General features: G+C 44.4%; 4 protein-coding genes across 4 annotated transcripts; 1 reads left to right on the forward strand and 3 right to left on the reverse strand.

Annotated features, from left to right (window-relative positions):
• The first annotated feature begins 22,024 nt into the window (after positions 1–22,024).
• Positions 22,025–23,023, forward strand: LOC128830277 (olfactory receptor 52E4-like). The gene has a single exon (XM_054016072.1). It carries the CDS (start codon positions 22,025–22,027, stop codon positions 23,021–23,023), a length of 999 nt encoding a protein of 332 aa, XP_053872047.1.
• A 10,280-nt stretch (positions 23,024–33,303) lies between these two features.
• LOC128833590 (olfactory receptor 52R1-like) lies at positions 33,304–34,257 on the reverse strand. The gene has a single exon (XM_054021571.1). The coding sequence runs from the start codon at positions 34,249–34,251 to the stop codon at positions 33,304–33,306; it is 948 nt and encodes a 315-aa protein (XP_053877546.1). The 5' UTR covers positions 34,252–34,257.
• A 6,625-nt stretch (positions 34,258–40,882) lies between these two features.
• Positions 40,883–41,830, reverse strand: LOC128834820 (olfactory receptor 52M1-like). Its single transcript, XM_054023943.1, has one exon. It carries the CDS (start codon positions 41,828–41,830, stop codon positions 40,883–40,885), a length of 948 nt encoding a protein of 315 aa, XP_053879918.1.
• Positions 41,831–59,203: 17,373 nt separating this feature from the next.
• On the reverse strand, positions 59,204–60,151 carry LOC128833598 (olfactory receptor 52R1-like). Its single transcript, XM_054021579.1, has one exon. It carries the CDS (start codon positions 60,149–60,151, stop codon positions 59,204–59,206), a length of 948 nt encoding a protein of 315 aa, XP_053877554.1.
• Between the last annotated feature and the right edge of the window lie 11,938 nt (positions 60,152–72,089).

Raw genomic sequence — 72,089 nt, forward strand, 5'->3', positions numbered from 1 at the left:
AGTTCTTTCAGTCTTCCTTCATAGGTCATGTTTTCTAGACCTTTAATCATTTTTATTGCTCTTCTCTGGACTTTCTCCTATTTCTCCACACCTTATCTGAAATGTGGCTCACAAAACTGGACACAATACTCCAGTTGAGGCCTAATCAGCATGGCGTCAAGCGGAAAAATTACTTCTGTTGTCTTGCTTACAATGCTCCTGCTAATACATCCCAGAATGATGTTTGCTTTTTTTGCAATAGCGTTACATTCTTGACTCATATTTAGCTAATCGTCCACTATGACCCCTAGATCCCTTTCTGCAGTCCTCCTTCCTAGGCAGTCATTTCCCATTTTGTATGTGTGCAACTCATTGCTCCTTCCTAAGTGGAGCACTTTGCATTAGTCCTTCTTGATTTTCATCCTATTAATTTCAGTCCCTTTCTCCAGTTTGTCCAGATCATTTTGAATTTTCATCCTATCCTCCAAAGCACTTGCAACCCCTCCCAGCTTGGTATCATCCACAAATTGATAGGGGATTAGTTGAAACAAAAGTCTAAGGATATAATTAATGCCAGTCAACAAAACAGTTTATGAAAAGCTATTCTTGTCAAAGAAACCCAATTTCATCCTTTAATGAGAGTGTACGTTCAGTCTCTCTGAGGCATTTGATTTAGTGAGGAAAACAGTCAAATCAAAAATGAACACTATACAATATCAGTAGAGTACACGTTAAATGGACTAAAAAATGGTTAACTGACAGATCTCAGAAAGCCGCTGTCAATGGGCCATTGTCAGCCAATGGAGGTTTTTGTAGTGGTGTTCTGCAGGGACCATTTCTACACTGAATCCTATTCAATAGTTACATCAATAATTTGGAAGCAAATAGAAAATCACTGTAGGTAAAATTTATGGATGACAGAAAGATTGGCAGAGTGGTTACAATGAGGAGGCCAGGGCAGTCATACCAACTGATCTGGAACATTTGGTGAGCTGAGCCCATGGGAAAAAAATGTTTTAATGCTGTCAAATGCACAGTTATCCTCTAAGAACAGGGAAAGCAGGCCTGACCCATAGACTAGACCATTGTATTATGGACCTGCAAAAGGATTTAGGGGTCCCTGTGGAAAACCAACTCATTGTGAGCTCCCAATGTGAGCCTGTGACCAAAAGGGCTGATGCGATCCTTAGATACATAAACACAGAAGTGATGACGTGGAGTAGGCTGCCATAAAAAAGATGGAGAAAGGTTATTCTTTCTTTCCACAGCTGGCGGGACAACGGGGCACAAGTCAATGTGTTCAAACTGCAGTTTAGCAGATTTAGATGATATCTCAGAAAAAACTTCCTAACTGTATGAACTATAAGAACAGTAGGACAACAGAACAGATGCCTTGGGAGGTAATGGAAGCACCTGCAATGGAGGTTTTCCAAAGGAGGCTGGATAGTCATCTGTCTGGGATGGTTTAGACACAATATATCCTGCATCTCAGCAGGGCGTTAGACTGGATAACCCTTGTACTCCCTTTTAACCCTGTGGCTCTATGATTCTATGATCTAAAATCCTAGTATAAACCATGTTTGAGTCAAATACAAGGCATTGGTCTCAACACAGGGGTAACTGGGTGAGATTTAATCACCTGTGTTATACACGAGCTCAGAATGGATGACCTAATGCTCTCTTCTGACCTTAAACCCTAGGAACGTCACTGATAAAAGAAAATAGTTTGCATAATCCATAATTGGCCTATGCAACTCCTTGCTACTGACGTTACCGTAGCAAAGCGCGTAGCTAAATGGGATTCACAAATGGATTAGCCATTGTAGGTGGTGATAGTGTCACCACTTTTAATTAAGGCTGTCTGACACCTTCAATTAGGAGACCTCATTTTCAGTTACTGATAAGTTTGCCAAACATTAACAGTGTGGACTGAAATTTCCCACGCTGGGTGTCAGCTTCCGGCTGAAAGAGTCCTGAAATGGAGGAGGAGGATGTGACAGTGTCTCTGCATTAACACAGCCGGCTCCTCAGGTCTTAGTTTTAACTCCAAGAGAGTTTTGCCTCAGTGGGGCCCGAGCAAAGTATAGACCACAGCCTCCGAATTTGGTCTTCAATTGTAAATCTACTAACACCTTTCCTGTTAAAGGATCCACTGTACCACTGAAACGCAGCCACTTTTGGGCTGGAGGCCATCAGCCAGGGCACTCATCCCATATGGCAAGGGTCCTGGGATGTTTAATGGTTGTGCAGAGGGGAAGGGACCACAGACTTACTCTCTATCCCACCAAACCCATGTACTAGGTTTGTTGAGCAGGTGACTCCTCTGGAAGAGATGGGTACCTCTGAATACTGAGACGGAAGTGTCTTCCCTGGGAATCCCCCTCAGGTAGCCGTGTCCCACACCTCTCTCACCAGAGCATCTACAGCAGCATCCCACACTGAGAGCCAACACTGGGGTGTGCACTGTTTATAATATATGTCTGTGCAAACCCAGCGGGGTTCACTCTGCCTCTAGGGGAGAAGCAGCATCTGGATGTAAACAGGCTGGAGACAAGCCTGTCTCCACTTCTGTGCTCTTCAGCCAGCTTTATGAGTAAACAGTAATTAAGGGACCTTCCCAAAGGGAGATGAGAACTCTTGGGCTCTGTGCTGAGTCACAGAGGAATTGGCTGTTCTGTGTATTTGTGTATACTTAACAATTATAGTAGATGAGGAAGAAAACTAGCGACAATGCCTAGTTCTCTATAGGGTTTGTAAAAGCCCAGGATAGCTGGGTAGAAAGTACACAGAGAAATATGGGAACCCATGACTGAGAGGAGACACAAACACTTTCTGCAGGCCCACAGGGCACCCACTTAGAGAGCAGAGAGCAGTAATTCTCATCAGTAACTATCATCATCCTGTGCAGCACCTTTTAGGATCTTAAAAACACCTTGCAAACAAAAGCCATTCTGAACCTATCCCCATTATACAGATAGGTAAACTGAGGCACAGGGAGAAATGAATTGCCCACAGTCACACAGAGAATGAGTGGCAGGATGACAGACAGAACCCAGGAGTCCTGACTTCCTTTCCGTAACTTTGGTCTCTCCACCACACCAAGAGGGAAATAGGCTCCCGCTCTGCCAGGGACTGTTCATTGGTGGGATGCAGAGGAAAGGCTGGAAGAGGGAGCCTGAGCCTTCGCCAATCTCTCAAGGTGAATCGGAGGTTTCCAGAACTATCTGGAGTTTGCGAGCTCCCTGCTCCTCGGACTCCACTACTGGTTCCACTCAGAAACCTGCCAATGGATCACAGTCACTGAGATCACTTTGGGGGAACAGAGTCAGTAAAAGCAACACCAATAGAATGTTCCCATGGATAGAGGGCAGCCAGTGGCCTTTCCTGAGGACAGAGGCCTCCCCCACAGCTGCCCTGGAACAAGGAGGGCCCCGCAGGCAGGATAGAGACTGGATTAATGTTTGCATTGGATTTGTTCTCTCCCTCTCAGTTCATTTCCTCCCAGTCTCTCCCAGGTGTAATTGAAATCTATTGTTCCAGGCTGAATCAGACTTTCCAGGACTGCCCTATCTGCAGGACGTTTACATTTCCATAGCTGAACCCTCTGCCTCCTCCTCTGGCTCATTGGGGGTATTTCTCTACTGCGGAGCACGTAGGTTTTTGAGCACTGCAATGAGACTGAATGAATTTGCCTGTCTGAGCCCAACAGGGGCACCGTGTTCACCTGTATTCAAGTTGCTAACACTTTGTAGTTCAGAGCCAGCCCTAGACATTGTGGTGCCCTATGCAGCCCCCCCAGTGGGGGGGTTGCTGGACCCCGGCCTCCGTGGGGGGCAACCCCAGGCCTCCGTGAGGAGGAGGGGCTACTCCCAAGGTCTGTGGGGAGCAGGGGCAGGTTTGGGGGGCAGGGGGAAAATTGCCCCCCAGCACTCACCAGCAGAGCGGAGCGGGTTTGGCCGGGTCGCACCACTTCCTGCCGCCCAGTGAGTGCAGGGCAGGCCTCAACTGTCTGCCATGACATGATGTAATTGGATGAGAATTTTTTTCATTTGACTGTTTCTCATCAGATCCTATCTATATTTTACCATCTTCCATTCTCTCTTACTCACTAGGATATAGAGAATCTCCATTAATAGATGCTCTCCGAAGGGATGTCTTGGTCCAAATCACGAGTTCCTCTGCACCTTTAGGCTTTCTCCCAACCCGTAGTTTTAAAAGTGCTCTATGACCTTCGTAATTTTAAGTGCCAGCAATCTGGTTCCATTCTGGTTTAGGTGGAGCCCATCCTTCCTGTATAGACTCCTTCTATGGCAGATTTGTCAAATATGAGCCCTATCTGGTAAACTGCTAAGAGTAAATGCTGTCTGGAAAGCCGGTAGCAGAAGGCACATAACAGGAAGCCCTGTTACCAAAGCTTTCAGGTGAAATGGCTAAATGCTCAAGTCTGCCTGGTAAGGGCCAGCAGACACAAGAACGGAAAGTCTCATGACACACACAGAAGCTACCTGTCAGCAATAACTAAGTGCTCAATAGCCCTTATAAGGCACCAGTGGACATAAGCAAAGGTAAATATAAATAGGGGCAGAGAATTCAGCGGATAATTAAATAACATTTATTGGGACAAGACCAAGACCAGTACTGCCCACCTGGGTAGGAGGAGGGTAAATGCTTACAATAAAGGGGAAATACGAATAAACATCTGGGCTCGCTCTTCAGGGTTAGGAAGGAGGGGAACAGGCAGTACAGCTTGCAAGTTTGTAACACCATTGATGCAATAAACGGTGGTACCTAGACTGAACCATCCAGCATCCAGAGTCGATCTGTCCCTCTCTCTAAATTCTACGCCCAACACCTTCTTTCCCAGAAGTTTCCCGGGTTCCTAAAAAACCCTCTTCCCTACACCATCGTCTCCGCCACACATTGAGACACTGCAGTTCTGCCTGTCCAACTGGCCCTGCACATGGAACTGGTAGCATTTCAGAGAATACTACCATGTTGGTCCCAATAACTGGAGTTCCCTCCCCCAGAGAGGTGTCCTCAGTATGAGAGGATACCACAACATCATCTGGAAGGAGGGTCCCTTTGCTCCAGTTGGATGTTCTTTCCCTGAGCCTTTCGTCCTCCTCAATAGCACAGAGGCTATCAGGGCGGGGGGGGGGGGGGGGGGGGCGGAACCTGTTCTACTATGCCCCAAAAAATCTCATCTGCTTACCTTTCTGTCTCCCTTAGCTCTTCCAGTTCAGACACTCTGGTCTCCAAAGCCCGTGTATGGTCTCTGAGGGCTAGGAGGTCCTTGCACCAAATGCATACATATGCTACCTGTCCATAGGGCAGGTAAGCATATATGATGCATTGGGTGCAATAAACTGGATAGCCCCCAATCTGTTGCTGGATTTCTGCATCAATTATCTTTTTACTCCTGAAGCCTGTTCCATTCTTTTTGTTTTGTTTTTATCATGGGGTGTTTTTGGCTTTAAGGGTAAGGCATGTTAGGTGTATCTGCCCCCCCCCACATACTCCTCCCCTAAACTCCCTTCCAGAACTCCCGTTAGCTGTTTCTGTTCACTTGATTGTCTAGTTGCTTAGGAATGGGCTTTTTAAAGCCCTGGTCTTCCTGAGTAGCTCTTGGTTAAGAGTTAATGGGTGCTAAAGGGCTTAGGGATCAAAGCATCATTAAGATCTTCACAGCTCTCAGCCTTGCCTAACAGGCATCTAGATTCAGCACACATCTAAGAGTTGTGGATCGCTGCTGGCTGTCAGGCCTCTGCATCATGAAGTATTGGTAGTCTTTCAGCGGGAGCCTGCAGCACCCCTTGATCATGTAAGCCATATTACTTAGTCCAAGCCCTCTCTGAAGGCTTCTAAATTTGACCCTGTAAGTGTCAGGTGTAACTTGAAATAGTTTTAAAACCAAATCCTTAAATTTACCATAGTCAGAAGCCTCCCCAATAGGCATCTTGTTGAATACGTCCAGAGCTCTTCCAGTAAATTTTGCTATCAATGTGGTCATTTTTTGATCTTCAGGAATGGTATGGAGGGTGCACAGTCTCTCAAAGGTGATGAAATATTCAGCAATATCACTGGATTCAGTATACTGTGGACATAGTCGCTCCCACCCGTGGACTTTTGGTAGAGGATGGTTAGGATTAGGTGTTGTATTTGCCTGAATCTTTGCTAACTTCAGTGCTTGCTGTCTTTTTTTCTTCTTTTTTCTCCATCTCTTTTTGTTTCTCCTCCATAGCTGTTTTGTGGGCATCCTCTTTGGCTTTTTCTTCTTTTTTCCCTCTCCTCCATAGCTCTTTTGTATGCAGCCTCTGCCCTGGCCATCTGTCTGTTATGTTCCCTTTTGTTCTCCTCAGCCTGGAATTTGGCTAATTCTAGGTCCTGTTGCATAGGTTTTTTCCTTTGCCTGACATTTCCCCCAGGTCTACTTTAGCTATCGGGGGGGGGGGGGGGGGAGGGGGAAGGGGACAGCTTGGAATCTTTGGTTACTGTAATGTGACTCTCAGGTTTTTGTGACTTGTCTTGGCAATATGTTAATGACCCTCCAGTGATCACAGCTGGAGCTTCCCTTCTAACAAAAAGCCCTATGTTAGAAGCTCTTATCTGTTTGCCTTCAAGGTATCTCTCTTCCACTGCTTCCCCAGCATCTTAAAGGAGGGGAAAAAATCTGGCCTTTGGTTCCTAAAAAATCCCACCTTTGCCACCATGTCAAGGTTCCTTCTCCACTCTGAACTTTAGGGTACAGATGTGGGGGACCTGCATGAGAAGCTCTAAGCTCAATTAACAGCTTAGTTCTGGTCTGGCTGCCACCACTCCCAAGCACTAATTCCCTTCCCTGGGTAGCCTTGAGAGACTCTTCACCAATTCCCTGGTGAACACAGATCCAACTCCTTGGATCTTAAAACAGGGAGGAATTAAACATCCCCCTCCTTTCTCCCACCAACTCCTGGTGGATCCAGATCCAACCCTCTTGGATCTAAAACCAAGGAAAAATCAATCCAGTTATTAAAAAGGCTTTTAATTAAAGAAAAGAAAGGTAAAAGAAAACTCTCTGCGAGAGCTTAGTATACCAGCTACTCTCACAGACAACAGATTCCAAACACAGAGGATGTTCCCCTGGGCAAAAACTTAGTTACACAAAAAATACCCAAATACCCAATTTGATTATTCCTCTAATTGCACAAGACAGGAGGCATTGGGAGGGAGGGAGGGAGAAGAGTTGATTAGCATGGCTTGCGGAACCTATGGAGTACCCTCAGTAACCACTAGGTGTCCGCAGACCCCTGTTTGACAAATGGTGCTCTAGCCTATCTAACATGGAATGTCCTTAATTGCCCTTTAGATACTTTTCTAACATGTCTATAAAGGTTGAATCTGGGTCAAATAGCCTGCAAATTGCATAACCCTTTGTGGGTGTTTCACACAACCCCTTTTGCAAAAGCTGGGGCTGCTTGCTTTCATGATCGTGTTCCCCAAAAGAGGGAAATTGGAAACAGAGTGCACTGAAGGGGAGCTCTGGGAAGGGTGTGTTGAAACAATTGGAGAGTCTGGGGGAGCCGAGCCAAACTAGCGTAAGGTTCTTGGTATGCAGGTCTCCATTCCCAGCAGGAGGTGCTAGAATGGAAGCTGCACCCCGAGAATGACCCTAGATACCCAGAGGGTATCTGAATGCTGCTCTCCCTCCAGGCTCCCCTGAAGGAACTATTTCCTGAACCAGGCAGTGCTGCTTTGGTGTCAGGGAGAGGATTTGCCTCCCCTTGGAAACTTTCCCCAGAATGGAAGAGGCAAGGATTCCCTGTTCTAGTGGGGTTCATGCCATTTGTCTCTGTCTCTGTCTCTGTTTCTCTCTCCATACATTTGGGTACATCTCTCCCCTTTTGTAACTTATCCCCACACATACATACACACCTCCTTCTCTCTGCAACTTCTAATGTGCATCCTATCTTAGCTGCCATTACAAACACTCAAGGGGCTGCTATTCCACGAACTTCAGTGGCAATTGCAGGTGTAGCGCTGAGAATCTCTGCATCTGAGAGCTGATCTGGTTGGGCAAGAAGCTGTGTGCATTAATCTGGTTATTAATCCAGGTAAAATGAAGGCTTTGGCCATTTTAGCAGTGTGCAGATGCAAACTGAAACCAGCTCTGTATTAACCTGTCTGGAGGGATTGCTGGGCAGGTGGCAGCTTCATAGGCAGGACTGGAGGCTGCTCAAAAGATATGGGCACTTGTACAGCAACAGCTGCTGCCATGTTCCCTTCTGCAGCCCCTATGGTGATGCCGTGGCATCAGACTTGCTACAAAGCTGCAGATCTATAGAAGAATGCGTACCCCAGCTCCAGTGAATGGGAGCAATGTGGGGAGTGTTGAGGAAGGATGAGGAACTTTGGGCTGACATTTTCCGTGCCCCAGTCTCCAGCAGCTGTTCCATATCAGGTGGCAGCACAAGATCAGGAATGAGGATATCTGAAGCTGAACCCAGCAACTGCCCCCTTCAGCACTGTGTCAGTTTTGGCAGCTTTCTTGCTGGGGACACATTACTAGAGTGAAAGACAATAAATTCTGAAGTGAGCATACAAAGGAGTGGCACTACATAGCTTGCTATTAGGTGGGTGTCAAAAACTTAGGTAGCATGAGAAGAATACCAGGGATGAGTATAAACCAAATATACAACCTGACCCCTTAAAGCACCTTCCCAGAGATTGATCCAGGCAGCACTTGGTTTGCAAGGAGGCTATGTTCCTGTGGGATTTACCATGAAGATGATGTCTGACGGGATGAATGGCTCCCCAAACACTGTTGCAACAGGTCTCTTAGGCCTGGTCCACACTAAGCCCCCAGTTCGAACTAAGATACGCAACTTCGGCTACGTGAATAACATAGCTGAAGTCGAAGTATCTTAGTTCGAACTTAAAGGTACTTACCGCGGGTCCACACGCAGCAGGCAGGCTCCCCCGTCGACTCTAACACGGCTACCCCTCTGATACTTGCAACAGGTCTGTTTATCCTGGAATGTGTATGACACTGAGGTCTGAGAAACAGAAAGTGCAGGTGACACTCAAAAAGTAAACAGTCAGGGACATTTTCAGGGGGTCATGTATTGGAAGTGTGATGGGGTAACGGGGAAAACACTTTCATTTTCCTTTCATCTGTACCTCGGCTTGCTTTTCCCTTGTGCTACAGACCAGAACGCAGTCTTCTTCATGATGCAGATGTCTATGTTATATACAACATTAGATCTCAGAGAGCTTTCATTCTATAGATATAGTGTTGTGATACTCTATAACCCAAAGCAAGACCCTGGCACCCTTAAAGTCACCATTGTTATATAATTACAACAGATCTTGTACAAAGTTTGTCATGTGAGGTGTCAATGGAAAAATTATGGTTTGCTGGACTATTCAACTTGACGATCAATTAGTGAACACAATGGGCCATGGAAGAAGCTTATCTCCACCTGATGGACTTTCCTGGGGATGGTCTTAATCATTTAAAATCTATAGTTCTGTAGTTCATAAACCACTTTTCTATTTTTTACCTAAACCATTCTGTTGTGTGAAGTGTAAAGGGAAATCTGATCAGAAACAGGGTGCATTGTCCTTTCCACATTGAGGGAGGGACACACTGGCTAATAAGCGTACATTGATTGGGCTTCTGACTAGGGCAAGATGGTACCACTCTGGGGTCCTAGGTGGGGGAACTGGGGGGAATTGGTTGGAGCCTCTCTAGGCTTGGTTCTTGACTGGCTGGCGAAAACATTCATATAACTCAGCTGGGTGTGTGCCTTCCTCTTAATGTGTGTGTGAATGCAGAACTGGAGGGGTTCACAGATTGTCACATAATCACAGAATGAGAAGGGGCACAGATTGCTATGCCAGACAGCTCAGCGGTATCCCAGTTCCAGATTCAGCGGTACCTCGGGGAAGTCCATCATAGTGGCATTGCAAGCGGGGTGAAATGCACATCTTGTTTTTCTGAGTGAGATTTGCACTTCCTACACTGGTGAACACTTCCTACACTCCAATTTTGAAATTGGAGCTGTTCAGATTGTAGTCAGTAGAAACAGAAAAAAGAACATAAGAGAATATTAGCGCTAAAGCAGACAGAGAGGAGGCCAGAGAGGAGTCTGAACACAGAAAGAATATTGAATCAAAACAACAAGAAATTGAGGAGAAACAGGGAAAGCAGAAACACCAACTGCACATGCTCTAAAAGCAGAACCAGAACCTTCCCACTCTACTGATTCCCACCTCTCCAAAAATCCATGAATGATGACAGTTATGTCCTGCATACAATGAGACAGATGATATTGCTGAATACTTCACTACCTTTGAGAGGCTGTGCGATTCATAAGATTCCTGATGATCAGAAGATGCCCACTTTAGTTGCCAAGTTGACTGGTAAAGCTCTGCATATATTTAATAAAATGACAATTGATGATGCTTTAGATCAGGGGTTCTCAACCTTTTTCTTTCCGAGAACATGCTATAAAAACACCACGGCCCACCTGTGCCACAATAATTGGTTTTCTGCATATAAAAATAGGGGATGGTATTAAGGGATAGCAAGCAGGGCAATTGCCTGGGCCCCCATGCTGCAGGGACCCCCACAAAGCTACACTGTTCAGACTTCAGCTTCAGCCCTGGGTGGCAGGGTCCAGAGACCTGGGCTTCAGCCCTATGTGGTGGGGTTTAGGCTTTCTGCCCTGGGACCCAGCAAGTCTAATGCTGGCCATGCTTGGAGGCCCCCCTGAAACCTGCTCAAGGCCCCCTGGGGGCCCCGGAACCCTGGTTGAGAACCACTGCTTTAGATTATTGTAAACTCACAGGAATGGGTTTGAAACAATTTCAGATTACCCCTGAAACATAGATTGACATATAGGCACGTAGTGAGTCCTTATTGAAATCCCAGGAGGATGGTGGCATCTAAAGGTCCCTCCCCCAGCCTCGAGGGAGGAGCAACTGAATCCAGGAGTCACTAAAGTCGGGAAACAAGTAAGAAATAACAGGGCTGGGAGTAGGGGGGTCATAAGTTTAAAACTAGGGATCCAGAAGGGGACACCGAGCAGAGAATCCCGGACAGCACCCATTGCTCCTCAAAGCTTCCTAGAGATGCAGTGGGTGCCACCCAGAGGAACTGTTCCTGGATATGTGAGACAAGGGACGAACAGACTAAGGCCCCACAATGGCAAACCATCTCCCTATCCAGCATCCTCCTCCTGGTGTTGTAAATGGCTACTTTGGCTAGGGCCAGGAGGAGGTTGATGAGGAGGTCTCACAACTTTGTGGGTCACTGACAGGCTGAGTGTATATGAAAAGGTGCAAGAAAAAATACAGCCAGAACCTCAAGAAGAGGTTCTGGATTAGCCATTATAGGGGCAGAAACCTGGCTCATTCTAAATAGGCATGTGCCAGGGTCTCCCTCATGCCACAAAAGAGGCAGGCATCAGGGACGTGAGTGAACCGTGCCAGGTACATGCCCATGCTCAGGGCTCCACGAAGGAGCCACCATCTGATATCCTCAGCAGGCTGTGGGACCAGGGTGGAGCACAGTATGGCCCACCAGGGTTCCTCACCCTCCCTAGGTGTTAGTACATCTGAACAGTTGGTATCGGTGCGGCACACAAGGGTGAGGAAGTGAAATGTGAGGAGCACAAGCATGTAAAGTTGTTCCCTTGGTGCGGCTCGCGCTGGTTTGGTTTATGAAAGGGAGGGGCCCCGAGGGCTTTAGGGACAGGGGCCCAATGAAAAAGTGCAGAAGGTTGTGGTGAGAGGAGGGCAGGGAAAACCCTCTCGCAGGACCCGCTCAAAGAAAACCCACTCAAAGAAAACCTGGAGTACGTGCAGGGGGGTCTGAAGGGTGGAGAAACTTATGCACTGACTGAGTGCTCAGAGAGCTACCCATTCCTCCCAGATTTAGTCCAGGAGGTATCTGATTCTGGTGGCTTGTGCCAGGAGCAGCCACCGGTGCACCAAGGGGGGGCTCTGCCAGCTCCTCATGAAGATGGGTGTTGTAGAGCAGGGGCTCCACCAGGGTGTCTGCAGCTAGGCAGCCAACATGGACCTGGTTGCTGATAGCACCTTCCAGGTCTGGAGGAGGTCCTGGTAGAAGACTGGCAGCTTGGAGAAGTCTCATGGAAAATCCCTCGCATGGAAATAAAAGACCGGATGGTCATTTCAGAGCCCTCTCAGGTGATGGAGGAAGGTGTGTGCCAATGTCCTCCATGCCGGACCACCTTCACTGTAAAGGAGTCTCTGCAGGGCCTGAAGGTAGAAGACATGGACCTGGCTGTGGAGACAGGGGAAGACTCAAAACCCTTGCAGAGACACAGTGCAGTCCTCAAACCATAGAGCTGATCTCTAGATCCAGGCCAGGGTCCCCAGCGCCGAGCTCAGGGTGTTGAGCTGATGCCATAGCATGGACAGGACTAGTTGGTTAAGCACTAGTTCCCTCGCTTGAAGGGAGAGGCACCAGAGAAGCTCTGTCTATCTCCTCAGCCACTCACACCCTGACCTACAAATCCTGCCAGTTCTCTGGCAGAGTAGGAGGTATGGTGGAAAGTTAAATGCTGAGATAGAGCAGTGGACCTGTGCTCCACCGAATGGCCTGAAGTGCAGGTGGGAGGGAGATCATCCCCCACTCATCCCCAAACATCAGTCTAGAGCACTTTACCCAGTTGACCCCAGCAAGGAGTAGATTGAGTGGCAGGCCTCCAGCCACACCAGGTCCACCTGGGTCCTGGGCCACAAGAAGCACATTGTCGGCATTTGCTGACAGGAGTGCCCACAACTCCAGCTCTCAAAACACTAATGCTGTCAACCTCCGGCAGAGGAGACAGAGGAAGGGCTCGATCGCCAGAATATACAGCTGGCCTGACAGCAGACAACCCTGATGTACCCCTCGCCCAAAGCTGACTGGTTCTGTCAGGGTCCGGTTGAGCCTGACCAAACAGTCCATGGAGGCATGCAGCACCTGGAGAAAACCCACAAACTGGGGCCCGAAGCTCAAAGCCTACACAGTGCCCAGGAGATACCTGTGATCCATCCTGTTGAACATCTTCTCCTGTTCCAGGTTGGAAGGGCAAATGACAGACCAACCATACACCCGAGCTCTGGAACAAATACAAATGATCAAATATAGTGCAGCCCGGACAGTGTACCAGACAGTGTCTGGTCGGGATGGGCCACGTCTGCCAGCAAGGATGCCAGCCGCAATGAAATGGCTTTTGCTAAGACTTGGTAGTCCATACTGAGGAGCAAGATGGTACTCCAGTTCCTAATGTCATGAAGGTCCTTCTTGGCTAGCAAGGTGAGCACAGCTCACCTGCATGACAGAGGGAGGACCCCACGCCCTAAGGACTTGGCAAAGACGGTGGCAATGTCCGGACTAAGGATGTCCCAGAACACGTGGCAGAAATCCATGGTTGTGTAGCCCTAATATTAATGATTAGTATAAGTATAATGAATATTATGAATAAAATAAAGTTTTAAGATTAATTTAGTTTAAGGTTAGGTCCTTTGATTAAAGTTTGTAATGCTAATGTGTAGTTCTCAGAGAGGCTGCAGATGTCAGCCTTAGTTTCTGAAGTTACAATAAATGTAAATGAGAAAGAATGGAATGTTATGGAAGGCCTGGTAACAGATAAAAAAAGTGTTAGTGTTAGAAGTAGCTTGTGAGAATGTTTTAAGAAAGATAAGTGTGAAGGCCACTGCACATGCAGATGGCCAAAGGAGGTGTTGAGACTCAGAGGCATGAACAATTATAATTTGGGCCCATTGTGAAAAGAAAACCAGACCAGAGCAGATTGACGATCCCAGAAGCTAGAGGCAGGTGCCCCTTTGACCAGGAACAGATAATGACTCCCCCCAGAACAACAACACCCAGAAGGGATCGTCAGCATACTGATATCGAATAACTGCATAAACAACTTTCTAATAAACATAAGTCACATAAAGACTGATTATGATGCTAAGTGACTGACTAAGGGCCTGACAAGGCAAAAAGCATATACCTGCATGAAAGAAGACTCCTATAAAGGTTGTGGTGTCCTGCCTGATTCTTCGGGTTCCGTCCTGCTATGATGTGGAGCATCAGTCCAGAGTGACAGAGCCCGGCTCCTCCCCTGGTGTGTGTGTGTGTGTGTGAATGAATGCATATGCTACTTTGTTATATTATCAATAAATGTGGCATGATCTCGCGTGCTTCTTTAAACATATCAGTTGGCCCATTCATGCCCTGAAATTTATTAGTGGGCATGAGATGGAGGGCTTCCAAGAACTCGGCCAGAGTGAGAGGTAGCTCCAGCTGGTCCCATTCGCCTGCACTGACCATTGGGAGTTCTTCTGCATGCATCTTGCAAGCATCGGTGTCAGTCAGAGCCAGTGACAAAAGGCCAGCATAGAAGGCTCTTCTAACCATCTCCTCTGGATCCGTGAGGTGGGGCCAACCTGTCCCAAAAGGCAGTTGATGTGCTTTTTGGCCCCGCTCTTTCTCTCCAGGGCATAGAAGAAGCAGGAGCTATGATCTATCTCCCAAAGAAGATGGATGCAGGACCAAACAAATGCGCCCCACGTAGCCTGACCCGAAGTTGGATATATATAATTGTAACTTGAGGAGTAACAGGTTCTTGTCCCAAGCTCAGGCCCAGTAAGATTATTGTAAAGTTATCATATAATTTATGAACCCTGATGTGCATAGGTGCAACACTCACACTATAGGAACTCTCTCTGTATATAAATATATGATTTGTTAATAATTTAGCAAAGTTATGCACACACTTAAACTTAACAAGGCAGATAGAGATAATACAGAAAGTACATTTGGATGTCCATACTTACACCCTTATCTTTCATACTTAACCATTATCTTTCTCATCACCGTCATCGTCCTCATCTTCCCCGGTGGCCATCATTCTGGCCCCTCCAAAGGTCTACATCTCTCCAACCTATCTGCTGCCCCTAAGATGTTACTTTTATAGTAGGTTATGCTGTCGCTGCCACATCCAATGCGTATTCAATAGAGGTCCTTATTTGTATTTCCTCCCCTTAAGGTGTCCATTTTCTATAGGTTAGTATATGTATGGTGTTACCCTATTAGCATTCACATCAATTTGCTGTCATGGTACCTCTGCGGGCGGACGTTCTGTCCAGAACCTTCCGGATGCTGGTGTCAGCTGTGTTCTGTGGGTGGCTGATGTCAGTATTCTGGACAAAATGCTCCCTCTGGCATACCACTTTCTGTTCCCTATAACTTATGAGTTACTTAAGTCTATCTGTGCCAAAGGATATAGGCCTCAAGCCTCACACTATCTACTAAAGCCAAATCTTACAGGCTAAAAGCCTGTAGGTTCTTGCATTACTGCTAAATATAACAAATCAAAATAACAAAGCAGTGACTATAATACAGGTAAGCTGGCCCACTGGGCTACACCCAGGAGTGATAGTCCTCCAGGGCCCGGAGCTCTTCCCTCTTCTCCCAGCATGCTCTGCAGAGGGATGGATCCCAAGGGCTGGAGGCCAGATGCCTCTCCACTTCAAAGACCACCTGCTCCAACAGCCCTCTCACCACATCCCTCTGCTGGCTGCTGCCCTGGGTGTAGTCACGGCAGAATAGCCAGATGTGCAGCTTCCCGACAACCTACCAATGCTATGCCATAGGAAAGGCATGCTGCTTCCTCTGTCGGGCCTTCCAGAACCCCCGGAAGGATGCCACAAAGCCCACATTCTCCAGCAGCCTATTCTCGAAATTCCAGTAGTCCAGCCTGGATCTCTGAGAAGAGAGAAACTGTCACAGACACCAAATGGTGGTCCTAGAACAGAGCCAGCCAAATCAGGGGATTTGATAGCAGCCTTCAATGACCTGAAGGGGGTTCCAAAGAGGATGGAGCTCAGCTGTTCTCAGTGGTGGCAGATGACAGAACAAGGAGCAATGGTCTCAAGTTGCAGTGGGGGAGGTCTAAGTTGGATATTAGGAAACACCATTTCACTAGCAGGATGGTGAAGCACTGGACTGGATTTCCAAGGGAGGTGGTGGAATCTCCATCCTTAGAGGTTTTTAAGGCCTAGCTTGTCAAAGCCCTCTCTGGGATGATTTATTTGGGGTTGGTCCTGCTTTGAGCAGGGGGTTGGAGTAGATGATCTCCTGAGGTCTCTTCCAACCCTAATCTTAAGAACATAAGAACGGCCATAGTGGGTCAGACCAAAGGTCCGTCTAGCCCAGTATCCTGACTTCTGACAGTGGTCAGTGCCAGGTGCCCCAGAGGGAATGAACAGAAGAGGGAATCATCCCCTGTCACTCATTCTCAGCTTCTGGCAAAGGCTAGGGACACCATCCCTGCCAATCTTCTATGATTCTATGATTCTATGAATGCTGCAGGAGTGGGCCTGTGCAAGATGGAAGTATGATAGTCAGAGTACAGGAATGTCCCCTCATTGGTCACATGGTGGGAGGATGCCCAGGACGGAATGGCTGATTAAGCATCTGTGCCCCAAGGCACCCTTCCTGTGGCTCAGGCTGTGAGATGGAACTGTGTAACTGACCTCCCGGAGAGAAGCAGTCATGCAACTGACCTCTTGGGGATAGAGAGAGGGGTGATGGAGTGTAACCCTATCCAGGTCCCGATTTTTCAGGACTTTGTCCATCACGTGCTTGTGAAAACTAACTCTGTCTCTTTAAGACAGGATGTGAATCAGATCACAACTCTCTAGGTTGCAGTGCTGGGAGTGGAGATCACAAGGAAAGCATGAGATGGGGGCGGGTTTATTTTTTCCATGGGCATAACCCTGGGGTTGGAAGCTGCTCCACAGGGGGCTAGCCAACACGCAAAGTCCCGTTACATCCTAACCTCAGCAGACCCTGGAATACCAAGACAGCAAACATGACCTTAGGCTGACTGAAGGGAACACTGAGGGAAAAGGAAAATCAGTAATTAAACATGTTAATGTTCAGGGAGGATTGAATGACACAAAGGGTTTTGAACAAAGGAAACTGTCCAAGCAAAAAGTGTGGAATAATAAGAATACTTGGAAATGCCTACCTGTGATAAAAGATTTGGTGTTATTGTTAAATCTCATGATGCAAAATTTGTTGCTAATGCTAAACATTATAACAGAAAATTTGGTGTTTATCGTAAATCCTACGAAAAGGTGTAACATGCATGATATTTGGGAAAAGGTCTTGGACATGCTTGGAGTAGTAAACAAGAAGCCCTATAGGGAGACCATGGTTACAGCAGGGAAGTCAGGAGTGAAGGATTCTGTCTGTCATTTTCTGTGTGACTTTGGCTAAATCACATCTCCCTGTGCCTCAGTTTATCTATCTGTATAATGGGGTTATGTTCATAGTGACTTTCCTTTGCTTGGTGCTTTGAAGAGCCTTCAATGAAAGGTACTGCACAGTATGATCATAGTTACTGGTGAGAATTACTGATCTCTGATCCCTTAACAACAGCCCAGTGTGCCTCCAGAAGTGTTCATGTTTCCGCTCAGTCGGCTCCTCCAGATCTGTCTCTCTACTATCTACCCAGTTATCCTGGGCATTTACAGGGTGTTAGACCCAATGGAGATCTAGGCATTATCCCTAGTTTTCTTGCTAATCAAGTATAATTTTTAAATATACACAAATACTCAAAACAGCCAATTCCTCTCTGACTCAGCACAGAGCCCCAGAGTTCTCATCTCCCTTTGGGAAGGTATCTTAGTTACTGTTTATCCTAAAGCTGGATAATTGGCACAGAAGCCCAGACAAGCTTATCTCAAGCCTCTTTACATCCAAATGCTGCTTCTCCCCTAGAGGCAGAGCAAACCGCACCGGGACTTCACAGAGCTATATTATAAATGGTGAATATCCCCGCGTTGGCTCTTGGCATTGGATGTTGCTATAGATGCTGGGGTGAGAGAGGCGAGGGACACGACTACCTGAGGGGGATTCCCAGGGAGGACACTTCCCTTTCAGAATTCACAGGTACCCATCTCTTGCCGAGAAGCTCACCTGCTCAACAAACCCAGGGCAATATGGGAATGATGGGCTAGAGAGCAAGTCTGTGGTCCTTTCACTGTGATCCTTTCACAGTATCACTGGCCAAAATGTCACTGTTTTCTGTGCACCCCTGCCTGGCCCAGCTGATGGCCTCCAGCACCAAAGTGGCTGCATTTCATTGGCACAGTGGATCCTTCAGGATGAAAGGTTTTAAGAGATTTACAATACAAGGCCAAATTCTGAGGCTGGGACACGTACTTTGCTCAGACCTCACTGAGGCAAAACACCCCTTGGAATAAGAACTCAGTAAAGACTTCAGGAACCAGCTGTGTGTTAATGCACTGCCACTGTCACTTCCTCTTCCACTTAAAGATCTGGCTGTTAATTGGGGGCTGTTACCTGCTTTTTATCTGCTGGACAGCATGGAGCTGCTAGGACTCCTCACTGAACAATTATAAGAATTTTTCAACATGAGTAAGACATATTTTCTCCAAGCTTCATTTGAGAAATTGGCTGAACTGTTATGCCATAACATTTCAAAAGACAATTCAGCCAGAAGCAGACACCCGGCCTGGGAAATTTCAGTCCAAACACCTAAAATTTGACACACTTCCAAGCAACTGAAAATGACGTCTTCTTACTGAGGTGTGTCTTAATCATTGAAGACTAAGGGCTATCCACAGTTCCACTGTCCTCCTCTTCTTACAGTTAGGAAGTTTTTCCTGAAATTTAATTTAAATCTGGTATGGTGGAAGTTTGAAATAATTGCCTCTGGTCCTGTCCTCTGTGGTAAGACAAAACAGCTTTCCTCCACCTCTTTATGGCAGCCTTTCAAGTATTTGAAGAAGGCTATCACGTCCCACTTAATCTCCTCTTTTCCACACTAAACATAACAAGTTCCTTCCACCTTTGGTCTTATGGCTTGTATTCCATCACTTTAGTCATCTTTGTCACTCACCTCTGGATCCTTTGCAGTTTCTATACATCCTTCCCATACATTGGTGACCATAATTATACACAGTACTCCAGCTGAGGCCAAACCAGTGCTTCATAGAGGAATACTATCACATACTGTGACTTGAATGCTATGCCTCTGCTAATACAACTTAATGTTGCATTTGCCTATTTTGAAACAGCAAAAAAATCCAAACATCAATCTAACTCTGGTGTAGACATGAAGATGTAAACTTAAGATTTCTTCCATCCACCTAGCTACCACTTCTCGGGGAGGTGGATTACCTATGCTGATGGAAGGAGCCCTGTCTTTGGTGTAAGTAGTGTCTACAGAGAAGTACTAAGACAGCGCTGCTATAACATTTTAATTGAAGACAAGCCTTCAGGCAGATTTTGCAATAAAGCATTCAGTCTGGATCTGCCGACAAGAAGAATTGGAGAATCCACCACTTCCCTTCTCAGTTTGTCCCAACAGTTAAGCACCCTCCGTGCTGAACATTTGGCCATTAATTCCAGCTGGAATTTGTCTGTGTTCAGCTTCCACCCATTGGGCCCTGCTTTGCCTTTCTCCTCTAGATTACAGAGCCCGTTGCTACCCACGGTTATCTCCCCATGAAAGTGTCTGCTTGATCAGTCTTTTTGATAACTTAAATAGATGAAACCCTTCAAGTTTTTCATGGTCCGGCTTTTTCTCCAGCCTCCAATCATTTTTGTGGCTCTTTTCGGCACCTTCTCCAATTTTTCTCATCCTTTTAAAGTGTGGACCCCAGAAATGGATGCAATCGGTTTCACAAATGCCATGTGCAGAGGTAAAATCCTTCCCCTGCTCCAACTCACCACTCCCTTGTTTATACATCCATGGATCATATCAGCCCTTTTGGCCACAGCATGGCACTGGGAGCTCACAATGAGTTGGTTTTACACAACAACTTCTAAATCCTGTTCAGCTTCCTTGCACTGTATAATACAGTGTCCAAGACTGTGGGTCAGGCTTGCATTTCCTGTCACGAGAGGATAAGTTTTCATTTCACTGTATTAAAACATTTTTTTTTTTGCATGGGACACACTTACCAATGCTCCGGATCAATCGGTATGCCTTCCCGGTCCTCCTCATTGTCACCACTCTGCCAATCTTTGGGTCATCTGAAAATTTTTCTCTGCAGTGATTTTCTATGTCCTCTCAGATCATTGATGAAAATATTGAATAGCATTGGTCCTAGAACTGATCCCTGCAAAACCCCACTACAAACAGCCCCATTCACTGATAATGACCTATTAGCAATTGGTTTTTGCGATCTGTCAGTTCACCAGTTTTAGTGTATTTTATGTGTGCACTACTGACATTGTAGAGGGGGGAGGGATAGCTCAGTGGTTTGAGCAATTGGCCTCCTAAACCCAGGGTTGTGAGTTCAATCTTTGAGGTGGGCCACTTAGGGATCTGGGGCAAAATCAGTCCTTGGTCCTGCTAGTGAAGGCAGGAGGCTGGGCTCAATGACCTTTCAAGGTCCCTTCCAGTTCTAGGAGATAGGGTATCTCCATTAATTATTTATTTAGAGTGTTAATTATTTTATCTCAATGTTTCCCCCGAATAAATCAAATGCCTTAGAAAAATCAAAGCTTATTGCATCTGCATGGTTCCCTTGATCAGCAAAATGTGTACTCTATTAAAGGGATGAAATCAGGTTTACTTGACAAGACCAGGTTTGCCTAAACCCTGTAGTGAATGGCATTACTTATATTATAGAATGTTTTTCTTGAACTAATTCCATACCAGCTTTTCCATATTTCCTAACCTTCTCAAATCTTTTTTTTTTTAAGCAGTACTTTAATTTTTTTAATGCTTATAAATTTAAAAAGAATTTCCCTAAATCTTTTCTAGGATTCCTTTTGTTCTTAACATACCTAATAACCTCCTTTTTGTAATCCTCAACCCTGCCAACTATGGATTTTCCCCTGATGTCTTCAACGTCCCTTATCAGTTTTCATAACTTCCGATATTTGTTGCTGGCTATTTTCCCTTTTGCACATTGGTATACATGTATCTTCCCCACTCTAATTCCTGCCTTTACTTTGCAACTGCACCGGCTTTTTAGCCAAAGGTTTTCACCTTCTTGACTGAGGAAACATGACTTTTTTCGCTATCTAATGATCTCTGTTAAAAAACACTCTCAATTTTCATTCCCATATTTTGTCTAATTATTTCCTTCCAATCAGTTTTGATGATAGTTTCCCTCAGCTTTGGGGAATTAGAACTTTAGCAGCACTGTGTGTCTATAGAAACTATAGGTTTGGTGTTCTCTGTTTGTCCATATTAATATAATCAGATCCGTTCCTTATTTTGCTATGTTGTACCATATGCCCCCTTGTTTGTCTCGTCTCTAAACAGCCTCAGACTTTTCAGTCTGTCCACATACGGCAGCCTCCCCATTCTCATCGCCTGTCTTGGAAATCCCCTTTTTATTTGCTATATCCTTTATAGAGACTGGGTGACCAAAACTGAGCATGTGTCCAGAGCAGGTTTTTCTCCATTCCATTCCTAAGGCATCCAAATATTGTTTTTGTTTTGGCCACTGCTGTGAATGAGAAGGTGTTTCTCTGGAGCTGCTGTCAATGATGCTGAGGTCTTTTCTCTGAGTTGTTTTCTAGTTGGGATGTTTCCCCTAGCACATGTCTTTGCAAAGGTTTGGGTTTTTTTCTACTCTCATATTTTAAGCAAACAGATGAAAGGGGAACTCCCTACAGCATGGATTCTCTAGCCTAGCTTTCATTGAATTAGGGAACAATGATTGATAGCCAATATGCACACTCATGTTTCCTGTTGGTGACTCTTAAGGTTTCCCCCACTATGACGTGCAAGAATTATTGATGCATGGAGCATCATAATATATTGATTTAGCATAGCAATGTTCAGTTGTTCATAATTCATTTATTTAAATAATGAGAATGTCATTTCTCAGTGTATAAAGAGCAACCAATCTACTTCACCCACAAGAACAGCCTCCAGTAGTGCATATAGTGTCTCATATTAACATTGTCTCTCCATCCAGGCATTTGTACTTCAGCCATCACCCTGGACCCTGGGCACATACAGGAAGTTAGGGGAACCTACGGTGCATGCAGGAGACACCGTTCTGCCTCAGAGTTGGACACCTTCTCCCCTACTCCATGTCAGATTCCAACACAACCGACTTCACCAACCCCTCCACTTTCATCCTACTGGGCATTCCTGGCCTGGAGATGGCCCATGTCTGGATCTCCATCCCCTTCTGCACCATGTACGCCATAGCTGTCTTGGGGAACTTTTCCATCCTGTTCATTGTGAAGAGGGAGCAGAGCCTCCATGGGCCCATGTACTATTTCCTCTGCATGCTGGCCATCTCTGACTTGGTCCTGTCCACGGCCACCGTGCCCAAAATGCTGGCAATATTCTGGTTCAATTCCAGGGAGATCGATTTCAGTGCCTGCCTCACCCAGATGTACTTCATTCACTGCTTTACAGGGATGGAGTCTGGGATCTTAGTGGCCTTAGCTTTTGATCGCTATGTGGCCATCTGCGATCCCCTGAGACATTCCACCATCCTGACAAATTCTGTTGTGGCCAAGATTGGCCTGGCCGTGGTGCTGCGTGGCGGCATACTTGCATTGCCCTATCCCTTCCTAGTGAGGCGGTGGCCATATTGCAGAACCAACATCATCCCCCACTCTTACTGTGAGCACATAGCTGTGGTGAAGCTGTCCTGTGCCGACACCCGCCTCAGTAGTTACTACGGCCTCTTTATTCTATCCTCTGTGATTGGTCTGGATATCATTTTTATCACAGTGTCATATATCCAGATCCTCAAGGCCATCTTCAGCCTCCCCACAAAGGATGCTCGGCTCAAGACTTTTGGGACCTGCGGCTCCCATCTTTGTGCCATCTTGGTTTTTTACATCCCAGATTTCTTCTCTTCCATTACGCATCGGTTTGGCCATAATGTGCCCCTGCATTTCCTCATTCTCATGGCTAATGTGTACCTTTTGGTGCCCCCTTTGTTACACCCCATCATCTATGGTGTGAGGACCAAACAGATCCGGGACAGGCTGCTCCGGCTCTTTTCTCATAAAGGGACCTAAAAGTTTTTCCCTGGTGATATGGCTGTCAGGCAAAGCTCCGTGTAGAGTTGGCTGGTGATATGGTGCTGGGCCCTCTTCCCTGAATCAGTTTCTGGGCAGTCAGAGAGACATTAAATCCTTTCCTGACCTCATTTTGCTGTGTCAGCATGATAAACTGGGGAATCAGTCTATGTACAATTCAGTGGGTTGCCAGCTTTTTAATTTCTGGAAGCTGGACCCCCAGCACCACAACCCTTAGACTAACGCTTCTGCCAAGTCTCTGCACCTGCTGTATCTCTTCCCTGCAACCCCCCCACCTCTGTCCCTTGCTCCTCTCTTCCCCTCCCCTTATTAGTTGCTGGATCATTTTAATCTCCTTTCCCCTAAACACCAACTGCAATCGAGCCATTTCAAAGTTTGATTAGGGTGGCTACTTTAACACATGATTCCCGGGGCTACTTAGACTATTGAAAACTCTAGTTTTTTGGCATATAACCTAGCAATTATCTGACAGGAGCACTGTATCTAATTCCTGTATATAAGAAAGAAAATTAAATATTATACCCACTCAACTCTAATGCAAACATTGCTGGTCTGGGTGATGGGATGGATTGCACCCTCAGCAAGTTCATGGATGACACTAAGCTAGGGGGAGAGGTTGATATGCTATAGGGTAGGGCAGTAGGGGAAGTCTAGGTTGGATAATAGGAAAAAAGGTCAAACATTCCTTCAAAGCTTGTAACATCTTTTCCCCTTACCCACTTTCCCACCAAATCTTTCTTTTTTTTTTTTAACATATTCCACATTACTCATATCAGCACCCCTCTTAAGATACCTAAATTTCACTCCTTATGTTTCAGCGGTAATCTGAAATTGTTCCAAAACCATTTCTTTGAATTTACAATAATCAAAAGTATTCTCAATTGGCATTTTATTGAACGTATACAGAGCTTTACCAATTAACTTTCAACTAAAGTGGGCATCTTCTGGCCATCAGGAATCACACACAGCCTCTCAAAGATAGTGAAGTATTCAGCTATATCAATGGCCTCATTGTATGCAGGACACAACTGTTCCCATTTGTGGATTTTTGGAGAGGTGGGAAATAGTGTGTGTGCGGGGCGGGGGGTCTGGTTCTGCTTGTCCAGGAAGTCCAACTAGTGCTTCTGCTCTTCCCTCTTTCTCCTCAATTTCTTGTTATTTTAGTTCCCTAGACCTACTCTTTTGAGCCTCCTCTCTGGCAGTCTCTGTCTTCTTTAGCTTAAAAATTCACCTATGTTCGTTTTCTTTTTCAGCTGCCTGAAAACTGAATAGCTTGAATTTTGAAATTGTTTGCTGTTTTCTCTCATCTTGTTGCTTTTCTGTCCCTACTTCCCTTTCTGAAATAAGGAAACATAAAATAAAAAAATATGGTGATCTATTTGATCTCCAGCCACCACACTTAAAATCTCTGCACAAGTGTATGAAGTTCAAATTTCACTCAGAACAACAAGGTGTGCATTTTGCACTGCTTGTAATGCCACTGTGATGGACTATGTCAGGATATAATCTGGAACTGGGGCACTACTGATCCCTCTAGCATATCAATCTGGGCCCCCTCCCCTCTCAGGCTGTGAGAAGCTTTAGATGCCTACAGGACCTGCACTTAGGCAAACATTCACAGGCAGGGATACACCCAATTGAGTTACATGAATGCTTTCGCCAGCCATCCATGAACCCTCTGTAGCAAGGAGCTAGCCAACTACCCCCAGCCTGGGACACAGAGCTGACCAGCTTGTCCTGTTTATAAGCCTGACTGGTAAGTTTATTACTCATCTGCCCCTTCCTCAATGTGGATAGGACAATGCACCAGCCCCTCATCCTGAGCAGATATCCCTTTACACTTCAAACAACACACTGTTTTAGGTTAAAAAAATAGAACAGATTTATTAACTACAAGTAATAAGTGTACAGCTCAAAGAAGATTACCTTAAGAAATAAAGCAAAATTGCAAACTCAGTTCTATAAATTAGACAGGATTTGAATCAAGCAGTGTCTCATCCTGATGGGACAAACAGTTACCCAATCCATACATGGGCCAGGATTCCTTCTTTCCAGCCTGGGACCACCTTTTTCCTCTAGACGTGCTTTCAGGTGTTCAGTTGTGGATGTCGGGGACTGAGACCAAGTGGTGATGTCACTTCCCCCTGTTAATAGCTTCTGCCATGTGGAGGAAACTTCATTTTTCAAAATAAAGCCCACAGCAGTTAGTGGAACAGTATGGGCACACGATTGATTCTAAAATCATATGAGTTGGTCACGTGCCCTGGCATGTTTCAGTGAGTGATAGCAGGGGTTATCCATATTCTGGTCCATGGCCCATTGTGCTCATTGATGGGGCATGAATTTGAATAGTCCATTCACAATGTGCTGGCTAGACTTGACTGCAAACTACATTTTGGGAATTACCACAGGAACAAACACATTTAAAATGTAGGTATATAATCAGTATTGATCATTTCAAATCCAAAAATGATACATGCATAAAAATATGATGGTCATAGTCAGCAAATGATAACTTTTCCATTGACACCTCATATGACATATTTTGTACAAGATTTGTTGCAATTACATAGCAGTGGTTAATGTGGGGATGCCAGTGTGTTGTTTTGGGGTACAGAGTGTCACAGCAATATATCTATCAAATGATATCATCTTGTCCAACCAGTGCTCAAAGCAGGGCTGTGATGGGGCAGCCCCGCCCCGCACTAGCCCTGGCAGCGCCAGACAAGTAGCTCTGTCGGCGGAAGTCCCGCCTCGCTCGTACTGGGCATGCTCCAAATGCCCAGGGAGTATAAAAAGAGGGAACTCAGCTCAGTCTGGGCTGATGACCGCAGGAGAAGCACCTATAGGGAGAGCGCCGGCAGAGGACCAGCCTGCACTTCTGAAGCTACCGGGAACTGAGGCCGCTCCAGGCCGGTGCGAAGCCCCACTGCGGGAGGAACCAGAGGAGGCAACAGACCCCAAGACGCATGGAGAACCAGGGGACCCGTGGGAGACCCCAATGGCTGATCTGGTAGGAAGCGACCAGGGGTGAGTGACGGACTGGTATCTTGGCCCTTGTAAGCCTCAGTGTGTTTCGGTAGGACCCCCCCGCTCAGTCAGTAGCAAGGTCATGCTGCCTGTGACGAGGGCTAACTCTGTGGACTCTGGCCACTAGGCCGTGCTGCCCTGTGACGAGGGCTAACTCCGTGTGGACTCTGGCCACTAGGCCATGCTGCCTGTGATGCGGGCTAACTCCGTGGACTCTGGCCACTAGGCCATGCTGCCCTGTGACACGGACGTTAAACCGTCACAAGGGCCAATTCTACCTAAATCATCCCAGCTAGGGCTTTGTCGAGCCAGGCCTTAACAACCTCTAACAATGAAGATTCCACCATATCCCTAGGTAACCCATTCCAGTGTTTCACCACCCTCCTAGTGAAAAAGTTTTTTTTTTTCCTAATATCCAACCTAGACCTCCCCCACTGCAACTTGAGATCAATGCTTCTTATTCTGTCATCTGCCATCATTGAGAACAGCCTAGCTCTAACCTTTTTGGAAACCCCCTTCAGGTAGTTGAAGGCTGCAATGAAATCCCCCTCACTCTTCTCCAGACCAAATAAGCCCAGTTCCCTCAGCCTCTCCTCATAAGTCATGTACCCCAGCCCCGTAACCATTTTTATTGTCCTGGACTCTCTCCAATTTGTCCACATCCTTCCTGTAGTGGGGGGCCACCAAACTGGACATAATACTCCAGATGTGGCCTCACCAGTTCCAAATAGAGGGGGATAATCATTTCCCTCGATCTGTTGACAATACTCCTACTAATGCAGCTCAATATGCCGTTAGCCTTCTTGGCAACGAGGGCACACTCTTGACTTATGTGCAGCTTCTCATCCACTGTAATCCCTGGGTTGTTTTCTGCAGAACTGCCAGTTATCCAGTTGGTCTGCAGACTGTAGCAATGCATGCAGGACTCTGCATTGTCCTTGTTGAACATCATCAGATTTCTTTTGTCCAATTTGCCTAGGTCATTCTGGACCCTATCCCTACCCCCAAGGGTATTTACCTCTCCTCCCAGATTAGTGTCATCCACTACGTTCTGAGGGTGAAATCCATCCTATCATCCAGATCATTAATGAAGATGTTGAACAAAACAAACCCCAGCACTGAACCCAGGGCACTCCACTTGATATAATCATCATCATACTTGACTTTTCTATCTTGGTGGATACCAAAGGCTGGTTTGCTGTAAGTGAACTGCACACTATGTCCTACCTCAGTGACCATAAGAACGATCATACTGGGTCAGACCAAAGATCTGTCTAGCCCAGTATTCTGTCTTCTGACAGTGGCCAATTCCAGGTGACACAGAGGGAATGAACAGAACAGGTAATGATCAAGTGATCTATCCACCAGAACCCATTCCCAGCTTCTAGCAAACAGAGGCTAGGGACAACACCTATTCACATCCTGGCTACTATCCATTAATGGACCGATTCTCCATGAATATGTCTAGTTCATTTTGGAACCCCGTTATAGTCTTGGCCTTCACAACATCCTGTGGCAAAGAGTTCCAGAGACTGACTGTGAGTTGCGTGAAAAAAAAATACATTCTTTCATATGTTTTAAACCTGCTACCTATTAATTTCATTGGGTGACACCTAGTTCTTGTGTTATGAGGAGTAAATAACATTTCCTTATTCTTTTTTACACCTTTCATGATTTTATAGAACTCTCTCATACTCTCCCCCCCCTTAGTCATCTCTTTGCCAAGCAGACAACTCCCTGTCTTTTTCATCTCAACCCATAAAAAAATTGTTTGATGCCCCTAATCATTTCTCTATACCTTTTCCAATTCCAGTATATCTTTTTTGAAATGGGGCAATCAGATCCTCATGCAGTATTCAATATACATGCATACTATAGGTATAGATAGAGGCAATATATTATCCCTCTTATTACTTCTTCCTTTCCCAGTGATTCCCAATATTCTGTTAACTTTTTTGACTGCCACTGCAGATTGTGTGGATGTTTTTGGAGAACTATCCACAATGATTTCAAGGTCTTTCTTGAGTGGTGTGAGCTAATTTAGACCCCATCATTTTCTTTGTATAGCTGGGAATGTGTTTTCCAATGTGCATTACTTTGCATTTATCAACACTGAATTTTACCTGCCGTTTTGTTGCCCCGCAGTCTGCTTGGGACTGAACTGTCTTGAATAGTTTTGTATCATCTGCAAATTTTGTCACCTCACTATTTACTACTAGGGCTATCAAGCAATGAATTTTTTGTTTCAACATCACCCTGGAGCATACACTGGGATATGGTCAGAGCCCTCTGGGGTGTCCAAGGGCCAACTCCTGGACCCCCTGATTTCTCCTCCAGTTGGACTCTCTGCTGCAGCCATCGCCCTGCTAGCAGAGTCCCCTCTCCAGCCCTTGTGCCTGTCTCCTACCCCAGCTTTCTCTGGCAGTCTCTGTGGTTTTAAAAGGCTGGACCAACACCTCCTCTCTCTGTTCCCTTTCTGGTGAGGTTCCATTCCTTCCACGCCCGCCCCTCTGCAGAGAAGCTGTAGTAAACAGGTTTTCATCACTTCTTCTGTCCAGGCCGATCTTGTTAGGGCCGATAGCCTTTAATGACTTTTTAATATATATACAGATGCCTCCTGCCCCTTAGTACAAAGAGGGTGAGCGAAGAGTAGAGGAAAATCCCAAAGAAATAAGGATATAGATGGTTGATACAATCAAATGTGAATGAATAGGGTTAAAATATCTGCTCAATGTGCAGTGGCAATCAAAAAAGCGAACAGAATGTTGGTAACCATGTAGAAGGTGTAGATTCTGGGATGCATTAACAGGTGTGTTGTGAGCAAGACACGAGAAGTCATTCTTCCGCTCTACTCTGCTCTGGTTAGGCCTCAGCTGGAGTATTGTGTCCAGTTCTGGGCGCCGCATTTTAAAAAAGATGTGGAGAAATTGGAAAGGGTCCAAAGAAGAGCAACAAGAATGATTAAAGGTCTTGAGAACATGACCTATGAAGGAAGGCTGAAAGAACTGGGTTTGTTTAGTTTGGAAAAGTGAAGACTGAGAGGGGACATGATAGCAGTTTTCAGGTATCTAAAAGGGTGTCATAAGGAGGAGGGAGAGAACTTGTTCACCTTAGCCTCTAAGGATAGAACCAGAAACAATGGATTTAAACTGCAGCAAGGGAGGTCTAGGTTGGACATTAGGAAAAAGTTCCTAACTGTCAGGGTGGTTAAACACTGGAACAAATTGCCTAGGGAGGTTGTGGAATCTCCGTCTCTGGAGATATTTAAGAGTAGGTTAGATAAATGTCTATCAGGGATGGTCTAGACAGTATTTGGTCCTGCCATGCGGGCAGGGGACTGGACTCGATGACCTCTCGAGGTCCCTTCCAGTCCTATAATCTATGAATCTATGAATCTATAATAAGACAGAAAATATCTTATTTGGGGGGAGGGATAGCTCAGTGGTTTGAGCATTAGCCTGCTAAACCCGGGGTTGTGAGTTCAATCCTTGAGGGGGCCACTGGGGGATCTGGGGCAAAATCAGTACTTGGTCCAGCTAGTGAAGGCAGGGGGCTAGACTCAATGACCTTTCAAGTTCCCTTCCAGTTCTAGGAGATGGGATATCTCCCTTAATTATTATTATTATTATTATTGCCTCTATAAATCTATGCTATGCCCACATATTGAATACTGAATGCAGATCTGGTCACCCCATCTAAAAAATAATGTTGGAATTGGAAAAGAAGGGCAATAGAAATGATTAGGGGTATTAAATGTAGGAGAAGAGGTGGAACAGTTTTGGACATTTCAGCTTGGAAAAGAGATGCCTTGGGGTATGAGAGTGTCAGGGTTCCCTCATCACTCTGAACTCTGGGGTACAGATATGCAGACCCACATGAAAGACCACCTAAAATTATATTTCTTCAGCTTAGGTTAATAACTTCCCTAAGGCACAAATTCCTTTCCTTGTGACTTTATTGCCCCCATCACCAAGTGATTTAAACAAACATTCAGGGAGGGTCCACTTGAAGCCCTATCCCCCCCAAAATATCCCACTAAGCCCCTTCATCCCCTTTCCTGGGGGAGCTTGAGAATAATATACCAACCACTAGGTTAACAAAGTGAGCACAGACCAAATCCCTGGTTTTTAGGGGACTGAAAATCAATCAGGTTCTTAAAAGAAGAATTATATATATATATAAAAAAGCAATAGAATCACACTGGCAAAATCAGGATGGAAGATAACTTTACAGGGTAAATAAAAAGATTTAAAACACAGAGGATTCCCCTCTAGGCTCATCTTCATAGTTGCAAAAACAGGAATAAACCTCCCTCTTAGCATAGGGAAAATTCACAAGCTAAAACAAAAGATAATCTAGAATCATAGAATCATAGAATATCAGGGTTGGAAGGGACCTGAGGAGGTCATCTAGTCCAACCCCCTGCTCAGAGCAGGACCAATCCCCAACTAAATCATCCCAGCCAGGGCTTTGTCAAGCCTGACCTTGAATACCTCTAAGGAAGAAGATTCCACCACCTCCCTAGGTAACACATTCCAATGCTTCACCACTCTCCTAGTGAAAAAGTTTTTCCTAATATCCAACCTAAACCTCCTACACTGCAACTTGAGACCATGGCTCCTTGTTCTGTCATGTGCTACATTGAGAAAGGTCCAGATCCATCCTCTTTGGAACCCCCTTTCAGGTAGTAATCTAACGTATTTCCTTGCTATTACTTACAATTTCTAGAGTGGTAGCCATGTTAGACTATACCAGCAAAAACAACGAAGGGTCCTTGTGGCACCTTAGAGACTAACAAATTGATTTGGACATAAGCTTTCATGGGCTAGAAACAACTTCATCAGATGCATGAAGTGAAAAATACAGGAGCAGGTATAAATACATGAAAGGATGGGGTTGCTTTACCAAGTGTGAGATTAGTCTAACAAGACAATTTAATTGACAGCAGGATACCAAAGGAGGAAAAATAACTTTTGAAGTGGTAAGAGAGTTGCCCATAACAGATATGTTAGAGTAAGAGTAATGTTTGAGTAACAGTAATGAGAAATTAGTATTGGGGAAATTAAGTTTAGGTTTTGAAATGCCCCAACCACTTCTACATCCATAGTGGCCAGGATGGTGTTTTCTGGAAGATCACTAATGGATTGTAGTTTCCTCAGGAAGTCAGTGGTGTCTCGAAGACAGCTGGGAGTGCTGGTAGCTTAGGGCCTGAAGAGAGAGTCTACGTAGCCAGATAATCTTGCTGTCAGGGTGCCAATGCCTGAGATGAAGAATAAATGGAAACAAATCTGACATCAGGAATCATAACATTCAAAAACCACTTGGCGAACACTTCAGTCTCTCTGGTCACTCAATAACAGACCTCAAAGTGGCAATTTTTCAACAAAAAAGCTTCGAGAACAGATTCCAACATGCAGCTGCAGAACTGGAATTAATTTGCAAATTGGATACCATCAGATTAGGCCTGAATAAAGATTGGGAGTGGTTTGGTCATTACAAAACCTAAATTTAATTTCCCCAATACTAATTTCTCCCTACTTTTACTCACACCTTCTTGTCAACTTTCTGTAATGGGCCACTCTCTTACCACTTCAAAAGTTATTTTTCCACCCTTGGTATCCTGCTGTTAATTGATTTATCTCATTAGACTGACCTCACACTTGGTAAAGTAACCTCCATCCTTTCATGTATTTATATCTGCTCCTGTATTTTTCACTTCATTCATCTGATGAAGTGAGTTCTAGCCCACGAAAGCTTCTGTCCAAATAAATTCATTAGTCTCTAAGGGCCACAAGGACTCCTCATTATTTTTACAATTTCTGTAATTTTAGATGTGTCAGTTCAGGATCTTGTTAGGAGCTGGTTTACCTGCTTGGTCTCTCTCTTTGTCCTGAGAGGGAACCAACAAAAAGAGCACCAACAAAACCTTCCCCCACTGCAGATTTGAAAGTATCTTCTTTCCCCATTGGTCCTTCTGGTCAGGTGCCAACTAGGTTAATTGAACTGATTAACCCCTTACAGGTAAGTGATTCTGTTCCTCTGGCCAGGAGGGATTTTATGTTATTGCACATATAAAGGTTGCTACCCTTCCTTTTATATTTATGACAAAGAGAGATCTATAAAATCATGACAGGTGTGGAGAAATTTAATAAAGAAATAGTATGTACTCCTTCAAATAACACAAGCAATAGGTGTCACCCAATGAAATTAATAGAGAGCAAATCTAAAGCAAACACAAAGAATTATTTATTCACAATCAGACTGTGGAACTCTTGGCCAGAGGAGGTTATGAAGGCCAAAACAATAACATGGTTCCAGTAAAATTAGGTAAGTTCATGGAGGATAGTCAATCGATGTCCATTATGCACAATGGGCAGGGATCATGTCCCTAGCGTCTGTTTGCCAGAAGCTGAGAGTGGGTGACAGGGCATGAATCACTTAATTATTACCTGTTCTGTTCATTCATTGTTGAGCTGTTTTCAGTTAAGTCTGCTGCTGTGGGGGTGTGGCCCAGACCCTGGGTCTGTGTTGCAGCAGGCTAGCATGTCTGGCTCAACAATAAAGGGTTCTGGAAATCCCATAATGGCAGGGAAGACTGGTTCAGAGGTAATTTCAGCACATTTGGTGACAGTCCCAGGGGGATCTCTGTGACCGATCCCATCACATATGTATTAACATTTTAATCCCAAATGGTGTCCCTTAAGTGACGTCCCACAAGTTGTCAGTACGTGTTTGTATTAGAGCTGAGTGGGTTTAATATTCATTTACTTTTCTTTCTTTTATATATGAATTAGATACTATCCTTCTGCCACAAAACTAGATGGTTAAAGTGGCAACGCCTACCAAAATCTGAAATGGCTCCCGTACATCTAGGGGTGGAAACAGTGGAGGTGAAAAGGATACAGTGACTGACAAGGAGAGGGGAAGAGAGGAATGAGCAACAGAAGTGGGGCCTTTGTGGGGAAGATGCACAACAGGGAAGGAGTCTTGTTGGAAGAGCCAGGGCAGGGGGCGGGCCTGCAGGGGTCCAGCTTTCAGTAATTAAAAAGGTTTCAAACCAGTGAATTGTACATAGACTGATTCCCCAGTTTGTCATGCTGCCACAGCACAGTACGGTCATAAAAGGGTTTAATATCTCTCTGACTGTCCAGGAAGTGGTTCAGGGAAGATGGCCCAGCACCATGTCACCAGCCATCTCTACACAGAGACAGAGGAACAGGATAAAAGAATTAGGTCCCTTTACGAGTAAAGAGCCGGAGCAGCCTGTCCCGGATCTGTTTTGTCCTCACCCCATAAATGATGGGGTGAAGCAAGGGGGGCACAAGCAGGTACACATTGGCAATGAGAACAAGGACATGTAGGGGCACTTTGTGGCCAAACCGGTGAACGAGGGAGGAGAAGAATTCTGGAATGTAGAAAGATAATATGCAACAAAGGTGGGAGCCACAGGTCCCAAAAGTCTTGAGCCGGGCATCCTTTGTGGGAAGGCTGAAGATGGCCCTGAGGATCTGGATATAGGACACAGTGATAAAAGGCACATCCAGACCAATCACAGAGAATACTACAAAGAGACCATAGTAACTACTGATGCAGGTATCGGCACAGGCCAGCTTCACCACAGCTATGTGATCACAGTAGGAATGGGGGATGATGTTGGTTCTGCAATATGGCCATTGCCTCACTAGGAAGGGATAGGGCAATGTAAGTATGCCGCTGCGCAGCAGCACAGCCAGGCCAATCTTGGCCACAACAGAATTTGTGAGGGTGGTGGAATGTCTCAGGGGATCACAGATGGCCACATAGCGATCCAAAGCCAAGGCCACAAATATCCCAGATTCCATCACTGAGAAGCAGTGAATGAAGTACATCTGGGTGAGGCAGGCACTGAAATCGATCTCCCTGGAATTGAACCAGAAGTTACTCAGCATTTTGGGCACAGTGGCCGTGGACAGGACCAGGTCGGTGATGGCCAGCATGCAGAGGAAATAGTACATGGGCCCATGGAGGCTCTGCTCCGTCTTCACGATGAACAGGATGGTGAAGTTCCCCAAGACGGCTATGGTGTACATGGTACAGAAGGGGATGGAGATCCAGACATGGGCTGCCTCCAGGCCAGGAATACCAAGCAGAATGAAGGTGGAGGGGTTGGTGAAATTGGTTGTGTTGGAATCTGACATGGAGTAGAGGAGAAGTTGTCCCTGACTTCCTGTATGTGCCCAGGGTATAGGGTGATGGTTGAAGTTCAAATGCCTGGATGGAGAGACAGTATTAATATAAGACTCTACATGCACTACTGGAGGCTGTTTTCATGGGTGAAACAGATTGGTCACTCTTCACACACTGAGAAATGACATTTTCATAATTCAGGGAAATTCAGGACCCTTCTAATGCCAATTCCATATTTTATGATATTCCTTGTATCAATAATTCTTACATGTCAGGGTAGAGGAACTTTAAGAGGCAGCAGTGGGAAACACATGTGTGGATACTGGTTATCCATTCCTTAATGCAATGAAACCCAGGCTAGAAAATCCATGTTGTAGGGAGTTACACATTTATCTGATTTCTCAAAATCTGAAAGTGGAAAAAAATCCAAGCCTTTGTCAAGACATGTGCCAGGGGTAAACATCCCATCTGGAACATACCTCAGGGAAAAGACCTGGGCATGATTAATAGCAGCTCAATTGAAACACCTGCTCATTCGCAGCAGAGGCAAAATGAAACACAATCTTTGGAAGCCTAAGGAATGGGATAGAGAATAACCTCCGCTGGATATGTACTCAGTTTTGGTCACTTTGTCTCTAGAAAGGATATAACAAATATGAAGGGGATTTCCCAGACATGTATGAGAATGGAGAACAGACTGAAAAATCATCATCATAATTGACTTTTCTATCCTGGTGGAAACCAAACGCGCGGTTGCTGTAAGCGAACTGTATTTTGTTTTCTGTGTAATCAGTAAATCATTGTGAAAGCTGTTCTGTTGCTGGCTTGGGAAATACAAGTGTTAGAATAACCACCCATTTGGGTCAGCTCCAGTCTTTGCAGTTTGCCCTAATTGGTTAAACTCACTGTGGGCCACCCTGGAACCCCAGTAACAAGATGCTAAAACTATTATTTTACTTTAGAGAGCACTAGAGACACCCACATCCATGTGAACACATCATGTCCTACCTTAGTGACCATGAGAACTATCGTACTGGGTCAGACCAAAGATCTGTCTAGTCCAGTATCCTGTCTTCTGACAGTGGCCAATTCCAGGTGACACAGAGGGAATGAGAAGAACAGGCAATGTCCGCCAGCACCCATTCCCAGCCTCTTGCAAACAGAGGCTAGGGACAACACCTCTTCCCATCCTGGTTACTATGCATTAATGGACTAATCATCCATGAATATCTCTAGTTCGTTTGTGGCAAAGAGTTCCAGAGGCTGACAGTGAGTTGTGCGAAAAAATACTTCCTTTCATTTGTTTTAAACCTGCTACCTATTAATTTCATTGGGTGACCCCTAGTTCTTGTGTTATGAGAAGGAGTAAATAACCTTTCCCTATTTACTTTCTCCACACCAGTCATAATTTTATAGACTTCTCGCATACCCCCCTTAGTCATCACTTCTCCAAGCTGCCAACTCCCGTCTTTTTCATCTCAAATCATACCGAAATTGTTTGATAGCCCTAATCATTTCTCTTGCCCTTCTCTGTACCTTTCCCAATTCAAATATATCTTTTTATTAGATGGGGCAACGAGATCTGCATGCAGTATTCAATATGTCGGCATAGCATAGGTATAGATAGAGGCAATATATTTTCCCTCCTATTATCTCTCCCTTTCCTAATGATTCCCAACATTCTGTTGGCTTTTTGGACTGCCACTGCATATTGAGTGGATGTTTTTGGAGAACTATCCACAATAACTTCAAGGACTTTCTTGAATGGTAAAAGCTAATTTAGACCCCATCATTTTCTCTGAATAGCTGGGAATATGTTTTCCAATGTGCATTACTTGCATTTGTCAACACTGAATTTTATCTGCCATTGTGTTGCCCAGTAATGTCGTTTTGAGAGATAATTTTGTAGCTTTTCTCAGGGACTTAAACTGTCTTGAATAGTTTTGTAAATTTTGCCACTTCACTGTTTACAAGGGCTGTCAAGCAATGAATTTTTTGTTTCAACATCACCCTAGAGCATACACTGGGATATGGTCAGAGCTCTCTGGGGTGTCCAAGTGCCAACTCCTGGACCCCCTGATTTCTCCTCCAGTTGGACTCTCTGCTGCAGCCATCGCCCTGCTAGCAGAGTCCCCTCTCAGGCCCTTGTGCCTGTCTCCTACCCCAGATTTCTCTGGCAGTCTCTGTGGTTTTAAAGGGCTGGACCAACACCTCCTCTCTCTCTTCCTTTTCTGGTGAGGATCCATTCCTTCCACGCCCGCCCCTCTGCAGAGAAGCTGGAGAAAACTGGTTTTTATCTAGAATACATTTACTCCTTTCTCTCTCCAAGTGAGATCTAATGACTACTTTATATCTATCTATCTATATCTATATCTATAGATATAGATATATATAGATATATATACACACACACACAGATGCCTCCTGTCCCTTACTACAAAGAGGGTGAGGGAAGAGTAAAGGAAAATCCCAAAGAAATAAGGATACAGATGGTTGGTACAATCAAATGTGAATGAATAGGGTTAAAATATCTGCTCAATGTGCAGTGGCAATCAAAAAAGCGAACAGAATGTTGGTAACCATGTAGAAAGTGTAGATAATAAGACAGAAAATATCGTATTGCCTCTATAGGAATCCATGCTATGCCCACATATTGAATACTGAATGCAGATCTGATCACCCCATCCCAAAAAAGATATGTTGGAATTGGAAAACGTAGGAGAAGAGGTGAAACAGATTGGGACATTTCAGCTTGCAAAACAGATGACTCAGGGGGATATGAGAGAGATTGATAAAATCATGACAGGTGTGGAGAAACTGAATGAAGAAATATAATGTAACCCTTAACATAACACAAGAACTAGGTGTCACCCAATGACATTAAGAAGGAGAAGATCTAAAACAAACAAAAAGAATTATTTATTCACAGTCAACCTGTGGACCTCTTACCAGAGGAGGTTATGAAGGCCAAAACAATAACACAGTTGCAGTAAAATTAGGTATGTTCATGGATAGGTCAATTAATGGGTATTAGCCACGATGGGCTGGGATCATGCCCCTAGGATCTGTTTGCCAGAAGCTGTGAGTGAGAGACAGGGCATGAATCACTTAATTATTACCTGTTCTGTTCTTTCCCTCTGAAGCACATGGCATTGGTCACGATCAGAAGACAGGACCCTGGGCTGGATGGAATGTTGTCTTCACCCAGTAGAGCTTTCTTATATAGAAACCATATCTATCTACCCCCTGCTGTAACCCACTAGACTCCACTCTCCCCCCAAAGCTGAGATAGAAACCAGGAAGCTTGCTGGGGTCTCTATCTCCACAGCATTAGTAATAAAGTAAGAATATATTGTGACGTTGCACTTCATAAGTTTATGGAAATACGCTCATGAATGTGAATGTGTTGTAACTGGAATATTCTTTATGCAAAAGATCTCTTGTAAGGTATCTTAACAAAGTTTATAACCCACAGAGTATATTCCTCCTATTTGTATGCATGTATCATTCTTGTATCTGAAGCTAAAAATATGAAGTATAACTCTCAGATCCTATTGTAACTCTGCAAAGTGTGGGCCATTAATTAATTAAGTTTGGGCCAGAATCTTGATGGCTCCCAATGACCCAGACAATTGGTTGTAAATGGCTTATTTATCTGCAAACCTTCCTGTGTATGTGTGGGCCAAACCAGGAACAATGGAGACTAGGGTCTTACAGTGGCATGTGACCATGTTACATGATAGAGGAATCCATCTTAATCCTTTTACTTTTTCATTGTTGAGGCGTGGATGAGGGCCCAGAGAGATGAAAGATTCCCACCTTGTGCCAAAGCTATAAAAGAGGGCAGAGCAGGACAAAGGAGGCCACCAGTCATGAGAAAACACCTGGTTACTACTGGAGATGTCTGCTGGATCTATTAAAGAATGTACCAGGGGAAAGGGTAGGGCCCAGTATAGGATGTAGGCTGGTCTGTGAGAGAAATGTATCGGAACATCTTTGAAGGTGAGATACATCCTGTAATCAGTTTCTTAATGTATTAGGTTTAGATTTGCATGTTTTTGCTTTATTTTGCATGTGTGACTTATGTAGTTCTGTCTCTTCTCATTTGAAACCATTGAATATTACTTTTTATGCTTAATAAAATGACTTTTGTTTATTAATAAACCCAGGGTAAATGATTAATACTTGGGGGAGCAAACATCTTTGCACATCTCTCTATCAGTGTTATAGAGGGAGGGCAATTTATGAATTTACCCTGTATAAGCATTATACATAAGAACATAGGAATGGCCATACTGGGTCAGACCAAAGGTCCATCCAGCCCAGTATCCTGTCTACCAATAGTGGCCAATGCCAGGTGCCCCAGAGGGAGTGAACCTAACAGGTAATGATCAAGTGATCTCTCTCCTGCCATCCATCTCCACCCTCTGGCATACAGAGGCTAGCGACACCATTCCTTACCCATCCTGGCTAATAGCCATTAATGGACTTAACCTCCAGGAATTTATCTAGTTCTCTTTTAAACCCTGTTATAGTCCTAGCCTTTACAATCTCCTCAGGCAAGGAGTTCCACAGGTTGACTGTGCACTGTTTGAAGAACTTCCTTTTATTTGTTTTAAACCTGCTGCCCATTAATTTCATTTGGTGGCCCCTAGTTGTTACATTATGGGAACAGGTAAATAATTTTTCCTTATTCACTTTCTCCACGCCACTCATGATTTTAAATACCTTTATCACATCCCCCCTTAGTCTCCTCTTTTCCAAGCTGAAAAGTCCTAGCCTCTTTAATCTCTCCTCCTATGGGACCCATTCCAACCCTCTAATCGTTTTAGTTGCCCTTCTCTGAACTTTCTCTAATGCCAGTATATCTTTTTTTTGAGATGAGGAAAACACATCTGTACGCAGTACTCAAGATGGGGGTGTACCATGGATTTATATAAGGGCAGTAAGATATTCTCCATCTTATTCTCTATTCCTTTGTAATGATTCCTAACATCCTGTTTGCTTTTTTGACCACCGCAGCATGCTGCTTGGACGTCTTCAGAGAACTATACAAGATCTCTTTCCTGATTAATTGTAGCTAAATTAGCCCCCATCATATTGGGTTATTTTTCCCAATGTGCATTACTTTACATTTATCCACATTAAATTTCATTTGCCATTTTGTTGCCCAATTACTTAGTTTTTTTGAGATCTTTTTGAAGTTCTTCACAGTTTTCTTTGGTCTTAACTATCTTGAGCAGTTTAGTATCGTCTGCAAACTTTGCCACCTCACTGTTTACCCCTTTCTTCAGATCATTTATGAATAAGTTGAATAGGGTCAGTCCTAGGACTGACCTTGGTGGAACACCACGAGTTAACCCCTCTCCATTCAGAAAATTTACAATTTATTCCTATCCTTTGTTCCCTGTCTCTTAACCAGCTCTCAGTCCATGAAAGGATCTTCCCTCTCATCCCATGACGACTTATGTTATGTAAGAGCCTTTGGTCAGGGGCCTTGTCAAACGTTTTCAGGAAATCTAAGTACACTATGGCCACTGGATCCCCCTTTGGCAGTGTTTATTCTTCTTTCTATTTACCTCACTAAGATTTGACTTCCATTTTTTAAAAGATGTCTTTTTATCTCTCACTGCTTCTTTTACATGGTTGTTAAGCCACAGTGGCTCTTTTTTAGTTCTTTTACTTTTTTTTTTTTATTTGGGGTATACATTTAACTTGGGCATCTGTTATGGTGTCTTTGAAAAGTGTCCATGCAGCTTGCAGAAATTTCACTCTAGTCACTGTACCTTTTATTTTCTGTTTCTGTTTCTGATTTATTTGTGGTTTGGATCCCATTGGGAGCTTGGTGTCTGGGTGCTGGAAACAGGTAACTTGTTGAGCTGTTTTCATTTAAGTCTGCAGCGTTGGGGGCATGGCCCTGACCTTTGGTCTATGTTGCTGAAGGCTAGCATGTCTTTCTCAACAAGACAGGGTTCTGAAAATCCCAAGCTGTCAGGGAAGACTGGCTAAGAGGTAATTTCAGCACATCAGATGACAGTCCCAGCGGGATCTCTGTGACCGATCCTGTCACATATACATTAAAATTTTAATCCTAAACTGTGTTCCTTAAGTGACTTTCCACAAGATGTCAGAACATGTTTATATTAGAGCTGAGTGGGTTTAATATACATTTACTTTTCTTTCTTGTATATAGAAATTATATACTTTTCTTCTGCCAGAAAATTAGACGGTTAAAGTGGCAACGCCTAAAAAAATCTGAAATGGCTCCCATAAACTGGGGTGGGGAGAGTGGAGGAATACAGTGACTGACAAGGGGAGGGGAAGAGAGGAACGAGCAACAGAAGTGGGGCCTTTGTGAGGAAGAGGCACAACAGGGAAGGAGTCTTGTTGGAAGAGCCAGGGCAGGGGCGGGCCTGCAGGGGTCTAGTTTTCAGTAATTACAAAGGTTTCAAACCAGTGAATTGTACATAGACTGATTCCCCAGATTGTCATACTGACACAGCACAATAAGGTCATAAAAGGGTTAGAGGTCTCTCTGACTGTCCAGGAAGTGATTCAGGAAAGGGGGCCCAGCACCATGTCACCAGCCATCTCTACACACCAGACATCTCTACACAGAGCCAGGGCACCAGAATAAAACATTTAGGTCCCTTTACGAGTAAAGAGCCGGAGCAGCCTGTCCCGTATCTGTTTTGTCCTTACCCCATAAATGATGGGGTGAAGCAAGGGGGGCACCAGAGGATACACATTGGCAATGAGAACAAGGACATGTAGGGGCACTTTGTCGCCAAACCGGTGCATGAGGGAGTAGAAGAATTCTGGAAGGTAGAAAGATAATATGCAGCAAAGATGGGAGCCGCAGGTCCCAAAAGTCTTGAGCCGGGCATCCTTTGTGGGAAGGCTGAAGATGGCCCTGAGGATCTGGATATAGGACACGGTGATAAAAAGCAGATCCAGACCTGCTACAGAGAAGATCACAAGGAGGCCGTAGTAACTACTGATGCGCGTGTCGGCACAGGCCAGATTTACCACAGCTATGTGCTTGCAGTATGTGTGGGGGATGATATTGGTTCTGCAATATGGCCACTGCCTCACTAGTAAGGGAAAGGGCAATGCAATTATGCCACAGCGCAGCACCATGGCTAGTCCAACCTTGGCCACAGCACAATTTGTCAGGATGGTGGAATGTCTCAGGGGATCACAGATGGCCACGTAGCGATCCAAAGCCATGGCCATGAGGATCCCAGACTCCATCATTAAGAAGCAGTGAATGAAGTACATCTGGGTGAGGCAGGCATTGAAATCTATCTCCCTGGAATTGAACCAGAAGTTACTCAGCATTTTGGGCACAGTGGCCGTGGACAGGACCAGGTCGGTGATGGCCAGCATGCAGAGGAAATAGTACATGGGCCCATGGAGGCTGTGCTCTATCTTTACGATGAACAGGATAGTGACGTTCCCCAAGATGGCTATGATGTACATGGTGCAGAAGGGGATGGAAATCCAGACATGGGATGCCTCAAGACCAGGAATGCCCTGCAGGATGAAGGTGGAGGGGTTGTTGATGTCGGTTGTGTTGGAGTCTGACATGGAGTAGGGGTGAAGGTGTCAAACTCTGAGGCACAAGGGTGTCACCTTCATGTACTGTACGTTCCCCTGACTTTCTGTACGTGCCCAGGGTCTAGGATGATGGTTGCAGTTCTAATGCCTGAATAGAGAGACAATGTTAATATAAGACAGTACATGCACTACTGGAGGCTGTTCTTATGGGTGAAGCAGATTGGTCACTCTTCACACACTGAAAAATAACATTATCATTATTTAGAGAAATGAACTATGAACAACAAACCCATCTAACGCCAATTCAATATTTTGTGATACTCCATGCATCAATAATTCCTACGTGTCAGCGTGGAGTAACCTCAAGAGGCAGCAGCAGGAAACACGAGTGTGGGACTTTAAAGACATCACTTAAATATCCATAGTTGGTAAAGCTAAGGATCACCAGGAATTAGGATATTAAGTAGCTGAAGAAGAAAAGGAATTCTAGAAAAAAATTAGGGCAATTCCTGTGTTTTAAATGTAAATTATTAAAAAACTGAAGGTAAAGATTAAAAAAAGATTTGAAAGGATTAGGAAACTATGGAAAAGCTGGTATCGGGTTAGTTCAAGAATAAAATTCAAAGAATATAAATAATGCTAGTCAATGACAAGGTTTATGCAAAACCGGTCTTGTGAAGAAACCTGAATCCATTCTTTTGTTAGGGTAAACATTTGGTTTATCAATAGAACTGTGCATATGCAATAAGCTTTGATTTTTCTGTCATTTTAATTTATTAAGGGAAAACGGTGAGGTAAAATAAATAACACTCTACAATATCATTGGAGGACACAGAAAATGGACCAAAGACTAGCTGACTGAGAGACCTCAGAAAGCACTTGCAGTGACTGGGGCTTTTTCTAGTGGGGTTCTGCAGGGATCAATCCTGGGCCTGATGTTTCATCACTGACCTGAAAGGAAATAAAAAATCACTGCAGATTTGGGACAACCCAAAGACTGGCAGAGTCCTGAAAATGAGGAGGAGAGGTAAGGTGACCAGATAGAAAGAAGGTTGAAAAAGCTAGTAGGGGGGAAGCTGTTCTAGACTTGATTTTAACAAATAGGGAGGAACTCGTTGAGAATGTGAAAGTAGAAGGCAGCCTGGGTGAAAGTGATCATGAAATCATAGAGTTTGCAATTCTAAGGAAGGGTAGAAGGGAGAACAGCAAAATAGAGACAATGGATTTCAGGAAGGCAGATTTTGGGAAGCTCAGAGAGCTGATAGGTAAGGTCCCTTGGGAATCAAGACTGAGGGGAAAAACAACTGAGGAGAGTTGGCAGTTTTTCAAAGGGACACTATTAAGGGCCCAAAAGCAAGCTATTCCGCTGGTTAGGAAAGATAGAAAATGTGGCAAAAGACCACCTTGGCTTAACCACGAGATCTTGCACGATCTAAAAAATAAAAAGGAGTCATATAAAAAATGGAAACTAGGACAGATTACAAAGGATGAATATCGGCAAACAACACAGGAATGCAGGGGCAAGATTAGAAAGGCAAAGGCACAAAATGAGCTCAAACTAGCTACGGGAATAAAAGGAAACAAGAAGACTTTTTATCAATACATTAGAAGCAAGAGGAAGACCAAAGACAGGGTAGGCCCACTGCTTAGTGAAGAGGGAGAAATAGTAACAGGAAACTTGGAAATGGCAGAGATGCTTAATGACTTCTTTGTTTCGGTCTTCACCGAGAAGTCTGAAGGAATGCCTAACATAGTGAATGCTAATGGGAAGGGGGTAGGTTTAGCGGATAAAATAAAAAAAGAACAAGTTAAAAATCACTTAGAAAAGTTAGATGCCTGCAAGTCACCTGGGCCTGATGAAATGCATCCTAGAATACTCAAGGAGCTAATAGAGGAGGTATCTGAGCCTCTAGCTATTATCTTTGGAAAGTCATGGGAGACGGGAGAGATTCCAGAAGACTGGAAAAGGGCAAATATAGTGCCCATCTATAAAAAGGGAAATAAAAACAACCCAGGAAACTACAGACCAGTTAGTTTAACTTCTGTGCCAGGGAAGATAATGGAGCAAGTAATTAAGGAAATCATCTGCAAACACTTGGAAGATGGTAAGGTGATAGGGAACAGCCAGCATGGATTTGTGAAGAACAAATCATGTCAAACCAATCTGATAGCTTTCTTTGATAGGATAACGAGCCTTGTGGATAAGGGTGAAGCGGTGGATGTGGTATACCTAGACTTTAGTAAGGCATTTGATACGGTCTCGCATGATATTCTTATCGATAAACTAGGCAAATACAAATTAGATGGGGCTACTATAAGGTGGGTGCATAACTGGCTGGATAACCGTACTCAGAGAGTTGTTATTAATGGTTCCCAATCCTGCTGGAAAGGCGTAACGAGTGGGGTTCCGCAGGGGTCTGTTTTGGGACCGGCTCTGTTCAATATCTTCATCAACGACTTAGATATTGGCATAGAAAGTACGCTTATTAAGTTTGCGGATGATACCAAACTGGGAGGGATTGCAACTACTTTGGAGGACAGGGTCATAATTCAAAATGATCTGGACAAATTGGAGAAATGGGCTGAGGTAAACAGGATGAAGTTTAACAAAGACAAATGCAAAGTGCTCCACTTAGGAAGGAAAAATCAATTTCACACATACAGAATGGGAAAAGACTGTCTAGGAAGGAGTACGGCAGAAAGGGATCTAGGGGTTATAGTGGACCACAAGCTAAATATGAGTCAACAGTGTGATGCTGTTGCAAAAAAAGCAAACATGATTCTGGGATGCATTAACAGGTGTGTTGTGAGCAAGACACGAGAAGTCATTCTTCCGCTCTACTCTGCTCTGGTTAGGCCTCAGCTGGAGTATTGTGTCCAGTTCTGGGCACCGCATTTTAAAAAAGATGTGGAGAAATTGGAAAGGGTCCAAAGAAGAGCAACAAGAATGATTAAAGGTCTTGAGAACATGACCTATGAAGGAAGGCTGAAAGAACTGGGTTTGTTTAGTTTGGAGAAGAGAAGACTGAGAGGGGACATGATAGCAGTTTTCAGGTATCTAAAAGGGTGTCATAAGGAGGAGGGAGAGAACTTGTTCACCTTAGCCTCTAAGGATAGAACCAGAAACAATGGGTTTAAACTGCAGCAAGGGAGGTCTAGGTTGGACATTAGGAAAAAGTTCCTAACTGTCAGGGTGGTTAAACACTGGAACAAATTGCTTAGGGAGGTTGTGGAATCTCCGTGTCTGGAGATATTTAAAAGTAGGTTAGATAAATGTCTATCAGGGATGGTCTAGACAGTATTTGGTCCTGCCATGCGGGCAGGGGACTGGACTTGATGACCTCTCGAGGTCCCTTCCAGTCCTATAATCTATGAATCTATGAAAAGTGTAAAAAATCTAGATTAGGCGGGGGGAAATAGGCTCCTATACAAGAAGAAGCCCCAAATATTGGGACTGTCCCTAAAAATTTGGACACCTTGTCACCCTAAGGAGATGGCAGCCTTATCAGTTGATCTGGAGCATTGGTAAGAGTATTTACATTAGTGAATGTATTAATACAGTCAAATGCAAACATATTCTCTCAGAACAGGGAATGCAGGCCTGACCCACGGTCTGGGGTACTGTATTATGCAGTGCAATGACCCTGAAAAGGATTTAGAGGTCAATGTTTAAAATCAACTCAAAAGGCCAATCCTCGGAGGCATAAAAAAGGGAGTGATGAGTTGCAGCAGAAGATGGATTTTGCCTCTCTACATGGGGAAACCAAATTCATCCAGTTCTGGGATCCACATTTTAAAAGGATGTTGGAAAATTGGAGATGGGGCTGAAAAGAGCCACAAAAATGATTGGAGGCTGGAGAAAATGTCGGACCATGAGAGATTTGAAGGGTTTCATCTTTTTAACTTATCAAAAAAATTATGAAGCTGACACTTTCATGGGGAGAAACCTGTGCGTGGTGATGGCCTCTGTAATCTAGAGGAGAAAGGCAAAGCAAGGTGCAATGGGTGGAAGCTGAATGTGGACAAATTCCAGCTGGAAATAATGGCAAATGTTCAGCACTGAGGGTGTTTAACAGTTGGAACAAACTGATAGGGGAAGCGGTGGATTCTCTAGCTCTCCGTGTCAGTAGATCCACACTGAATGCTTTATTGCAAAATCTGCCTGAACGCTTGTCTGAATTAAAACGCTATAGCAGCACTGCCTTAGTGCTTCTGTGTAGACACTACTTACACCACAGGTAGGGTTTCTTCCATCAGCTCCCCAAGAGGTGATATCTAGGTGAACGCAAGATTTTTTCCATCTACCTTATCATGAGAAAGATCACAAAGTGGTGAAATACAAAGCCACATGATCAAAGAAACTGGGAATGTTTGGATTGGAAAAGAGGAGATTAAGGGGGGAACATGATAGCAGTCCTCAAATACTTCAAAAGGCCGCCATAAAGAGCTGGAAGAAAGTTGTTCTGTCTTTCCACAAAGGGCAGGAGAAGAGGCAATGTGTTCAAACTCCAGCACAGCAGATTTAAATTAAATCTCATGAAAAACTTCCTAACTGTAAGAACAGGAGGACAATGGAACAGATGGCCAGGGTAATCATGGCAGCTCATTGAATAGAGGTTTTCCAAGGAAGTATGGGCAGCCATCAATCTTCGATGACTAAGACACAACAAATCCTACATCTTGGCAGAGGGATAGACTAGCTGACCCCTGAGGTCCCTTCTAACCCTGTGGTCCTATGATTCTATGATGTAAAATCCTAGGATAGATCTGGCCTTAGTCACACACAGTCTTTGCGTCAGTATAGGGGTAGCTGGGTGAAAATTAATGGGCTTGTGTTACAGAGAAGGTATGACTGGATAATCTAATGGTCCCGTCTAACATTAAACCATATGGATCTATCAATAAAGAGAGTAGAACAGTAGAGCAGGCATTTATATTTACTGTGTCTCATAACACACGGACAAAGGAACATTCAGTTATATTTCAAGTCTAACATATAACACCAATAAAAGGAACTTGTTAACATAATGCATATTTGACCTGTGGAACTTCTTGCCACTGACATTATTGGAGTGAAGAGCTGAGCTGAATGAGATACACAAGTGGTTTGGCCATTGTACCCGGTGCTCATGGCACGACCTTTAGTTAAGACTGTCTGACACCTTCAAGAAGAAGACCGCATTTTCAGTTGCTAATAAGTTTGCCAAATTTTAGGCATTTGGACTGAAATTTCCCTAACTGCATGTCTGCTTTCCGCAGAATTGTTTTTTGACAGTTTCCAGAATAACAGTTCAGCTGACTTCTCAAAGGAAACTAGGAGAAAATATATCTTTCCCATGCTGAAATGTGTTTCTGGTTGTTATAGTGAGGAGCCCCCCTAGCACCTCCATTCATTCCAGCAGATAAAAGTCAGGTAACAGTTCCCCAATTAAAAGCCACAGCTCTGAAATGCAAGAGGAGGAGGTGACAGTGTCTGTGCATTAACACACAACTGGCTCCTGAGGTCTTTACTCAGTTCTGACTCCAAGGGGAGATTTGCCGAATTAGGACCTGAACAAAATATGGGCCACGATCTCAGAATTCTGCCTTGTATTGTACATTTACTAACACCTTTCATTCTGAAGGATCCACCGTGCCACTGAAACGCAGCCACTTTGGAGCTGCAGGCCATGAGCCGGGATGGGCTGGGGTGCATAGAGAAGAATGAAATTTTGGCCAGTGATACTGCAGGAAACTCACCACCTCTGGCAAGGACCCTAAGATGTTTAATGGCTGCACAGATTGGAAAAGACCACAGACTTACTCTCTATCCCATCACACCGATGTTGCACTCAGTTTTTCTTGCAGACGACTTCCTCAGCAAGTGATGGGTAGCTGTGAATTCTTAAACAGAAGTCTCTTCCCTGGGAATCCCCCTCAGGTAGCCGTGTCCCACACCTATCTCACCCCAGCATCTGCAGCAGGATCCCACACCGAGAGTCAACACAGGGGTTTGCACCATTCATAATATAGTTCTATGCATTTCCCAGTGGGGTTTGCTCAGCCTCTAAGGGGGAAGAGGGAATCGGTATGTAAACAGGCTGGAGACAAGACTGTCTCCGCTTCTGTGCTAATTATCCAGCTTCAGGAGTAAACAGTAATGAAGGGACCTTCTTTGGCTCTGGGCAGAGTCACAGGGGAATTGGCTGTTTTGTGTATTTGTGTATATTTAAAAATTATAGGTAATTAGGAAGAAAACAAGGGATAATGCGTGGAGCGCCATAGGGTATGAAACCCTGTAAATGCTTAGTGGGGATAGATATTTAGTAGACAGACAGATCTGTAGAGAGATGACTGTGGGGGGACAAAAACATTTTCTGTAAATACACAGGGCTATTGTTTTGGTATCACCAATCAGTAATTCTCATCAGTAACTACCATTCTATTGTTCAGCACCTTTCATTGAAGAATCTTGAAAACACCTAGCAAAAGAAAGTCACTTTGAACGTATCCCCATTATACAGATAGGTAAACTGGGGCACAGGGAGTCAGGATTTGGCCAATGTCACACAGAGACTGAGTGTGAGGATGGCAGGCAAATCTCGGAATTGTGACTTCCTTGCTGTAACCACAGTCTGTCCCTCACGCCAGAAGGGAAATGGACTCCTCCTCTGGCAGAGACTGGTCATTTTGTGGATGAGCAGAGCCTGAGTCTGCATGATCCTCTCATGGTGAATCTGAGGCTTTCTGAACTTGCTGGAGTTTGTGAGCTCCCCACTCTTGGGAAGGATGAACTACAGGTGTCCATTTCGGCTCCCACTCAGAGACCTGTTCACAAATCACAGTCACTGGGATTACTTCAGGGGAACAGACTTAGTAAAAGCAACACTAATTAAATGTTCCTGGGGATAGTGGCCTTGTCTTCTCCCCAAAGATGCCATGGAAAAAGGGTCAACCTATAGACAGGATGGAGACTGGATTAGTGTTTGCACTGGGTTTGTTCTTGCCCTCTCTCTTCATTTCCTCCCAGCCTCTCGCCAGTGGAACTGAAATTTAATGTTTTAGGTTCAGTCAGACTTCCCAGGACTGTCCCAGCTTTGGGGCACTTTGATTCCCATAGCTGAACACTTTGCCTGCTTATCGGGTGAATCTGGGGTATTTTTCCTATACAGAGCACCTGAGCTTTTAAGTACTGGAAAGACATTGAACAAATTTTCCCATCTGTACTGAACAGGGGTGCTGTATCCACCGTCATTCAAGTTACTAACACTCTGTAGCTGGCAACCATCGTTTGACCTTCATCTGTAGCTATGGGAAAAGGGGCATAGGACCTGATTTCTTTTCTGTATCAATACAGTCATAGGATTGAAGGTCAGAAGGGACCGTTAGATCATCCAGAATGACATCCTGTATAAATGCGCCATTACATTTCACCCATGTACTCCTGTGTTAAGCTCCATAACTATAGTATGATTAAGACCTGGTCTACACAAGGATTTTACATCATCATCTAGTGTGACCCCTGCCAGGATGCAGGATTTTTTGCATCTAAACCATCCTAGACAGTTGACTATCCAGCTTTTTTTGAAAAGCCTCCAGTGAAGGTGCTTCTACGACCTCCCGAGGCATCTGTTCCATTGTCACCTAATTTCAATGTATAGAAACATGTTAGAAAAGTATGTATATGGTAATTGGGGCCATTCCATGTTAGGTAGTCTTCCAGCAGCTCCAATTGGCCTGGAGCAGCGAACCGAGGCCAGTGAGAGCCGCAATCGGCCGGTCTTATGGACGCAACATGTAAACAAACCGGCCCGAACCCGCCAGGGTCTTTCCCTACACTAGCGGCATCCCTATTTGGGGAACACTGGTTTAGAGCTTTGAAATGTAGACTTGTATAGTTAAAGAATTGGAAGAAGAGAGTGACTCTTGTAGTCTGCTTACATATAGTGAGATAGAGCTGAACCATGTAACCAAATGGTTCCTGTGTAAGGCTGTATTCTGTTAATTCAAAGATCAAAAGGAAATATTATTGGGTAAAAATTGGGTGTAATAATATCATTGTCTATATGTCTCTTTAAAGTTGTGGCAAACTGTCTATAAACTGCTTAGTGGATAATTATGTTACGTTAATGCAGGTAGATAATTACTGGTGATGTTTAGGAAATATAAGGTTACTTCAGAAGTGTATTGTTCACCTAAGGACTGTTGTGCTGCCCTGGAACTGTATAAAGGGCTCCTGGGACCATTTCCTTTTTATTTCAGATCTGCTTAAGCTTCATCAGGGAAAGCTAGAGACACAAGATTGTGGTCTCCAGTTACACCCTAGATCTCCCTGATATTGAATACTTTGACATTGGACAATAACCTATGGACTAAATTTAGAAGGAACTCTGTGCAACTCTGAAGCCCACCATCTCTACTATGAAACTGAATTAAGAACTCTATTCATGTCTGTATGTATAATGATCTTTTAACCAATACTCTCATTTCTTTAGTTTTTTTTTTTTAATAAATCTTAATTCGGTTAATAAGAATTGGCTGTAAGTGTATATTTGGGTAAGATCTGAAATATTCACTTATCTGACCTGGGAGCTGATGTGACAGTCCTTTGACGTTGATAGAGCATTTTAAAGTATAGAACTATAGAAGATTAGGGATTGAAGAGACCTCAGGAAGTCATCTTTTCCAACCAGTGCTAAAAGCAGGACCAAATCTACCTAAATCATCCCAGCTAGGGTTATGTCGAGCCGGGCCTTAAAAACCTCTAATGATAGAGATACCATCGCTTCCCTAGGTAACCCATTCCAATAGTTCGCCACCCTCCCAGTGAAATACTTTTTCCTAATATCCAATCTACACCTCTCCCACTTCAACTTCAGATCATTGCTTTTTCTTCTGTCCTCTGCCACCATTGAGAACAGTCTCGCTCAGGGGTCGGCAACCTTTCAGAAGTGGTGTGCCGAGTCTACATTTATTCATTCTATTTTAAGGTTTCGCATGCCAGTCATACATTTTAACATTTTAGAAGGTCTCTTTCCATAAGACTATAATATATAACTAAACTATTGTTGTATGTAAAGTAAATAAGTTTTTTAAAATGTTTAAGAAGCTTCATTTAAAATTAAATTAAAATGCAGAGCCCCCCAGACCGGTGGCCAGGTGCCAGGCAGTGTGAGTGCCACTGAAAATCAGCTTGCATGCCGCCTTCTGCACGCGTGCCATAGGTTGACTACCCCTCGTCTTGCTCTAACCTCTTTGGAAACCTCCTTCAACTAGTTGAAGGCTGCTATGAAATCTGCCTTACCCTTCTCTTCTACTGACCAAATAAGCCCAGTTCCTTCAGCCTCTCCTCGTAAGTCATGTACCCCAGCTCCGTGATCATTTTTATTGTCCTCCAATTTATCGACATCCTTTCTGCAGTGGAGGGCCACCAAACTGGACATAATACTCCAGATAAGGCCTCACCAGTTCCAAATAGAGGGGAATAATAATTTTCCTCATTCTGCTGGCAAAGCTCCTACTAATGCAGCTCAATATGCCTTTAGCCTTCTTGGCAACAAGGGCACACTCTTGACTTATGTGCAGCTTCTCATCCACTGTAATCCCCAGGTTGTTTTCTGTAGAACTGCCACTTAGCCAGTTGGTTTGCAGCCTGTGGCAATGCATGCAGGACTCTGCATTGTCCTTGTTGAACATCATCAGATTTCTTTTGTCCATATCCTCCAATTTGTCTAGGTCACTCTGGATCCTATCCCTACCCCTAAGGGTATCTACCTCTCCCCCAAAATTAGTGTCATCCACAAACTTGCTGAGGGTGAAATCCATCCCCTCATCCAGATCATTAATGAATATGTTCAACAAAACAAGCCCCATCACCGACCCCAGGGCACTCCGCTTGATAAAATCATAATCATACTTGAATCGTCTATCTTGGTGGAAACCAAACGCGGGATTGCTGTAAGCGAACTGTATTTTGTTTTCTGTGTAATCAGTAAATCATTGTGAAAGCTGTTCTGTTGCTGGCTTGGGAAATACAAGTGTTAGAATAACCACCCATTTGGGTCAGCTCCAGTCTTTTCAGTTTGCCCTAATTGGTTAAACTCACTGTGGGCCGCCCTGGAAACCCAGGCACAGGATGTTAAAAGAATGTTTTAATTTGGAGAGCACAAGAGACACCCACATTCAGGTGACCACACCATATCCTACCTCAGTGACCATGAGAACAATCATACTGGGTCAGACCAAAGATCTTTCTAGTTCAGTATCCTGTCTTCTGACAGTGGCCAATTCCAGGTGACACAGGGAAGGAAAAGAACACGTAATGTCCACCAGCACCCATTCCAAGCTTCTTGCAAACAGAGGCTAGGGTCAACTCCTCTGCCCATCCTGGCTACTATCCATTAATGGACCAATCGTCCATGAATATCTCTAGTTCATTTTGGAACCTCGTTATAGTCTTGGCCTTCACAACATCCTGTGGCAAAGCGCTCCAGAGACTGACTGTGAGTTGTGTGAAAAAATACTTCCATCCATTTGTTTTAAAACTGCTACCTATTAATTTCATTGGGTGACACCTAGTTCTTGTGTTATGAGAAGGACTAAATAACATTTCCTTATTTACTTTCTCCACACCAGTCATGATTTTATGGACCTCTCTCATACCCCCCTCTTAGTCATCTCTTTTCCAAGCTGACAACTCCCAGTCTTTTTCATCTCAAATCACACCGAAATTGTTTGATATCCCTAATCATTTCTCTTGCCCTTCTCTGTACCTTTTCTAATTCAAATATATCTTTTTTTGAAATGAGGCAATCAGATCTGCATACAGTATTCAATATGTCGGCATAGCATAGGTATAGATAGAGGCAATATATTTTCCCTCCTATTATCTCTCCCTTTCCTAATGATTCCCAACATTCTGTTGGCTTTTTGGACTGCCACTGCATATAGAGTGGATTTTTTGGAGAACTATCCACAATGACTTTAAGATTTTTCTTGAATGGTAAAAGCTAATTTAGACACCATTATTTTCTACGTATAGCTGGGAATATGTTTTCAATGTGCATTACTTGCATTTGTAAACACTGAATTTTATCTGCCATTTTGTTGCCCAGTCATGCAATTTTGAGAGATCCTTCTATAGCTTCTCTCAGTCTGCCTGGGACTGAAGTGTCTTGAATAGTGGTGTATCATCTGCAAATTTTGCCACCTCACTGTTTATTCTAGGGCTGTCAATTAATTTTTTTTCAACATCACCATGGAGCATACACTGGGATATGGTCAGAGCTCTCTGGGGTGTCCAAGTGCCAACTCCTGGAACCCCTGATTTCTCCTCCAGCTGGACTCTCTGCTGCAGCGATCGCCCTGCTAGCAGAGTCCTCTCTCCAGCCCTTGTGCCTGTCTCCTACCCCAGATTTCTCTGGCAGTCTCTGTGGTCTTAAAGGGCTGGACCAAAAGCTCCTCTCTCTCTTCCTTTTCTGGTGAGGATCCATTCCTTCCATGCCTGCCCCTCTGCAGAGAAATTTGAGAAAACTGTTTTTTTATCTAGAATGCAGTTAGTCCCTTCCTCTGTCCAGGCGAGATCTCGTTAGGGCTGATAGACTTTAATGACTTTTTATATATATACAGATGCCTCCTGCCCCTTAGTACAAAGCGATGAGGGAAGAGTTGAGGAAAATCCCAAAGAAATAAGGATACAGATGGTTGATACAATCAAATGTGAATGAATAGGGTTAAAATATCTGCTCAATGTGCAGTGGCAATCAAAAAAGCGAACAGAATGTTGGTAACCATGTAGAAAGTGTAGATAATAAGACAGAAAATATCTTATTGCCTCTATAAAAATCCATGCTATACCCACATATTGAATACTGAATGCAGATCTGATCACCCCATCCCAAAAAAGATATGTTGGAATTGGAAAACGTAGGAGAAGAGGTGAAACAGATTGGGACATTTCAGCTTGCAAAACAGATGACACAGGGGGATATGAGAGAGATTGATAAAATCATGACAGGTGTGGAGAAACTGAATGAAGAAATGTAATGTAATCCTTAACATAACACAAGAACTAGGTGTCACCCGATGAAATTAAGAAGGAGAAGATCTAAAACAAACAAAAAGAATTATTTATTCACAGTCAACCTGTGGACCTCTTGCCAGAGGAGGTTATGAAGGCCAAAACAATAACACAGTTGCAGTAAAATTAGGTATGTTCATGGATAGGTCAATTAATGGGTATTAGCCATGATGGGCTGGGATCATGTCCCTAGGATCTGTTTGCCAGAAGCTGTGAGTGAGAGACAGGGCATGAATCACTTAATTATTACCTGTTCTGTTCATTCCCTCTGAAGCACATGGCATTGGTCACGATCAGAAGACAGGACCCTGGGCTGGATGGAATGTTGTCTTCACCCAGTAGAGCTTTCTTATATAGAAACCATATCTATCTACCCCCTGCTGTAACCCACTAGACTCCACTCTCCCCCCAAAGCTGAGATAGAAACCAGGAAGCTTGCTGGGGTCTCTATCTCCACAGCATTAGTAATAAAGTAAGAATATACTGTGACGTTGCACTTCATATGTTTATGGAAATATGCTTATGAATGTGAATGTGTTGTAACTGGAATATGCTTTATGCAAAAGGTCTCTTGTAAGGTATCATAACAATGTTTATAAGCTACTGAATATATTCCTCCTATTTGTATGCGTGTATCATTCTTGTATCTGAAGCTAAAAATATGAAGTATAACTCTCAGGTCCTATTGTAACTCTGCAAAGTGTGGGCCATTAATGGTTGTTTAGAATCTTGATGGCTCCCAATGACCCAGACAATTGGTTGTAAATGGTTTATTTATCTGCAAACCTTCCTGTGTATGTGTGGGCCAAACCAGGAACAATGGAGACTAGGGTCTTACAGTGGCATGTGACCATGTTACATGATAGAGGAATCCATCTTAATCCTTTTACTTTTTCATTGTTGAGGCGTGGATGGGGGCCCAGAGAGATGAAAGATTCCCACCTTGTGCCAAAGCAATAAAAGTGGGTGGAGCAGGACAAAGGAGGCAGCCAGTCACGAGAAAACACCTGGTTACCACTGGAGATGTCTGCTGGATCTATCAAAGAATGTACCAGGGGGAAGTCTTGGCCCAGTCTAGGAAGTAGGCTGGTCTGTGAAAGAAATTTATTGGAACATCTTTGAGGGTGAGATACATCCTGTAATCAGTTTCTTAATATATTAGACTTAGACTTGAGTGGTTTTGCTTTATTTTGTATTTTTTACTTATGTAGTCCTGTCTCTTATTACTTGAAACCATTAAATACTACTTTTTATACTTAATAAAATGGCTTTTGTTTATTAATAAACCCAGGGTAAGTGATTAATACTTGGGGGAGCAAACAGCTTTGCACATCTCTCTATCAGTGTTATAGAGGGAGGACAATTTATGAATTTACCCTGTATAAGCATTATATATAAGAACATAAGAATGGCCATACTGGGTCAGACCAAAGGTCCATCCAGCCCAGTATTCTGTCTGCCAACAGTGGCCAATGCCAGGTGCCCCAGATGGAGTGAACGTAACAAGTAATGTTCAAGTGATCTCTATCCTGCCATCCATTTCCACCCTCTGACAAACAGAGGCTAGGGACACCATTTTTACCCATCCTGGCTAATAGACATTAATGGACTTAAGCTGAAAAGGCCTAGCCTCTTTAATCTCTCCTCATCTGGGACCCATTCCATACCCCTAATCATTTTAGTTGCCCTTCTCTGAACTTTCTCTAATGCCAGTATATCTTTTTTGAGATGAGGAGATCACATCTGTACGCAGTACTCAAGATGTGGGCATACCGTGGATTTATATGAGGACAATAATCTATTCTCCATCTTATTCTCTATCTCTTTTTAATGATTCCTAACATCCTGTTTTCTTTTTTGACCACCACTGCACACTGCATGGACGTCTTCTGAGAACTATCCACGATGACTCTAAGATCTCTTTCCTGATTACTTGTAGCTAAATTAGCCCCCATCATACTGGGTTATTTTTCCCAATGTGCATTACTTTACATTCATTCACATTAAATTTCATTTGCCATTTTGTTGCCCAATTACTTAGTTTTGTGATATCTTTTTGAAGTTCTTCACAGTTTGCTTTGGACTTAACTATCTTGAGCAGTTTACTATTATCTGCAAACTTTGCCACCTCATTATTTACCCCTTTCTTCAGATCATTTATGACTAAATTGAACAGGATTGGTCCTAGTACTGACCGTGGTGGAACACCACTAATTACCCCTCTCCATTCTGAAAATTTACCATTTATTCCTATCTTTTGTTCCCTGTCCCTTAACCAGTTCTCAATCCATGAAAGGATCTTACCTCTTATGCCATGACAACTTATTTTACGTGAGAGCCTTTAGCGAGGGGCTTTGTCAAAGGCTTTCTGGAAATCTAAGTACACTATGCCCACTGTATCCCGCTTTTCCACGTTTGTTGACCCTTTCAAAGAAGTCTAATAGATTAGTAAGAAACGATTTCCCTTTACAGAAACCATGTTGACTTTTGCCCAACAATTTTTGTTCTTCTATGTGTCTGACAATTTTATTCTTTACTATTGTTTCAACTAATTTGCCCGGTACTAATGTTAGACTTACCGGTCTGTAATTGCTTGGATCACCTCTAGAGCTGTTTTTAAATATTGGTGTTACATTAGCTATCTTCTAGTCATTGGGTACAGTAGCTGATTTAAAGGACAAATTACAAACCATAGTTAATAGTTCCACAAATTCACATTTGAGTTCTTTCAGAACATAAGAACGACCGTACTGGGTCAGACCAAAGGCCCATCTAGCCCAGTATGCTGTCTACCGACAGTGGCCAATGCCAGATGCCCCAGAGGGAGTGAACCTAACAGGTAATGATCAAGTGATCTCTCTCCTGCCATCCATCTCTACCGTCAGACAAACAGAGGCTAGGAACACCGTTCCTTACCCGTCCTGGTTAATAGCCATTAATGGATTTAACCTCCATGAATTTATCCAGTTCTCTTTGAAAACCCTGTTATAGTCCTAGCCTTCACAACCTCCTCAGGCAAGGAGTTCCACAAGTCGACTGTGCGCTGTGTGAAGAAGAACTTCCTTTTATTTGTTTTAAACCTGCTGCCTATTAATTTCATTTGGTGACCCCTACTTCTTGTATTATGGGAATAAGTAAATTACGTTTCCTTATTCGCTTTCTCCACAACACTCATGATCTTAAATACCTCTATCATATCCCCCCTTAGTCTCCTCTTTTCTAAGCTGACAAGTCCTAGCCTCTTTAATCTCTCCTCCTATGAACCCGTTCCAAACCCCTAATCATTTTAGTTGCCCTTCTCTGAACCTTTTCTAGTGCCAGTATATATTTTTTGAGATGTGTGACTTGTTATTGTTAAGTTTATCAATTAATTCCAAAGCCTCCTTCTCAAGGCTCCTTCCCCACTCTGAACTTTAGGGTACAAATGTGGGGGCCTGCATGAAACTTCTAAGCTTAACTACCAGCTTAGATCTGGTCTCCTGCCACCACTCCCAAATGGGTTAACTCCCTTCCCTGGGTAGCCTTGAGAGACTCTTGCACCAACTCCCTGGTGAACACAGATCCAACGCCTTGGATCTTAAAACAAGGAGAAATTAACCATCCCCCCTCCTTTCTCCCACCAACTCCTGGTGGGTCCAGATCCAACCCCCTTGGATCTAAAAACAAGGAAAAATCAATCAGGTTTTAAAAATAAGGCTTTTAATTAAAGAAAAAGGTAAAAATCATCTGTAAAATCAGGATGGAAAATAACTTTACAGGGTAATCAAATTTAAAGAGCCCAGAGAAACCCCCTCTAGCCTTAGATTCAAAGTTACAGCAAACAGAGATAAACACTCTAGCAAAAGGTACATTTACAAGTTGAGAAAACAAAGATAAATCTAACACCCCTTGCCTGGCTGTACTTAGAAGATTGAAATATGAGAGACTTGTTCAGAAAGATTTGGAGAGCATGGATTGATGTCTGGTCCCTCTTAGTCCCAAGAGCGAACTCCCCCAAAACAAAGAGCACAAATAAAAGCCTTCCCCCCACCAAGATTTGAAAGTATCTTGCCCCCTTATTGGTCCTTTGGGTCAGTTATCAGCTAGGTTACCTGAGCTTCTTAACCCTTTACAGGTAAAAGGATTTTGGAGTCTCTGGCCAGGAGGGACTTTATAGTATTGTACACAGGAGGGCTGTTACCCTTCCCTTTATAGTTAGGACACTCCTCTAGTGATAGTTCAATCTGTGACAATTCCTCAGATTTTTCACCTACAAAGGATGGCTCATGTTTGGGAATCTCCCTAATAGCCTCAGCCGTGAAGACTGAAGCAAAGAATTAATTTAGTGTCTCCACAATGACTTTACCATCTTTAAGTGCTCCTTTTCTATCTCAATTGTCCAGGGGCCACACTGGTTGTTTAGGAGGCTTCCTGCTTCTGATGTATTTTAAAAAAAACATTTTCTTATTATCTTTGGAGTTTTGGGCTAGCTGTTCTTCAAGCTCTTTTTTGGTATTTCTTATTACATTTTTACACTTAATTTGGCAGTGTTTATGCTCCTTTCTATTTACCTCACTAGGATTTGACTTCCATTTTTTAAAAGATGCCTTGTTATCTCTCACTGCTTCTCTTACATTGTTGTTAAGCCATGGTGGCTCCGTTTTCATTCATGTACTGTTTTTGTTTTGTTTTGTTTTTTTAATGTGGGGTATACATTTAACTTGGGCCTCTATTATGGTGTCTTTGAAATGTGTCCATGCAGTTTGCAGGGATTTCACTCTAGTCACTGTACTTTTTAATTTCTGTTTCACAGAGTGAAATAGATTTATTTGGGGTTTGGATCCCATTGGGAACTGGGTGTCTGGGTGCTGGAAACAGGCAACTTGTTGAGCTGTTTTCATTTACTTTTCTTTCTTTTATATAGGAATTATATACTTTTCTTCTGCCAGAAAACTAGACCATTAAAGTGGCAATGCCTAACAAAATCTGAAATGGCTCCCGTACATCTAGGGGTGGAAACAGTGGAGGTGAAAAGGATACAGTGACTGACAAGGAGAGGGGAAGAGAGGAATGAGCAACAGAAGTGGGGCCTTTGTGGGGAAGATGCACAACAGGGAAGGAGTCTTGTTGGAAGAGCCAGGGCAGGGGGCGGGCCTGCAGGGGTCCAGTTTTCAGTAATTAAAAAGGTTTCAAAACAGTGAATTGTACATAGACTGATTCCCCAGATTGTCATACTGACACAGCACAATAAGGTCATAAAAGGTTTTAATGTCTCTCTGACTGTCCAGGAAGTGATTCAGGAAAGGGGGCCCATCACCATGTTACCAGCCATCTCTACACAGAGGCAGGGCACCAGAATAAAATATTTACGTCCCTTTGCGAGTAAAGAGCTTGAGCAGCCTGTCCCGGATCTGTTTTGTCCTTACCCCATAGATGATGGGGTGAAGCAAGGGGGGCACCAGAAGATACACATTGGCAATGAGAACAAGGACATGTAGGGGCACTTCATGGACAAACCGGTGCGTGAGGGAGGAGAAGAATTCTGGAAGGTAGAAAGATAATATGCAACAAAGGTGGGAGCCACAGGTCCCTAAAGTCTTGAGCCGGGCATCCTTTGTGGGAAGGCTGAAGATGGCCCTGAGGATCTGGATATAGGACACGATGATAAAAAGCGCATCCAAACCTATCACAGAGAAGAGCACAAAGAGGCCGTAGTAACTACTGATGCGCGTGTCGGCACAGGCCAGATTTACCACAGCTATGTGCTCACAGAAGGAGTGGGGGATGATGTTGGTTCTGCAATATGGCCACCGCCTAACTAGGAAAGGATAGGGCAATGCACTTATGCCACAGCGCAGCACCACGGCTAGTCCAACCTTGACCACAAAAGAATTTGTCAGGATGGTGGAATGTCTCAGAGGATCACAGATGGCCACGTAGCGATCCAAAGCCAAGGCCAGTAATATCCCAGATTCCATAGCTGAGAAGCAATGAATGAAGTACATCTGGGTGAGGCAGGAATTGAAATCTATCTCCCTGGAATTGAACCAGAAGTTACTCAGCATTTTGGGCACGGTGGCCGTGGACAGGACCAGGTCGGTGACAGCCAGCATGCAGAGGAAATAGTACATCGGCCCATGGAGGCTCTGCTCCAACTTTACGATGAACAGTATAGTGAAGTTCCCCAAGATGGCTATGATGTACATGGTGCAGAAGGGGATGGAGATCCAGACGTGGGCTGCCTCAAGACCAGGAATGCCCTGCAGGATGAAGGTGGAGGGGTTGTTGATGTCGGTTGTGTTGGAGTCTGACATGGAGTAGGGGTGAAGGTGTCAAACTCTGAGGCACAAGGGTGTCACCTTCATGTACCGTACGTTCCCCTGACTTCCTGTACGTTCCCAGGGTCTAGGATGATGGTCGCAGTTCTAATGCCTGAATAGAGAGACAATGTTAATATAAGACAGTACATGCACTACTGGAGGCTGTTCTTATGGGTGAAGCAGATTGGTCGCTCTTCACACACTGAAAAATAACGTCATCATTATTTAGAGAAATGATCTATGAACAACAAACCCACCTAATGCCAATTCAATATTTTATGATACTGTTGCCGGCACAAGGGCCTGAGGACAGCAACAGTGGGGTTCGGTGCCCGGAGTGCTTCACGCCAATAAACATACCAGGGTGGAGAAACAATCAAAGTTTATTTGAGATCCCAAAATGGTGCAAGGAGACAGGCAAGTCTCAAATCGAGCACACCAGCAAAAACAGTTTCTCTCTTCTTTATACATTTTACAACTAAGCCCCCCCTCTCTCCCTTTCTCTACCACCCCTCCTCTACTCCCCCTCCCTTCTCTACCGAAGTCATGTTTATACATTTAAGCAACTAAATCATTCTAGGGCTATAAATCTAGCTTGTTAATAACTTCTCCCTAAACAGTTATTTGGTCCTGTTTGCCCTTAGTTTATTACCCCTTCCCCAGCTAGAAACATGCAAACCTCATCATTATTGTTTGGTACCTGGTATGAACAAGGTCTTAATTGCTAACTAGCTGTTTACACATTCCAATTCCTGTCCTTGGTTGTTAAGGCCGATTAGAGTTAAACATGGAAGAACAGAGTTTAAACATGGAAGAACTCTGGCTCAGGCAGGCATAGTAACCCCAACAGTTCCCTCCTTTGAGAATACTCAACAAGCTTTTGGCTGAGTTTTCTCATATTCTGTAGACAAGATACGATTGAGTGCCATGGAGCTGGAGCTCTCAATGAGAGAGAATGCTGGGATTTCTGGGGAACCACCCTCCAGGGTAACCCTGCAGCGTGGTGCGGGATTTGGGAGCATACCCAGCAGTTGGAGAGGTTAAACTCTTGGGCAAAGCAAAACTTCAGGGACTCATATGTGTTTGTCTCTAAGTTAGTAGGGATTCCTTTCCATCCCGCATGTGCCTGGGGGGAAACGGAAGTTAACAAGAGGAGTGTCCCTATGGCGAAGAGCACCACTATGGCAGACCTTGGATCTGAACTCATATTGGGCAGGTGACCCTAGGCCTAACAATCACAATTCCCCAAATACCCACAAAATAACAATTACCAATAGTAAGAAGATTAAAAACAAAAGGGACCAGGCCACCAGGTTAGGCCGGTCCTGTGAAAACAAACACAACCAACACTCAGAGGTCTCGCGGGGAGTGCACTGTGACTGTCCAAAGAGATCACAGGGCATTCCCAGCAGACACTATTGTCGTCTGAATAACAGCTTAAGTCCCAAATCGTTGCTGGCAGTCTTCTCTGCAGGCTGGACGGTCCACCGTTCAGGAGCAGTCACTGCTTTCAGACGAGAGTGATGAATCCAGTTTTTGTGTCCCTCAACCTTTGCTGCTGTATGGGAGACCAGCAGGACGGTGTGGGGTCCCTTCCACTTCTCTTGGAGAGGCTCGTCCTTCCAGGTCCGGACGAGTACAGAATCGCCTGGCTGCAAGGAGTGGATCGGGGCATCCAGCGGGAGAGGTTGTAAATCTTTGGTATACCTGTGGAGAGAACAGAGAATAGCAGACAGAGAGCACATATACTGAGATAAGAAGCCACACCCCATTTCCCACTCCCCTGCCAGAAACGGTGTACCATTCATATGCCATGCCCTTCCAAACATAATCTCGAAGGGACTGAGCCCTAACCTGCCCTTTGGGAGAGCGTGAATGCGGAGCAGAACAAGGGGCAAAGCATCAGGCCACTTAAGGGAAGCCTCTTGGCAAACCTTTGAGAGGTGCCGCTTAAGTGTCTGATTTGTACGCTCCACTACCCCACTGGCCTGCGGTCGCCATGGCGTGTGAAGCTTCCAGGGGTCTGTAGGGCATCCGATATCTTTTGAACGACTTGGGATGTGAAGTGTGTTCCGTTGTCAGATTCCATCCACTGGGGGAGTCCGAAGCGAGGAATGATCTCTTTAACAAATTTAAGAGACACAGTTTTGGCAGTGTTGTTACGGCATGGGAAGGCTTCAGGCCATCCGCTGAATCGATCTACCAAGACGAGGAGGTATCTGAATCCTTGGGTCCGGGGAAACTCAGTAAAATCTATTTGCCACACCAGTCCTGGGTCTGGGGTAGGCTCCAGAGTGGCTGGCAGCACTGACACTCCCGGTCGAGGGTTGTTCTTTTGGCAGACTAAACATTCAGCCTGCACCTGGGAGGCCAGAGGCCTAAGTCCAGAGGTTAAAAAATATTTACCCGTTAGCTGAGAGAGAGCCTCTCTCCCTGCATGAGTGGACTGATGTAGTTTCTGCAGCACTGACCGAATTAGGCTCTTTGGAAGTAGGATCTTTCCTTCCAGGGATTGGAACCACCCCCCTTTCTCCTGGAGACCGAGTCTGTCAGCCAGATCCCTTTCTTCGCCAGAGTACTGAGGAGTCGGGAGCTCCCCCACTGATGGGATGAGGGCATGCATATGGGCATCTTCAGCTTCCAGGGTAGCAGCTCGCCTAGCTTCCCTATCCGCCCTAGCATTACTTCTGGCCACATCTTGATCTCCCTTTTGATGAGCCTTGCAATGTACCACTGCTACCACTGAGGGGAGCTGTACCGCTTCTAAAAGCCGGAGAACCTGGGGTCCATGTTTGACAGGAGAGCTTTGCGCTATCAACATTCCTCGTTGCTTCCATAGACCAGCGTGGGCATGTAGTACTCCAAAGGCATATCTGGAATCAGTAAAAACGTTAACTCTTTTCCCTTTTGACAGTTCAAGTGCACGAGTTAAGGCTACCAATTCAGCCAGCTGGGCTGATGTCCCAGCAGGCAAACCCTCTGCTTCCACGGTTTCGTGGAGAGATACAATAGCATAGCCAGCCCTCCATTGCCCATTTACAACTGTACTACTGCCGTCCGTATACCACTCAGAATCTGCATTAGGGAGGGGTTGATCTTTCAAGTCTGGGCGGCTAGAATATTGGGCATCTATGACCTCCAAACAGTCGTGTTCCTGCTCCTCTGTCTCCGGTAACAGGGTGGCTGGGTTAAGGGAGGGGCAGGTCTGTAGGGTAACTTCAGGATTTTCTACAAGCTTTGCCTGATACCGAGCAACTCGAGCCTGTGTAAGCCAGAGACCACCTTTAGTGTCCAGCAGGGCTTGAACCATGCGGGGAGTATACACTTGCACAGCTCCTCCCAGTGTCAATTTCTCAGCTTCCCCAAGCATTAGGGCAGTTGCTGCGACTGCCCGCAAGCATGCCGGCCACCCCTTGGCAACTTGATCCAGTTGTTTAGAGAAATATGCCACGGGACGTTTCCAGGTGCCTAATAACTGAGTAAGCACTCCCAGGGCCACTCCTTTCCTTTCAGGGATATACAGTTGGAATGGCTTAGAGAGGTCTGGCAGACCCAGGGCTGGAGCTTCCATCAGTTTCCTTTTTAAAACCTTAAATGCCTTGTCAGCTTCTGAGGACCAGTAAAAGGGGTCATGATCCGCTCCCTTAACACATTCATACAAGGGTTTAGCCCACAATCCAAACTCTGAGATCCATATCCTACAGAAGCCTGCCATACCCAGAAATGCCCTGAGCCGTTTACGATTGCTTGGGATAGGAATTTGACAGATAGCTTCCTTTCTTTCGTTTGACAGCTGACATTCCCCCTGCCTTATGTAAAATCCTAAGTAGTGAACTTCTGGAAGGGCAATCTGAGCCTTACTCTGTGCTACTCGATATCCTCGGAGTCCAACAAAGTTCAGGAGGCTCACAGTGGCTTTAAGGCAAGAAGTTAGATCCACTGCAGCAATTAATAAGTCATCCACATATTGCAGGAGGAGGACTTTGTCCTCATTGTCCCACTCCTCCAAGTCTCTAGCCAGGGCCTGGCTGAAAAGGGTGGGGGAATTTTTAAATCCCTGGGCCAGCACTGTCCAGCAAAGCTGCTTTCTAACCCTCCTTTCGGCATCTGGCACACTGGTTGTGACCCAGACGCCTTTCCTGTGAGCCAGGGTACCCACGCCCACGTCCTCTCATTCCCCGGCCCCTTCCACCTTCCTGAAATCTTCCCCTGCCACCAGCCTGTACTGCTGCAACCATCATTTTCACTTGCCTCTTTTCCTTTTCTCCCTCCCTAAGGCTGTAAGCCCTGTTTGCAGTTTCCAAAATCTGTGCCATTGTCATGCCCATCAAATCCTCCTTTTTCTGCAGTTTCCTTTTAATATCAGGGGCAGCACGGCTGGTAAAGATGCCCTTTATAATTGCCTCAGTAGCCTGATCATCGGGGTTTGCATTAGTAGTTTGCATGATAGTATCCCGAATACGCTGCAGAAAAGCAACCGGACTCTCTTTTGGCTCCTGTACTAGCTCATACGGCATAGCCCAATTGTTATGTCGGACAGCTGAGTGTCGGAGACCATGTAATAGGAGCTCCTTGTACACAGTGAGACGGGTGAGATCTGCCGGCATGTTGGGATTCCACTGGGGGTCTGCTGTAGGGACCTGAACTGCAGCAACAGGAACGTTTGCTGCGTTTGCCTCATGTCTAAGCTGTGCCTCCTCCCGTGCCTTAGACACAACCTGATTACGCTCCACCTCAGACAGCAGGGTCCGCATAAGGACATTACAGTCATCCCAGTCAGGCTTATGGCTAGCCAGGCACCCTTCAAAGACTGAGATAAACTTGCTTGGATTCGTAGAGAATTCCCCTGCCTGTGCCTTAAAAGCTGCTAGGTCCACTGGGTTAAAAGGAACATGGGTATAAACCTGCATTGTAGTGGCTGGGCGATTGTCTGTTCCAGGACGGGCTATCCGAGTCTCAGTAATCAATGGATAGAATCCCACCGAGGGGGCAATCTCTGGGACCTGTGGCACCCTATCTTTATACGGTGGGGGTGTTGGAGCCGAAGGGGACACCGACTCTGCCATTACAACTGGGGGAGGGCTCTGAGGACTAACAATAGTTACTATCGAATCTGTCGGAGTCAAATTACACTTTTGCAAAAGATCTGATCTATCTCTTAACAACATAAACAACTGTACATACATATGTTCATTCCATTTACCCGTTGGCTGACATAACAAAAGATATTGAAGGATCGTATTATAATTAAGTGATCCCTCTGGTGGCCACCTTTCCTGGTCCTCTAGCTGATATTGAGGCCAGTCTACTGTACAGAATCTTTTTAATTTACTTTTAATCAACGGATCCGATCCAAACACTTTCCAGTTCACCAGAATGCATTCTAAGGGCGTACACCTTGCCCTGCCTGCAGTACTCTGTCCCTGCCCCAAACTCTAGGGAGACACTGGGCGTCCCCAGGTCAAAACAGGTAAAGTCCCCACTGGACTGTTCCTACCTTATCCAAGGGTCCAGTTCTGCACCATCGCCCGCAGCTGCTTCTCCACTAATCAAGCGCGTTGCACCATTGTGCCCTCCAGGGTCGACCAAATCACATCTCCGCCGAGGCCCCCGATGAAGTCACCGGTGCGCGCTGGGCGTCGGTCTTCGCCGTAATCCGTCGGCCGCCAGGAGGGATCCAGGCAAGGCTAAATTTCAGCCTCGAGCCCACCCAGGGATGCCAAGACTGTTGCCGGCACAGGGGCCCGAGGACAGCAACAGTGGGGTTCGGTGCCCAGAGTGCTTCACGCCAATAAACATACCGGGGTGGAGAAACAATCAAAGTTTATTTGAAATCCCAAAGTGGTGCAAGGAGACAGGCAAGTCTCAAATTGAGCACACCAGCAAAAACAGTTTCTCTCTTCTTTATACATTTTACAACTAAGCCCCCCCTCACTCCCCCTCTCTACTGAAGGCATGTTTATACATTTAAGCAACTAAATCATTCTAGGGTTATAAATCTAGCTTGTTAATAACTTCTCTCTAAACAGTTATTTGGTCCTGTTTACCCTTAGTTTATTACCCCTTCCCCAGCTAGAAACATGCAAACGTCATCATTATTGTTTGGTACCTGAAATGAACAAGGTCGTAATTGCTAACGGGCTATTTACACATTCCAATTCCTGTCCTTGGTTGTTAAGATCGATTAGAGTTAAACATGGAAGGACAGAGTTTAAACATGGAAGAACTCTGGCTCAGGCAGGCATAGTAACCCCAACAATACTCCATGCATCAATAATTCCTACACGTCAGGGTGGAGTAACCTCAAGAGGCAGCAGCGGGAAACACGAGTGTGGGACTTTAAACACATCACTTAAATATCCATGGCTGGTAAAGCTAAGGATCACCAGGAATGAGGTTATTAAGTATCTGAACAAAAGGAATTCTAGAAAAAAAGTAGGACAATTCCTGTGTTTTAAATGTAAACTGTTAAAAAACTGAAGGTAAAGATTAAAAAAAGATTTGAAAGGATTAGGAAACAATGGAAAAGCTGGTATCGGATTAGTTTAAGAATAAATTTACAAGAATATAAATAATGCTAGTCAATGACAAGGATTATGCAAAACCGGTCTTGTGAAGTAAACCTGAATCCATTATTTTGTTAGGGTAAATATTTGGTTTATCAACGGAACTGTGCATATGCAATAAGCTTTGATTTTTCTATGTCATTTTAATTTATTAAGGGAAAACAGTGAGGTAAAATAAATAACACTCTACAATATCATTAGAGCACACAGAAAATGGATCAAAGACTAGCTGACAGAGAGACCTCAGAAAGCACTTGCAGTGACTGGGGCTTTTTCTAGTGGGGTTCTGCAGGGATCAGTTCTGGGGCCTGATGTTGTTCAATATTTTCATCACTGACCAGAAAGGAAATAGAAAATCACTGCAGATTTGGGACAACCCAAAGATTGGCAGAGTGCTGAAAATGAGGATGACAGGTAGGGTGATGAGATAGAAAGTGTGAAAAATCGAGATTGGGTTGGGGGAAATAGACTCCTATACAAGAAGAAGTCCCGAATATTGGGACTATCCCTAAAAAAATTGGGACATCTGATCACACTAAGAACAGGGCAGCCATATCAATTGATATGGGGCATTGAAGTGTCTGATGCAAACAACATATATTAATACAGTCAGATGCAAACATATCCTCTCAGAACAGGGAATGAAGGCCCAATCCACAGTCTGGGGTACTGTATTATGCAGTGCAAGGACCCTGACAAGGATTTAGAGGTCATTGTTTAAAACCAACTCAAAAGGCCAAAAGGACTGATGCAATCCTCGGAGGCATAAAAAAGGGAGTGGAGAGTTGCAGCAGGGGATGGATTTTACCTCTGTACATGGGGAAACCAAATGCTTCCAGTTCTGATGTGCACATTTTAAAAGGATGTTGGAAAATTGGAGAGGGTGCCGAAAAGAGGCACATAAATGACTGGAGGCTGGAGAAAAAGCCAGACCATGAGAAACTTGAAGGGTTTCATCTATTTAACTTATCAAAAAATTATCAAGTAGACACTTTCATGGGGAGAAATCCAGGGGTAGTGATGGTATCTATAATCTAGAGGAGAAAGACAAAGCAAGGCCCAATTGGTGGAAGATGAACTTGGACAAATTCCAGCTGGAAATAATGGCCAAATGTTGAGCACTGAGGGTGGTTAACCACTGGAACGAACTGAGAAGGGAAGTGGTGGATTCTCCAGGTCTCCATGTCAGCAGATGGAGACTGAATGCTTTATTGCAAAATCTTCCTGAAGGCTTGTCTACAATTAAAACTCTATAGCAGCACTGCCTTAGTGCTTCTGTGTAGACCAGTGGTCGGCAACCTTTCAGAAGTGGTGTGCCGAGACTTCATTTATTCACTGTGATTTAAGGTTTTGTGTGCCAGTCATACATACCAATGTTTTTACAAGGTTTCTTTCTATAAGTCTATAATATATAACTAAACTATTGTTGTATGTAAAGTAAACTAAGTTTTTAAAAAGTTTAAGAAGCTTCATTTAAAATTAAATTAAAATGCAGAGCCCCCTGGACCGGTGGCCAGGACCCGGGCAGTGAGAGTGCCACTGAAAATCAGCTTGTGTGCCGCCTTCAGCACGCGTGTCATAGGTTGCCCACCCCTGGTGTAGACACTACTTACACCACAGGCCAGGGTTTCTTCCATCAGCATAGGTAATCCACTTCCCCAAGAGGTGATATGTAGGTGGATGTAAGAATTATTCCGTCTACCTTCTCATGACAAAGATGACAAAGTGGTGCAATACAAGCATTATGATCAAAGACAGAAAGAACTGGGTATGTTTAGTTTGGAAAAGAGGAGATTAAGAGAGGACGTGATAGGAGTCTTCAAATACTTCAAAAGGCTGCCATAAAGAGCTGGAAGAAAGTAGTTCTGTCTTACAAACAAAGGGCAGGAGAAGAGGCAATGCGTTCAATCTCCAGCATAGCAGATTTAAATTAAATCTAATGAAAAACTTCCTAACTGTAAGAACAGGAGGACAATGGAACAGATGTCCAAGATAGTTATGGAAGCTCCTTGAATAGAGGTTTTCCAAAGAAGTATGGGCAGCCATCAATCTTCGATGACTAAGACACAACAAATCCTGCATCTTGGCAGAGGGATAGACTAGCTGACCCTTGAGGTCCCTTCTAACCCTGTTGTCCTATGATTCTATGATGTAAAATCCTAGTGTAGACCCGGCCTTAATCACACACAAGTCTTTGCGTCAATACAGGGGTAGCTGGGTGAAAATTAATGGGCTTGTGTTACAGAGAAGGTATAACTGGATAATCTAGTGGTCCCGTCTGACATTAAACCATATGGATCTATCAATAAAGAGAGTAGAACAGTAAGGCAGGCATTTATATTTACTGTGTCTCATAACACACGGACAAAGGAACATTCAGTTACATTTCAAGTCTTACATATAACACCAATAAAAGGAACTTGTTAACATAATGCAAATTTGACCTGTGGAACTTCTTGCCACTAACATTATTGGAGCGAAGAGCTTTGGTGAATGAGATACACAAGTGGTTTGGCCATTGTACTTGGTGCTGGTGGCATGACCTTTAGTTAAGACTGTCTGACACCTTCAATAAGAAGACCGCATTTTCAGTTGCTTATAAGTTTGCCAAATTTTTGGCATTTGGACTGAAATTTCCCTAGCTGCATGTCTGCTTTCCGCAGAATTGTTTTTTGACAGTTTCCAGAATAACAGTTCAGCTGATTTCTCAAGGGAGCCTAGGAGAAAAAATGTCTTGCCCATGCTGAAATGTGTTTCTGATTGCTCCAGTGAGGAGACCCCCTAGCACCTCCATTCATTCCAGCAGATAAAAGTCAGGTAACAGTTCTTCGATTAAAAGCCACAGCTCTGAAATGCAAGAGGAGGAGGTGACAGTGTCTGTGCATTAACACACAACTGGCTCCTGAGGTCTTTATTCAGTTCTGACTCCAAGGGGAGATTTGCCTCACTGGGACCTGAATTATGTACGGGCCACGGTCTCAGAATTTGGCCTTGTACTGTACATTTACTAACACCTTTCAGCCTGAAGGATCCACCGTGCCACTGAAATGCAGACACTTCGGAGCTCTAAGCCATGAGCCGGGATGGGCAGAGGTACATAGAGAAGAGTGACATTTTGGCCAGTGATGCTGGAGCAAACTCACCACCTCTGGCAAGGACCCTGAGATGTTTAATGGCTGCACAGATTGAAAAATACCACTTACTCTCTATCCCGTCACACCCATCTTGCACTCAGTTTTTCTTGCAGACGACTTCCTCAGCAAGTGATGGGTACCTGTGAATTCTTAAACAGAAATGTCTTCCCTGGGAATCCCCCTCAGATAGCCGTGTCCCACACCTATCTCACCCCAACATCTGCAGCAGCATTCCACGCCGAGAGCCGACACAGGGGTTTGCACCATTCATAATATAGTTCTATGCATTTCCCAGTGGGGTTTGCTTGGCCTGTAGGGGAGAAGCGGGAAATCTTGTATGTAAACAGGCTGGAGACAAGACTGTCTCCGCTTCTGTGCTATTTATCCAGTTTTAGGAGTAACAGTAATTAAGGGACTTTCTTTGGCTCTGTGCAGAGTCAGAGGGGAATTGGCTGTTTTGTGTATTTGTGTATATTTAAAAATTATAATTAATTAGGAAGAAAATTGGGGATAATGCCTAGAGCACCATAGGGTCTGAAACCGTGTAAATGCTCAGGAGGGATAGATAGATAGTAAACAGACAGATCTGGAGAAAGATGACTGTGGGGGGACAAGAACACTTTCTGCAAATGCATAGGGTTATTGCTTTGGTATCACCAATCAGTAATTTTCATCAGTAACTATCATCATATTGTGCAGCACCTTTCATTGAAGAATCTTGAAAACACCTAGCAAAGAAAGTCACTTGAACATATCCCCTTTATACAGATAGGTAAATTGAGGCACAGTGAGTCAGGATTTGGCCAAGGTCACATATAGATTGAGTGGCAGGATGACAGGCAAAACCCGGAATCCTGACTTCCCTGCCTTAACCACGGTCTGTCCACCGCGCCGAAAGGGAAATGAACTCCCGCTCTGGCAGGGACTGTTCATTTTGTGGGATGTGGTGGAAAGGCTTGATGAGCACAGCCTGTGTGTGCACAATCCTCTCGTGGTGAATCTGAAGTTTTCTGAACTTGCTGGAGTTTGTGAGCTCCCCACTCCTGGGAAGGATGAACTACGGCTGTCCACTTATGCTCCCACCATATACCTGCCGACAAATCTCAGTCACTGGGATTACTTCGCAGGAACAAACTTAGTAAAAGCAACATTAATAAAATGTTCCTGGAGACAGTGGCCTCGTCTTCCCCCAAAAGGTGCCATGGAAAAAGCGGCAACCTATAGACAGGATGGAGACTGGATCAGTGTTTGCACTGGATTTGTTCTTGCCCTCTCTCTTCATTTCCTCCCAGCCTCTCCCTGGTGGAATTGAAATTTAATGTTTCAGGGTCAGTCAGACTTCCCAAGATTGCCCCAGCTTCAGGGCGCTTGGATTCCCATAGCTGAACACTTTGCCTGCTCATCGGGCTAATCTGGGTATTTCTCCTATGCAGAACACCTGGGCTTTTAAGTACTGGAATGAGACTGAACAAATTTTCCTGTCCGAACTGAACAGGGGTGCCGTGTTCACCTGTATTCAAGTTACTAACACTTTGTAGCTGGAAACCATAGTTTGACCTTCATCTGTAGCTATGGCAAAGGGGGACTAGGATCTGATTTACTTTCTTTATCAATAGACTCATATGGTTCAAGGTCAGAAGGGATCATAATATCATCCAGTCTGACATCCAGTATAATATGTGCCATTCCATTTTACCCATTTACCCCTGGATTAAGGCCTGGTCTACATGGGGATTGTATATCATCATTTAGTATGATCCCCTACCAAGATGCAGGATTTTTTGCATCTAAACCATCCTAGACAAATGACTATCCAGCTTTCTTTGGAAAACCTCCAGTGAAGGACTTTCCACAACCTGCCTGGGCGTCTGTTCCATTGTCCTCCTGTTCTTACAGTTAGGAAGTTTTTCTTGAGATTTTATCTGGATCTGCTATGGTGTAGTTTGACCATATCGACTCTTGTTCCATTCACTGCGGTAAGACAGAACAACTTTTCTCCATTTTTATGGCAGCCTTTCCAATTTCTGAAGACCACTGTCATGTCCTCCGTCAATCTGCTCTTTTCCAAATTAAACATATCCATTTCCTTCAGGCTTTGCTCATATGGTTTGTATTCCATCCCTTGGATTATCTTTGTCTCTCAGCTCTAGACCATTTTCAGTTTTTCTACATCCTTCTCCAGCTGAGGCCTAACCAGCGCCGAGTGGAGGAATACTATTGCCCCCCATTACT

Source organism: Malaclemys terrapin, chromosome 1, assembly GCF_027887155.1.
Source record: "Malaclemys terrapin pileata isolate rMalTer1 chromosome 1, rMalTer1.hap1, whole genome shotgun sequence".
Lineage (NCBI taxonomy): Eukaryota > Metazoa > Chordata > Testudines > Emydidae > Malaclemys > Malaclemys terrapin.

Coding starts and splice junctions, on each gene's coding strand:
- LOC128830277 (XM_054016072.1), top strand. CDS start 22,025: ATGCAGGAGACACCGTTCTGCCTCAGAGTTGGACACCTTCTCCCCTAC.
- LOC128833590 (XM_054021571.1), bottom strand. CDS start 34,251: ATGTCAGATTCCAACACAACCAATTTCACCAACCCCTCCACCTTCATT.
- LOC128834820 (XM_054023943.1), bottom strand. CDS start 41,830: ATGTCAGACTCCAACACAACCGACATCAACAACCCCTCCACCTTCATC.
- LOC128833598 (XM_054021579.1), bottom strand. CDS start 60,151: ATGTCAGACTCCAACACAACCGACATCAACAACCCCTCCACCTTCATC.